At 40.3% G+C, this 60,948-nt stretch overlaps 1 protein-coding gene and 1 long non-coding RNA gene across 2 annotated transcripts; one reads left to right on the top strand and one right to left on the bottom strand.

Annotated features, from left to right (window-relative positions):
- Window positions 1-18,705: 18,705 nt before the first annotated feature.
- FBXO9 (F-box protein 9) lies at window positions 18,706-59,829 on the bottom strand. Its single transcript, XM_059400235.1, has 13 exons — window positions 59,747-59,829; window positions 56,485-56,568; window positions 39,529-39,684; window positions 37,358-37,415; window positions 35,858-35,957; window positions 33,698-33,828; window positions 32,423-32,537; window positions 30,963-31,081; window positions 30,656-30,746; window positions 29,875-29,970; window positions 29,449-29,542; window positions 27,181-27,332; window positions 18,706-19,313 (listed from the first exon to the last, which is right to left on the bottom strand). The coding sequence occupies exons 1-13, from the start codon at window positions 59,747-59,749 to the stop codon at window positions 19,205-19,207; spliced, it is 1,308 nt and encodes a 435-aa protein (XP_059256218.1). The 5' UTR covers window positions 59,750-59,829; the 3' UTR covers window positions 18,706-19,204.
- LOC132017965 (uncharacterized) lies at window positions 19,331-27,243 on the top strand. The gene is made up of 3 exons (XR_009404430.1): window positions 19,331-21,432; window positions 24,122-24,890; window positions 27,153-27,243. It is a non-coding gene; the product is annotated as an uncharacterized LOC132017965 (long non-coding RNA).
- Window positions 59,830-60,948: the final 1,119 nt, after the last annotated feature.

Consider the following 60,948-nt stretch of genomic DNA (forward strand, 5'->3'; position numbering starts at 1 on the left):
CCCCCTTAAACCCCTCCATCTGTTTCCAGAATCTGTAGTCTCTCATGGTTTGTCTCCCCTTGATTTCTCCCCCTTCATTTTTCCCTTCCTTCTCCGAATATTCTCCATGCTATTCCTTATGTCCCTCACATAAGTGAAACCATATGATAATTGACTTTCATATGATAATCTCCTCCAGTCCCATCTACACTGAGGCAAAAGCTGGGTATTCTTCCTTCTCTATCTTTTGTGTTAGAGACTTTCCCCTCCCATGTCTGGCCTTTCTGGCTTGCCCATTGATATTCAGGAATGAGACACTGAATGCTGACTGGAACCTCTGTCTGGGGGGGGAGGGGAGGAGCGGTGGGGGACGGGTGTTGACTGAGTAGTGAGAGATGAGCCTAGTTTGTTGAGATACCTCAGTGTCAGCATCTAGTGGTCTTTATTTGGAGAGGCTATTTTCTCAGAGAGGAAGTCTCCACATTCCTGCCTGATAGGTATCAGCCTGGCAGTTGGAGTTCTGGAGGCTAATTGGGAATCCTTCTTGCCAGGTCTTACCATTTCAGTGTGGTGCCTTGCTTCCAGTTGGGAGTTCAGTTGAGTTATTTGCTCTCTTCAGCCTCCCTACTTCCAGCAGTCTCTACAGAACAGCAGCATTCATGAGAGTACGTGCAATGGCTGTTGTTGATGAAGCACCAATTCCATCAAACATTGTTCTAAGCGATGAACAAGGAATGTGTCATTTCTTCCTCTCCACTCTGTGGGTAGGTACCGTTGTTTCCTCCAATTTCATCTTGGGACATGGAGAGTTTAAGTGACTTGCTCAAGGTCACAAAGTCCTGGATCTGGCACTTCCACCCAGAACCCAGGCTCAAAACCACAATGTCACTTGTCCCTCTGCTGTCTGCTTCCCAAATTCTACCCTCTCTTGTCCATTGATGGTGCCTCTCCTGTTCTCCTTGTCTTTGGGGATTTACTGCCATTTTAGCAGGATCGCAGAGAAGAATGGAGATAATGTGAAGGTGTCATTCACCATATATAACTAGAGATGGAAATCCCTTTTTGGATATAGGTGGCCCTCATAACTGGTCACCTGACTGATGAATGGCCAGTGTGAGACTAAGGCTGTCCCAGCTTCTGCTTCTGATCCTAGTTAGATGTAGCCTCAGAAGCCCCAGGGAGCCCTAGTTCATATATTTTTTGGCATCATGGTCAAGTTACCTAGAGCTGTTGCCAATAGCATCCACCACCAGGGAAATGACTGGCTAGGTTGTGTGATTCAGAGCATGAGACCATCAGCTAAAGGAGATAGAACTGGAAGTGTTCCACTGCAGGAGTGAGAAAAATCTCACATATATACCAGAGGCCAGAACAATTAACACCAAAAGGTAAATAGTGGATTTTGTTGGGTGAGGTGCCTACAGGTAATTCATGTTTTTTAATTTCTGCTCACCTGTTTTCCATATTTTTTTATACTGCATGTGTTATTTAACAAGAAATGGTTAAGATGTTTAAGAACATTCGCCCTTTGATTTAGCATTTCTGCTTCTTGGAAACATCCTAAGGAAATGATTAATGATAATGTATGTTAAGATTTAACCACAGCAATGTTCATTCCAGAGACATTTAAAAAGTTAGAAAACAGAAATGTCTAAAAAAGAGATTAAAGTTGGACTATGTAGTCAGTAAGATATATATTGAGGGGCACCTGGGTAGCTGACTCTTGATCTCTGCTGAGGTCTTGATTGCAGGGTCATGTGTCCAACCACAAATTGGGCTCCACGCTGGGCATGGAGCTTACTTAAGAAAAAAGAGAATATATATTGTAATGATGTACATGGTCCAATTATGTAAAGAAAACAAACTTATAAGGTACGTACAATAGAATTCCAGTTTTTTATTTTTATTTTACTTTATTTTTTAAAGATTTTCTTTATTTAAGAGAGAGAGAGTGAGAGAGAGCATGAGAGGGGGAGAAGGTCAGAGGGAGAAGAAGACTCCCTGTGGAGCTGGGAGCCCGACACGGGACTCGATTCCGGGCTCAAGGATCATGGCCTGGGCCAAAGGCAGTCACTTAACCAACTGAGCCACCCAGGTGCCCAAATTCCAGTTTTTTATTGAAGTATAATTAATATACACTGATGTATTCGTTTCAGGAGTGCAACACTGATTCAGCAGTTCTATACTCCATGCTCACCATGGTTAAGTGTAGTCACCATCTGTCACCATGTGATACCCTTATAATGTTACTGGCTATATTCCCAATACTATACTTTTCATCTCCATGAATTATTTATAACTGGAAGTTTATACCTCTTAACCCCCATGTGTATTTTTCCCATTCCTCCATCCACCTCACCACTGGTAATAATCAGTTTGTTCTCTGTATTTTTTAAAAAAGATTTTATTTATTCACTTTGACAGCAGGAGAGAGAGTGAAAGAAAACACAAGCAGGGGGAGCAGCAGAGGGAGAGGCAGGCTCCCCACTGAGCAGGGAGCCCAATGCAGGGCTCAATCCCAGGACCCCAGGATCATGACCTGAGCCAAAGGCAGATGCTTAATGACTGAGCCACCCAAGCACCCCTGTTCTCTGTATTTAAGAGTCTCTTGGTTGGTTAGTTGGTTTGGGTTTTTTGTTGTTCATTTGTATTGTTTTTTAGATTCTAAATATGAAGGAAATTACTTGGTAATTTTCTTTCTCTGTCTGACTTATTTCTCTTAGCACAATATCCTCATGTTTATCTGTGTTGTGGCAAATGACAAAAGCCATTCCATTTTGCAGCTGAGTAATATTCCATCATAGGTATATATCATTTCTTCCTTATCCATTCATCCACTGACAGACATGGGTTGCTTCTATATCTTGACTGTCAAAAATAATACCGCAATAAATCTACAGGTGTGTATCTTTTCTAATTAGCATTTTTGTTTACTTTGGGTAAATACTCAGGGGTGAAATCACTGGATCATATGGTATTTCTATTGTTAATTTTTTGAGAAACCTCCATGCTGTTTTCCACAGTGGCTGTACCAACTTACATTCCCACCAACAGAGCACAGTGTTCCTTTTTTCTCCACATCCTCACCAACACTTGTTGTTTCTTATCTCTTTTTTTTTGTATTTTATTTTATTTTTTTTAAATAATTTTTTATTTTTTATAAACATATATTTTTATCCCCAGAGGTACAGGTCTGTGAATCACCAGGTTTACACACTTCACAGCACTCGCCAAAGCACATACCCTCCCCAATGTCCATAATCCCACCCCCTTGTCCCAAACCCCCTCCCCCCAGCAACCCTCAGTTTGTTTTGTGAGATTAAGAGTCACTTATGGTTTGTCTCCCTCCCAATTCCATCTTGTTTCATTTATTCTTCTCCTACCCACTTAAGCCCCCATGTTGCATCACTACTTCCTCATATCAGGGAGATCATATGATAGTTGTCTTTCTCCACTTGACTTATTTCGCTAAGCATCATACGCTCTAGTTCCATCCATGTTGTCGCAAATGGCAAGATTTCATTTCTTTTGATGGCTGCATAGTATTCCATTGTGTATATATACCACATCTTCTTGATCCATTCATCTGTTGATGGACATCTAGGTTCTTTCCATAGTTTGGCTATTGTGGACATTGCTGCTATAAACATTCGGGTGCACATGCCCCTTTGGATCACTACGTTTGTATCTTTAGGGTAAATACCCAATAGTGCAATTGCTGGGTCATAGGGCAGCTCTATTTTCAACATTTTGAGGAACCTCCATGCTGTTTTCCAGAGTAGTTGCACCAGCTTGCATTCCCACCAACACTGTAGGAGGGTTCCCCTTTCTCCGCATCCTCGCCAGCATCTGTCATTTCCTGACTTGTTGATTTTAGCCATTCTGACTGGTGTGAGGTGATATCTCATTGTGGTTTTGATTTGTATTTCCCTGATGCCGAGTGATATGGAGCACTTTTTCATGTGTCTGTTCGCCATCTGGATGTCTTCTTTGCAGAAATGTCTGTTCATGTCTTCTGCCCATTTCTTGATTGGATTATTTGTTCTTTGGGTGTTGAGTTTGCTAAGTTCTTTATAGATTCTGGACACTAGTCCTTTATCTGATATGTCGTTTGCAAATATCTTCTCCCATTCTGTCAGTTGTCTTTTGATTTTGTTAACTGTTTCCTTTGCTGTGCAAAAGCTTTTGATCTTGATGAAATCCCAATAGTTCATTTTTGCCCTTGCTTCCCTTGCCTTTGGCGATGTTCCTAGGAAGATGTTGCTGAGGCTGAGGTCGAAGAGGTTGTTGCCTGTGTTCTCCTCAAGGATTTTGATGGATTCCTTTCGCACATTGAGGTCCTTCATCCATTTTGAGTCTATTTTTGTGTGTGGTGTAAGGAAATGGTCCAATTTCATTTTTCTGCATGTGGCTGTCCAATTTTCCCAGCACCATTTATTGAAGAGGCTGTCTTTTTTCCATTGGACATTCTTTCCTGCTTTGTCGAAGATTAGTTGACCATAGAGTTGAGGGTCTATTTCTGGGCTCTCTATTCTGTTCCATTGATCTATGTGTCTGTTTTTGTGCCAGTACCATGCTGTCTTGATGATGACAGCTTTGTAATAGAGCTTGAAGTCCGGAATTGTGATGCCACCAACATTGGGCTTTCTTTTTCAATATTCCTTTGGCTATTCGAGGTCTTTTCTGGTTCCATATAAATTTTAGAATTATTTGTTCCATTTATTTGAAAAAGATGGATGGTACTTTGACAGGAAATGCATTAAATGTGTAGATTGCTTTAGGTAGCATAGACATTTTCACAATATTTATTCTTCCAATCCAGGAGCATGGAATATTTTTCCATTTCTTTGTGTCTTCCTCAATTTCTTTCATGAGTACTTTATAGTTTTCTGAGTATAGATTCTTTGCCTCTTTGGTTAGGTTTATTCCTAGGTATCTTATGGTTTTGGGTGCAATTGTAAATGGGATTGACTCCTTAATTTCTCTTTCTTCTGTCTTGCTGTTGGTGTAGAGAAATGCAACTGGTTTATGTGCATTGATTTTATATCCTGACACTTTACTGAATTCCTGTATAAGTTCTAGCAGTTTTGGAGTGGAGTCTTTTGGGTTTTCCACATATAGTATCATATCATCTGCGAAGAGTGATAATTTGACTTCTTCTTTGCCGATTTGGATGCCTTTAATTTCCTTTTGTTGTCTGATTGCCGAGGCTAGGACCTCTAGTACTATGTTGAATAGCAGTGGTGATAATGGACATCCCTGCCGTGTTCCTGACCTTAGCGGAAAAGCTTTCAGTTTTTCTCCATTGAGAATGATATTTGCGGTGGGTTTTTCATAGATGGCTTTGATGATATTGAGGTATGTGCCCTCTATCCCTACACTTTGAAGAGTTTTGATCAGGAAGGGATGCTGTACTTTGTCAAATGCTTTTTCAGCATCTATTGAGAGTATCATATGGTTCTTGATCTTTCTTTTATTGATGTGTTGTATCACATTGACTGATTTGCGGATGTTGAACCAACCTTGCAGCCCTGGAATAAATCCCACTTGGTCGTGGTGAATACTCCTTTAATGTACTGTTGAATCCTATTGGCTAATATTTTGTTGAGTATTTTCGCATCTGTGTTCATCAAGGATATTGGTCTATAGCTCTCTTTTTTGATGGGATCCTTGTCTGGTTTTGGGATCAAGGTGATGCTGGCCTCATAAAATGAGTTTGGAAGTTTTCCTTCCATTTCTATTTTTTGGAATAGTTTCAGGAGAATAGGAATTAGTTCTTCTTTAAATGTTTGGTAGAATTCCCCCGGGAAGCCGTCTGGCCCTGGGCTTTTGTTTGTTTGGAGATTTTTAATGACTGTTTCAATCTCCTTACTGGTTATGGGTCTGTTCAGGCTTTCTATTTCTTCCTGGTTCAGTTGTGGTAGTTTATATGTTTCTAGGAATGCATCCATTTCTTCCAGATTGTCAAATTTATTGCCGTAGAGTTGCTCATAGTATGTTCTTATAATAGTTTGTATTTCTTTGGTGTTAGTTGTGATCTCTCCTCTTTCATTCATGATTTTATTTATTTGGGTCCTTTCTCTTTTCTTTTTGATAAGTCGGGCCAGGGGTTTATCAATTTTATTAATTCTTTCAAAGAACCAGCTCCTAGTTTCGTTGATTTGTTCTATTGTTTTTTTGGTTTCTATTTCATTGATTTCTGCTCTGATCTTTATGATTTCTCTTCTCCTGCTGGGCTTAGGGTTTCTTTCTTGTTCTTTCTCCTGCTCCTTTAGGTGTAGAGTTAGGTTGTGTACCTGAGACCTTTCTTGTTTCTTGAGAAAGGCTTGTACCGCTATATATTTTCCTCTCAGGACTGCCTTTGTTGTGTCCCACAGATTTTGAACCGTTGTATTTTCATTATCATTGGTTTCCATGATTTTTTTCAATTCTTCTTTAATTTCCTGGTTGACCCATTCATTCTTTAGAAGGATGCTGTTTAGTGTCCATGTATTTGGGTTCTTTCCAAACTCCCTTTTGTGGTTGAGTTCTAGCTTTAGAGCATTGTGGTCTGAAAATATGCAGGGAATGATCCCAATCTTTTGATACCGGTTGAGTCCTGATTTAGTACCGAGGATGTGATCTATTCTGGAGAATTTTCCATGTGCACTAGAGAAGAATGTGTATTCTGTTGCTTTGGGATGAAATGTTCTGAATATATCTGTGATGTCCATCTGGTCCAGTGTGTCGTTTAAGGCCTTTATTTCCTTGCTGATCTTTTGCTTGGATGATCTGTCCATTTCAGTGAGGAGAGTGTTAAAGTCCCCTACTATTATTGTATTATTGTTTATGTGTTTCTTTGATTTTGTTATTAATTGGTTTATATAGTTGGCTGCTCCCAAGTTGGGGGCATAGATATTTAAAATTGTTAAATCTTCTTGTTGGACAGACCCTTTGAGTATGATATAGTGTCCTTCCTCATCTCTTATTAGAGTCTTTGGCTTAAAATCTTGTTGATCTGCTATAAGGATTGCCACTCCTGCTTTCTTCTGATGTCCATTAGCATGGTAAATTCTTTTCCACCCCCTCACTTTAAATCTGGAGGTGTCTTCGGGCTTAAAATGAGTTTCTTGGAGGCAACATACAGATGGGTTTTGTTTTTTTATCCATTCTGATACCCTGTGTCTTTTGACAGGGGCATTTAGCCCATTAACATTCAGGGTAACTATTGAGAGATATGAATTTAGTGCCATTGTATTGCCTGTAAGGTGACTGTTACTGTATGTGGTCTCTGTTCCTTTCTGATCTACCACTTGTAGGCTCTCTCTTTGCTTAGAGGACCCCTTTCAATATTTCCTGTAGAGCTGGTTTGGTATTTGCAAATTCTTTCAGTTGTTGTTTGTCCTGGAAGCTTTTAATCTCTCCTTCTATTTTCAATGATAGCCTAGCTGGATATAGTATTCTTGGCTGCATGTTTTTCTCGTTTAGTGCTCTGAAAATATCATGCCAGCTCTTTCTGGCCTGCCAGGTCTCTGTGGATAAGTCAGCTGCCAATCTAATATTTTTACCATTGTATGTTACAGACTTCTTTTCCCGGGCTGCTTTCAGGATTTTCTCTTTGTCACTGAGACTTGTAAATTTTACTATTAGGTGACGGGGTGTGGGCCTATTCTTATTGATTTTGAGGGGCGTTCTCTGAACCTCCTGAATTTTGATGCTCGTTCCCTTTGCCATATTGGGGAAATTCTCCCCAATAATTCTCTCCAGTATACCTTCTGCTCCCCTCTCTCTTTCTTCTTCTTCTGGAATCCCAATTATTCTAATGTTGTTTTGTCTTATGGTGTCACTTATCTCTCGAATTCTCCCCTTGTGATCCAGTAGCTGTTTGTCCCTCTTTTGCTCAGCTTCTTTATTCTCTGTCATTTGGTCTTCTATATCACTAATTATTTCTTCTGCCTCATTTATCCTAGCAGTGAGAGCCTCCATTTTTGATTGCACCTCATTGATAGCTTTTTTTATTTCAACTTGGTTAGATTTTAGTTATTTTATTTCTCCAGAAAGGGCTTTTATATCTCTCGAGAGGTTTTCTCTAATATCTTCTATGCCTTTTTTGAGCCTGGGTAGAACCTTGAGAACTGTCATTCTGAACTCTAGATCTGACATATTACCAATGTCTGTATTGATTAGGTCCCTAGCCTTCAGTACTGCCTCTTGTTCTTTTTTTTGTGTTGAAATTTTCCGTCTTGTCATTTTGTCCAGATAAGAGTATATGAAGGAGCAAGTAAAATACTAAAAGGGTGGCAACAACCCCAGGAAAATATGCTTTAACCAATTAGAAGAGATCCCAAATCGTGAGGGGGGAGAAAGGGGATAAAAAGAGGTTCAAGGGGCGCCTGGGTGCCTCAGTGGGTTAAGCCTCTGCCTTCGGCTCAGGTCATGATCCCAGGGTCCTGGGATTGAGCCCCGCGTCGGGCTCTCTGCTCAGCAGGGAGCCTGCTTCCTCCTCTCTCTCTCTGCCTGCCTCTCTGCCTTGTGATTTCTCTCTGTCAAATAAATAAATAAATAAATCTTTAAAAAAAAAAAAAAAAAGAGGTTCAAAAAGGAAGAAAGAAAAAAAAAGAATTTAAAAAAAAGAAAACAAATAAGAAAAATATAAAAAAGAAAATATATATATATTAGATAAACTAGTTAAAAAACGTTAAAAAAGAAAAAGGTAAAAGTAAAAAAAAAATTTAACCAGAATGCGAGAAAAAAAACAAAAAATGAAAAAGAAAAAAATTAACTGCAAGACTGAAAAAAATCACAGGGAAAAAGCCATGAGTTCCGTGCTTTGCTTTCTCCTCCTCTGGAATTCTGCTGCTCTCCTTGGTATTGAAACTGCACTCCTTGGTAGGTGAACTTGGTCTTGGCTGGATTTCTTGTTGATCTTCTGGGGGAGGGGCCTGTTGTAGTGATTCTCAAGTGTCTTTGCCCCAGGCGGAATTACACCGCCCTTACCCGGGGCTGGGGTGAGTAATCCGCTCGGGTTTGCTTTCAGGAGCTTTTGTTCCCTGAGCGCTTTCCGTAGAGTTCCAGAGGACGGGAATACAAATGGCGGCCTCCTGGTCTCCGGCCCGGAGGAGCCGAGAGCCCAGGGCCCCACTCCTCAGTGCGCCCTCAGAGAACAGCGCCCAGTTACTCCCGTCTGCCTGCCCTCCGGCCGCGCTCCGAGCTCACCGAGCCTGCGACTGGTTCAAGGTAACACCGAGCTGTGAGCTTACTGTCGGCTCTGTCTCTGTAGCCGGCTTTCCCGTTCCAATACCCGCAAGCTCTGCGACACTCAGACATCCCCGATCCTTCTGTGACCCTGCGGGACCTGAGGCCACGCTGACCCCGTGTGGGCTTCGCCCCGGTTTAGCCTCTGGAGCGATGTCCCTCAGCGGAACAGACTTTTAAAAAAGTCCTGATTTTGTGCGCTGTTGCTCCGCCGCTTGCCGGGAGCCGGCCCCTCCCCCCAGGGTCTATCTTCCCGTTGCTTTGGATTCACTTCTCCACCGGTCCTACCTTTCAGAAAGTGGTTGTTTTTCTGTTTCCAGAATTGCTGTTCTTCTTCTTTTCGATCTGCTGATGGATTTTCAGGTGTTTGCAATCTTTAGATAAGCTATCTAGCTGATCTCCGGCTAGCTGAAGTAGTCTCAGCCTGCTACTTCTCCGCCATCTTGACCGTTTCTTATCTTTTTGATTCTAGCCATTCTGACAGCTGTAAGTTGCTATCCCATGGTAGTTTTGATTTGCATTTCTCTGATGATGAGTGACGTTGAGCATCTTTTCTTATGTCTGTTGGCCATCTGGACGTCTTCTTTGGAAAACTGTCTATTCAGGTCCTCTGCCCATTGTCTAATAGGATTATTTGCTTTTTTGGTGTTGAGTTATAGAAGTTCTTTATGTATTTTGGATATGAACCTTTTATTGGATATACCATTTGCATAGTTCTTCTACCACTCAGTGGGTTGCCTTTTGGTTTTGTTGATTGATTCTTTTGTTGTGTAAAAGCTTTTTAGTTTTATTTATTTATTTATTTATTTATAGATTTTATTTATTTTTTTGGCATACAGAGATCACAAGTAGGCGAGAGAGACAGGCAGAGAGAGAGGAAGGGAAGCAGTCTCCCTGCGAAGCAGAGAGCCCAAGATGGGACTCGATTCCACGACCCCGGAATTATGACCTGAGCTGAAGGCAGAGGCTTTAACCCACTGAGCCACCCAGGTGCCCCATAAGCTTTTTAGTTTGATGTAATTTCAATAGTTTATTTTTGCTTTTGGAGATGTATCTAGAATAATATTGCTAAGGCTGATGTCAAAGAAATTACTGCCTGTTTTCTTCTAGGAAGAAAGGTCTTTTTTTTTTTTTTTTAAGATTTTATTTATTTGACAGAGAAAGGAGGGAGAGAACACAAGCAGGGTAGTATCGCAGGCAGAGGCAAAGGGAAAAGCAGGCTCCCCACTGAGCATAGAGCCCGACATGTGGCTCGATCACAGGACTCCAGGATCATGACCTGAACGGAAGGCAGATGCTTAACTGACTGGGCCATCCAGGCGCCTCTCACATTAAGGTGTTTAATGTGTTAGACTTTATTTTTGTGTGTGCTGTGAGAAAGTAGCCCAGTTTCATTTTTTTTTGCATGCAGCTGTCCAGTTTTCCCAGTACCATTTATTGAAAAGACTATCTTTTCCCTCATTGTAAATTCTTGCCTCTTTTCTCATAGATTCATTGACTATATAGGTTTTTCCCCTCCTGGACTCTGTATTCTGTTTCACTGGTCTGTGTATTTGCTATTGTGCTGGTTCAATATTGTTTTGATCACTACAGCTTTGTAGTATATCTTGAAATCTGGAATTGTGAAACTTTCAGCTTTGTTCTTCTTTCTCAAGATCGCTTTGGCTATTTGGGGTCTTTGGTGATTCCATATGAATTTTAGGACTGTTTGCTTTGGTTCTGTGAAAAATACCATTGGTATTTTGATTGGGATTGCATTGAATCTGTAGATTGCTTTGGCTGCTATGAACACTCTGACAATATTAACTCTTCCAATCCATTAGCATGGGCTGTCTTTCCATTTGTTTGTATCATCTTCAGTTTCTTTCACCAGGACTTTATGGTTTTCAGAATACAGGTCTTTTACCTCCTTGGTTAAATTTATTCCTAGATATATTTTTTAAAGATTTTATTTATTTATTTGACAGACAGAGCTCACAAGTAGGCAGAGAGGCAGGCAGAGAGAGAGGGGGAAGCAGCCTCCCTGCCAAGCAGAGAGCCCGATGTGGAGCTCTATCCCAGGACCCTGAGATCATGACCTGAGCCAAAAGCAGAAGCTTAGCCCACAGAGCCACCCAGATGCCACGGGTATTAATTTTATGTCCTGCAAGTTGACTGAAATCATTTATTCTAATAGTTTTGTGATGGAGCCTAGATTTTCTGTGTATAGTATTGTGTCATCTGCAAATAGTGACAGTTCTACTTCTTGCCGATTTGGATGCCTCATTTCTTTTTCTTGTCTGATTGCTGTGGATGAAAGCAGTGAGAGTGAACATCCTTGTCTTGTTTCTGGTCTTAAAGGAAAAGCTGTCAGTTTTCACTGTTGAGTATGATGTTAGCTGTGGGTTTGTTATATGTGGGCTTTATTATGTTGAGGTGTGTTCCCTCTAAACTTACTTTGTCGAGAGTTTTTATGATGAACAGAAGTGAATTTTGTTATATTCTTTTTCTGCATCTATTGAGATGGTCCTAGGATTTTCATCCTTGGTTTTGTTGCTGTGGTGTAGCATGTTGATTGATTTGAGATTATTGAACCATCTTTGCATGCCCAGAATAAATTCCACTTGATCATGATGCAAGATACCCTTTTAATATATTGCTGATTGTGGTTTGCTAATATTTTGCTGAGGATTTTTGCAACTATGTTCATTAGGGATATTGGTTTGTAGTCATCGTCGTCTTCTTCTTCTTCTTCTTTTTAGTGTTTTTTTTGTTTCGGTATCAGAGTAATGCTGGCTTCGCAGAATGTATTTGGGAGCTTTCCTTCCTTCTAGTGTGTGTGTGTGTTGTGTGTGTGTGTGTAATTGAGGAGAATATACGTTAACTCTCCTTTAAATGTTTAGTAGAATTCATTTGTGGATCCATTTGGTCCTGGATTTTGTTGTTGTTGTTGGGGAATTTTTGATAACCCATTCAGTTTCTTTACTAGTAACCAGTCTGTTCAGACTTTCTGTTTCTTCCTGATTCCGTTTTGGAAGATTATATGCTTCTAGGAATTCATCCATTTCTTCTAGGTTGTCCAATTTGTTAGCATATAATTTTTCAGTGTCTTCTCTTTTTTTTTTTTTTTTTTTTTTTTAAGATTTATTTGTTGGGGCACCTGGGTGGCTCAGTGGGTTAAAGCCTCTGCCTTCGGCTTGGGTCATGATCCCAGAGTCCTGGGATCGAGCCCCACATCGGGTTCTCTGCTCAGCGGGGAGCCTGCTTCCTCCTCTCTCTCTGCCTGCCTCTCTGCCTATTGTGATCTCTGTCAAATAAATAAATAAAATCTTTAAAAAAAAAGATTTATTTGTTTATTTGACAGACAGAAATCACAAGGAGGCAGAGAGGCAGGCAGAGAGAGAGGAGGAAGCAGGCTCCCCACCGAACAGAGAGCCCAATTTGGGGCTCTATCCCAGGACCCTGGGATCATGACCCAAGCCGAAGGCAGAGGCTTTAACCCACTGAGCCACCCAGGCACCCCTCAGTGTCATCTTTTAATTCTTTGTATTTCTGTCAGTTTTTACCTCTCCTCTTTCATTTCTGATTTTATTTGTGTCCTCTTCACTTTTTTTTCTTCTTGATGAATATAGCTAAAGGTTTGTCAATTTCGTTTATCTTTTCAAAGAGCTAGCTTTTGGTTTCATTGATTGTTTCTTTTGGTTTTGTGTTTGTTTATTTGCTTGTCTCTATTTCAAATGTTTCTGCTCTGACTTCATTACTTCTTTCCTTCTACTAACCGTGGGTTTTGTTTGTTCTCCCTTTTCTTATTCCTTTAGGTGTGAGGTTAGATTAAGGTTTTTCTTGTTTCTTGAGGCAAGCTTGTATCAGTATAAATTTTCCTCTTAGAACTACTTTCACTGTGTCCCAAAGATTTTGGACTGTTGTGTTTCCATTTTCATTTTTCACCAGCTATTTTTAAATTTCCTCTTTGATTTCTTCATTGATCATTGGTTGTTTAGTAGCATGTTGTTCAGCCTCCATATATTTGTGCTTGTTTTTTTTTCTTTTCCCTTGTGATTCATTATATTGTGCGAAAACATGCATAGGATTTTAATCTTCTTAAATTTATTAAGACATGTTTTGTGGCCCAACATGTGAGCTACTCTGGAGAATGTTTCATGTGCACTTGAATTGGTATTCTATTTGGTTTAGATGGAATATTCTGTATATATCTATGTTAAGGCCCTCTGGTCTAATGTGCCCTTCAAAAACATGTTTCTTTATTGATTTTCTGTCTGGATGATCTATCCATGGAAGTAAGTAGGTTGTTAAAAATCCCCTACTATTTTTGTATTACTGTCAGTTTCTCGCTTTATGTCTGTTAACATTTCTTTCGTGTACTTAGGTTCTCCAATGCTGGGTGCATAGATATTTACAATTGTTATATCTCCTTGTTGAACTGATCTCTTTATCATTATGTAGTAATGCCCTTCTTTGTCTCTTGTTACAGTTACCATTTCAGAGTAACTTTGATCTAAGTATTGCTACATTGACCCCTACCCCCGACCCACTTCCACTTGCATGCTAAATCTCTTTCCATGCTTTCTCTTGTCTGTATGTATCTTTAGGTCTGAAGTTAATAATCTCTTACAGGCAACATGTAGTGGGTCTTTTTTTTTTTTTTTTCCATTCAGTCCTTTTGATTGGAGCATTTAGTCCTTTGACATTTAAATTATTAATAAGTATGTACTTATTGCCATTTTGTTCATTGTGTTGGTTGTTTTTGTTGGTATTTTCTGTTACTTTTTTCTTCTCTTGCTCTCTTCTAGTTTGTTGGCTTTCTTTAGTGTTAATGCTTGAATTCCTTTTTCTTTTGTGTGTGTGTGTATCCATTACATGATTTCATTTGTGGTTATCATTTGTGGTTATCTTTTCATTCATATCTAATGTCTCATGTGTACAGCAATTATATATTAAGTTGATGATCTCTTAAGTTCAAGCACACTCAAAGTATTAAATTTTTATTCCCCCCTTACTTTTTATGTGTATGATATCGTTTTCTACATTTCTATTTTGTGTATCCCTTGAGTGAATGTTGTAGAAATAATGGATTTTGCTAGTTTTGTTTTAACCTCCATACTGGCTTTTCAAGTGATTTATCTGTTACCTTTACTATATGCTTGTTTTTACCAGTGAAATGTCTTCCTTTTAATTTTGTTCTGGTTAGGGCCTTTTCTTTTCTTTCTTTCTTTCTTTAAAGATTTTATTTATTTATTTGACAGAGATCATAGGTAGGCAGAGAAGCAGGCAGAGAGAGAGGAAGGAAAGCAGGCTCCCCACTGAGCAGAGAGCCCAATGCGGGGCTCTATCCCAGGACCTTGGATCCAGGATCCCAGGACCCAGGATCATGACCCGAGCTGAAGGCAGAGGCTTTAACCCACTGAGCCGCCCAGGTGCCTGGTTAGGGCCTTTTCTTTCCATTCTTTGACTGTTTCTTATCAGGATGTTTTAGTGATGATGTATTCCTTTAACTTCTGTTTGGGAAGTTATCACTCCTGTTCCAAGTAATGACCTGCTGGATAGAGTATTCTTGGTTATAGCCTTTTTCCATTTCAGCACTTTGTAGGCCAGAGGGATTGGCATGATACATTAAAAGTTTCTGCTGAGGAAAAAAAAAAAAAAAAAAAAGCTGATAGCTTTATGGGGTTTCTCTTGCATAACTTTTTTTCTTTTCTTGTTGCTTTTGAAATTCTTTATCATTACTTTTTGCCACTTAAATTATTATGTGTCTTGGTGTGGAACTCCTGGGTTCATCTTGTAAGGGGCTCTCTGCACTTCCTAGACCTGGATGTCTGTTTCCTTCCTCACATTTAGGGAGGTATTCAGTTATTATTTCTTCAAGTAAATTTGCTGAAGTTTTTGTTTTTTTGAGAGAGAGAGCACAAGCGATGGGGATGAGCAGAGAGAGAAGGCGAGCAGGGAACCCGATGCAGGGCTCAATCCCAGGACTCCAGGATCATGACCCAAGTCAAAGGCAGATGCTTAGCCAACTGAACCACCCAGGAGCCCCTCTTCAAGTAAATTTCCTGCCCCCTTTCTCTCTTTTTTCTTCTTCTGGGATCCCTATAATACAAATGTTATTAGGGTTGATGCTGTTGGTGAGTTCCCTTAACCTATTCTCATTTTTTATTCTTTTTTTTTTTTTTCTGTTTGGCTTAGTTGCTTTCCTTACTGCCTTCTGGATCACTGGTCTGTTATTCTGCATCTTCTAATCTGCTGCTCTTTCCCTTTAGTATCATTTCTATTTTGGTATTGAATTCCTTACCTCTTGTTCTTTTTTATATTTCCTATCTCCTTAAGTTCTTAATGAGTTTATCTACTCTTTCTTTTTAAATAAACTCCAGGCCTGGCATGGAGCCCAACTCAGCACCTTGAGATCAAGACCTGGGCTGAGATCAAGAGTCGAATGCTTAACCAACTGGTCCACTCTTTTCTCAAGTCTAGTGAGTATATTTTTGACCATTACTTTGATTTTTTGATTTTTTTAGGTTTTTTTGAGAGAGAGAGAGAGAGAGAGAGAGAGAGAGAATGAGTGGTGGGGGGGGGCAAAGGGCGGGGAGAGAGAGAGAGAGAGAGAACAGATTTCCTGTTGAGCAGGAACCCCAAAGCGGGGCTTAAGCCCAGGACCAGAGATCCTGACCTGAATCGAAGGCAGATGGTTAAATGGCTGAGCCACCCAGGTGTTACCTTACTTTGAATTTTTTTTTTTTTTTTTTAAATCAGGCATAGTGCTTCTCTGTTTCATTTTGCTGTGATTTTTCTATGCTTTCTTTTGGGACATATTCCTCTGTGTCTTCACTTTGTCTTAGTCTCTGTGTTTGTTTCTGTGGAATAGGGAGGTCAGCTATGTCCCTGTTCTTGAAAGTACCGGCCTTGTGTCCTGTGGTATCCTGGAATGCAGTGCCCCCTGGGCACCAGAATCAGCTGCTCCAGGAGTATCCCTGTGAAGCCTGCATGTGCTCTACTGTGTGGCTGAGCTGTGTTTGCCTTCCCCTAGTCAGCAGCAATGACCTGCTATGCCTGCTGTGGGCACACGGCACTGGGTGGACCAGTGCTGGACCCTGCGCCATTGAGGGGCCTGATACCAGTTTGGGGCTTATAGGTGGATGGGATCGGCAGTCAGATGAGGTGTGTAAATCAGCCTTTCTGCTGTAGCTGTGGGCCCTGCAAAGGGCAGCACTTTCTCCCTGTGTTCCATAGAGGCTCACACTGATGGGCAGAGCCGGCAGTCAGACCAGATTAATCTTGCTGCTGCAGTTACCAGAGCACCAAGCAGTGGGCTTGCTCCCTGCACAGTCAGCTAAGAGGCTCTGCCTCTGGAACTGGGGGCACACTGGCAGATTCAGTTGTCTCCCTCTCCCCATGACAGGAGTCCCTTTTGGCAGGCAGGGTAATGGGTGGGGGGCGGGGAAGGCAAACGGGGTGCTGGCGAAGTAGGTGGAGCATTAGTGCTGGTTGCCACCAGTATCTGACTGTCTAGTCTCAGCGGGGAGAGCCCCCAACAGCCCTGAGCCCTCCTACCTTGCCCTCCACCAAGGTGTGAGAAGGGGGTTTGTGGAGGAAATGCAGCAGCAAGAAAGCCGACTCCAGGGTTAGTGCTTAGGCCAGAGTCCCCGTGAGGACAGCTGAACAGTTCAGGCAGGAGCTGAAATGCATGTTCTCAAAAATGTTTTATGGATTTTTTAGGAGTGACTGTACCTACTGCTCTGTCAGCTTCCCCTGGTACTTGCTGGCTTCTGTAATGTCCAAATAGAGCAAAGGAAGGACATTCCTGAAGTTGAAAGGCTTCTGTGGCAGGATTTGCAAAGAACAGTAGAAAAAGGCTACACAGCAAAAATTCCTTCTGGTTAGTTATCTTTGGGTGTGTCTTTGGGTATTTTTTGATTTTCTGTCATTCTAATATTCTCAAAATAAATGTATATTGCTTTTGTTTTAACAGTCTGGTTGCGCCTGGGTGGCTCAGTGGGTTAAAGCCTCTGCCTTCGGCTCAGGTCCTGATCCCAGGGTCCTGGGATCGAGCCCCATATCGGGCTCTCTGCCCCGGAGGGAGTCTGCTTCCCTCTCTCTCTGCCTGCCTCTCTGCCTACTTGTGATCTGTCAAATAAATAAATAAATAAAATCTTTAAAAAAAAAAAGTCTGAATGTGCTGGGCAGGCACCTGCATGGTTCAGTCAGTTAGGTGTCTGACTTGGTTTCGGCTCAGGCCATGATCAGAGTCATGAGATAGAGATACCCCCCCCCCCATCAAGGTCTGTACTCAGCTCTGAGTCAGCTTGATTTTCTCTCTCCCTCTGACTTCTGACCCTTTCCCCTGCACTCTAAAATTAATATTTAAAAATAAAATTTAAAAATCTGTACAGAAAACAGTTTAAAAAATACTGTTTTCAGCTTCAAGCTAAAGATGTAAGGGTTGCTTTAGCGGGCACAAGAAAAGCTTTGAACTTGGTACCCACTGGCTGTCTGTGGCAGGTCTTGACTAATCCAGGCATGGTGGCCAAACAAGAAAATCTTCAATTCCCACTCTCCGTAGGAAATTCTTTTCTAGCTGTATTTGACAAGGTCCTAATAAAAAATCCTTTTAACTTGCATTATCAAAACTGCTGGTCACATGAAGAGCCACCTTACCTTAAAAACAGGGAGGAAAGCAAAAAGCCTAACTTGAGGGAAACACCATTTCTCAGATGACTACAAAAAGCCAGTTGAAGTAGGAGTCTCTTCTTTTCAAACATACTCTGGGATGTTTGGTTTTCACCTTAAACATAACATGCATTAGTTTTTTAAAAGACCTTTCCCATATCGAATTGCAGGAACTTAGGAGGTATCTTTTATTTTATTTTTTTATTTTTAATTTATTTGACAGACAGAGATCACAAGCAGGCAGAGAGGCAGGCAGAGAGAGAGGAAGGAAAGCAGGCTCCCTGCTGGGCAGAGAGCCTGATTCAGGTCTTGATCCCAGGACACTGGGATCATGACCTGAGCCGAAAGCAGAGGCTTTAATCCACTGAGCCACCCAGGTGACCCAGGAGGCATCTTTTAATGTCCACATGAACTTGAAAGCAGCTGTGGCTGCAGCTGCTGATTTCTGTAAGTGTGTGCGTCTTTGACTCTAGCTGTGTTTGAATCACCCAGTAGAGAGCTGACTCTGGGAGAGGGCTGCCTGGCGCCAACTCTGAGACCACACAGCAGTGGCATCGTCACTAGGGAGGCAACACAGCACACTCAGGGGCTGGCGCTCTTCTCTGTTTGAAATCTGGATATAGTGGGGACTGGGTTGACGTGATCGTCTGCTGTGTTCTTTGAGGAACAGAGATACCCAACTGAGTTTGTTGAAGGGCTCTCGGCTGGGGTGTGGAGATCTACAGTCTGCAGCTACAGAGACCATGGATAGAAAAGAGGCAGGTTCCTAAGCTTTTGCTGGCTACCACAGGGCTGTTTTTTACTCTGATGTGTAAGGAAGGCCATCCAAAGGCATTTTGTTGAAAGAAAGGTTTATTATTTTTATTGGTCAAACAGTCTCAAACAAATTCAGAACAAGTTTTCACATTTTGAGCCTTTAATGCAAAGACACTATGTCATGCGTGAGAGAAATGCTGACCCAGGGGAGCCCTCCCCTGAAGCAATTAAATACCAGGACGGTCAGGCAGAAGGAGACTTGTGGGACAGAATTCTGCTCAGAAATCCTCTTGAAAAAGGACATGATTTAAAGCTCATCTGAAGATTTTTCACAACATAATGTGCCTGAACAACCTGTAATCTCAACTTCTTAATTTCGAAACAAAATACCCCAAGTATCAACTATCCCTTTTAAATAAAAAAAATAATCAATTTATACTCTTCTTAAAAGAACTCTAACAATGTAAAATAAGTTCCAATTCCATATATATATATATATGTACATTTATAACTTAGGTGCTCTTTTGCTCTATATACTTTTATTCATGCAACAGTGACGAGGACTGGATGTGAGGCCCTACAGAGGCCTCTCTGAAAAAGCAGTGTAGCTCCTCACTCTGGCGAAGAACAAGGGGGTGTACATCTTGTCAATCTCAAAAGCAGTAACTGCAGTCTCACCAGTTGATCTGGAAAGAAAGCACAAAATTACCAGTTACAAGGAAATTTCAACTTATTTAAAATCCTTACATATTTATAGGGGAGAACTTATCTGGCGCTTTAGTCTTTTATATTTTTATTTCATCTCAGTAAACTAAAAATGATAGCAGCATGATAAGAGAAAACTGCAGGCCTAAAATTGTGTCACTTAGACCCAGTTCCCAAACCAGGGCCCAATACCTAATCTAAATGCATTCTCAAATCAGTCGGGAATCTCAGAAGATGTGTCTGCCACATGGGCCTTCTCCACCCCGCGAAGGAAGATGAGGTAGCCTGCAGGGTACGACTCCCTGCTCCTCCCTCTGAGGGAAAGCAGCACAGCCTGAAACAATCCTTCTTGCCCCTACCCTCCTTTTATAAAAACCTTCCAAGTTTGTGCGACTCCTCTGAGCTCCCCTCTGTACCCTTGAGATGGGATGCTGCCCAATTCAGGACTTGTTTATTAAAGCCAATAAGACAATTAACAGATTTGGTGGCAGCAACAGGATCCAAAGTGAACTTGCGGCAGCGCCTGGGGATGAGAAAACATAGGCGTGGAACCTGTGAACCTTTGGAGTTCACTCTTTCTCACCATTCTGAGGGCCATGGGTAAGTTCCTCTCGGTTATGGGTTCTTTGTCATCACTGCTGACACTCAGGCTCCCCAGCTACGTGGTGTCCCTTTACAAGGCAGGATGGCTTGTACAGCCTATCGCTAGTGGGGATCTTGGAGACCAAAAAGCCGCAAGAATTGGTAGGGATGGGTCAAGCATTTAAGGCCTGTTACAAGTGCTCAAAACCTCAAGAAGACTGCTGGGATAGGTAAGTTGATCGTGAAACAGGTTAGCCTGGCACTAGGTCAGCTACCAATCTCCAGAAACTTCCCAGGCACGAGGTACCCTGCGAAACACACACCACCCCCAGCCCCACAGCACATCCCTTTCAGGTTATCGGTTAGCTCAGAGGGTCCCTAAATTCTGAAGGGTCAAGTATGCCACCTTCTGGCACACCTGCTTATTTCATGTCTAAGAACTACAGTCCCAGAAGTTTCAGGTATCTAGCAAAAATGACAAAATCTTCCTAAGCTTGTTTTGTGTCCTGAGGAACTTGGCTTGGTAACCACAAGGTCCCAAAATAGACTGATGTGGGTTGACTCTGTGACTAGCGTCCTGCTGGAGCCCTCAGAAGATCATGACCTAGAAGTACAATGGCTGTTACGTGGAGGGTTCCAATTAGGTAAGATCATTTAAGAATGAGACCTGAAAGCACAGGTTCTCAATTGAACAGAATGGGATACCCATTTCATGTGGCATGCAGACACCTCCAGAAGGTTTCAAAATTCCAAAAACAGTTTCACTGAAAGGTTTTATTGCAAAAAAGTTAAAAATTAAAAAGAGAAAAACGTAGGTACCTATAACAAGACTGTAAGACTGAGTACTCGTTCTCATCTGAATTGTAAAAGACTACATAAACATCAACAAAATTCAGCCAAGTTAAGGGCCTTACAGACATCCTGTTATCTGCCTTCTAAACAGGGCCCTCATATGAGCCCCTGCCAGAGCTGACAAAGCTGAGGGATTTTCTGATAACTGCTACATCATTCCTTAGACAGTCAAGGGGAGACCAGGAGATACCAGATCATGCTGAGGGGATCCTGGACAAACTGGCAGAAGCCAGCAAAAGGTGAAAATTCTTACCAGAGTCTGCTGTTCCAAATCTCTGCCTGCCAAGTCAAACAGAAAATAAAATCACACTGTCCTTCCCTTCTAAACCCAGGCCCACTGGTTAGTGATCCCTTCTCTCCCAGGGACAGCTACTGTCTTTCCTGTTTATCTGGTTTTGCACAACTGGGTTGGCTTTCTGCCTGCTTGGGACAGGCAGGTTGTTGGTTCTGTCTTTTGGCCATCACTGTGAGTGATTCTAGATTTCAGATTTTAGATCTTCTAGGGAAGTTGATATCCTCTGACCCTCCCTGCTGATCCATCTTTTTCACCCAACAGAATCCATTCAATACTGCCCAAAATACGTAAAGTTACAACGATGTACCCAGAGGGGAAAAAGCAAACTGAGGATACTACAGTTGGACAGCTGCAGCAAGCTCTGATGCCATGTAAGTTCGACAACCCAGTTCTCTGGATTGAACTGAAAGCAGTCGTCCTTGTGTTAACACATCTTTACAAACCAGCAATGTAGCCCTCCAGGCAACCGAAAATTCCCCTATTCCTTTACCAATCCCAAAATGTCCCCTGCTCACCTCAGACAGCTTGTACAGTACTGGCCTTTGGAAACCAAATTTCTTGTAGAAGGAGCCTGCATTTTCTCCTGTGCTTTTTAAATCTAAATGTTCAATGTTCTACCTGGTCTTCTCCAAGAATTCCTTAGTCCATCTCTTTAAGTTTTGTATTTTAAGGAGATGATTCTTTTTTTTTTTTTTTTAAAGATTTTATTTATTCATTTGACAGAGAGAAATCACAAGTACACTGAGAGGCAGGCAGAGAGAGAGAGAGAGAGAGAGAAGGAAGCAGGCTCCCTGCCGAGCAGAGAGCCCGATGTGGGACTCGATCCCAGGACCCTGAGATCATGACCTGAGCCGAAGGCAGCGGCTTAACCCACTGAGCCACCCAGGCGCCCTTAAGGAGATGATTCTTATCAAGAAAAAACAAAATGGGCAAAGTCATTTGGAACTTGATGTATATAAAGAAAATCTTTACCCACGTGGCCAGGTAACCTCAACACATTCAACCTACCAGGAAAACAAACGTACATCGACTTTGATAAATCCTGAATTTATTTTAGGGCAGGATTTTCAAAACCAGCAATAAGGTCTCTGATCCAACCTGTTCACATGTGTTTATACATGTCTGTTAGTTATGTGGTACTTTCCACTTATGATATTGCTAAAATGAATTTGTAAAAGCTCTATTTAGCGGGTTTGAAGGCAAGTGCCTGTATTGGACGGGCATTCTGAAAATCATAAAGTCAGAGATTAACCCAAATGGTTAAGTGCATGTGATCCAGGAAAACATATGATATAAAAGCTAGATTATGGCTGATGGTTTAATTAACAGACATGGTTTTAGTTATCAACATTAAATATTAAACTTATTCTACCTGAGTTTACTAGCCATATAAATTCACGTTCTCTAAGATGTAAACACACAAAACATAATAGCTTAGGAGAATGGCTGACTTTGTCTAGCGCTTTAGACAAAGTGTTTGTAGTAATCTAAACTAATTCAGGACAAATAAAGCTAAGCAAGACAAAAGTTTATAAATGAGATTTTTTGCCAATATATGTCTACTTCGTTTTCCCAAACTTTTTTTAATAGCCTAAAAAACCTTAAACTGAGTTAGGTTAAATGATGAATTAAATTAAATGCATTAAATATCTACATCATTTCCAAATAAGATAAAGTACTAAAACATTAATAAACATAGGTTTATCTACTTTTGGCTTCATACTACAGAGAAACTAAAAGATTTATAAATGCTAATGCTACACTGAAACATATAAAACATCGCGCGCTTCAAGAAATTTTAAAATGTATTCCTAAGTAAGTGAATTTTTAAAAAACACTAGTTTAACAGTTCAAAATTGCTAATTTCTTAGCTTTCGTTAGAAATTAAGGGTTTGTTGTTGTTGTTTTTTAAAGATTTTATTTATTTGACAGACAGAGATTACAAATAGGGAGAGAGGCAAGCAGAGAGAGAGGAAGGGAAGCAGGCTCCCTGCTGAGCAGAGACCCAGGACCCTGGGATCATGACCTGAGCCGAAGGCAGAGGCTTTAACCCACTGAGCCACCCAAGCGCCCCTAGAAATTAAGGTTTTTAAAGGTTGAGAATTCTAATATCTTTGTATGCCAGGAAAGCAGGATATGTTTTTCATAAAATAAAGTATGAGAAAAAGGGATATACTTTTCCACTAAGGATAAAGAAAATAAGTTTGTCCTAAAATAAAGCTGGTTGTTAAAGGAAAAAAAAAAGACAAAATCGGGATGTAGAAAAGAGGTTGTAAAAGGTTTGTGGAAACAAATCTTTAAAAAGGAATTTAACGTGTGATCAGACAGGGTAAGATTAAAATATATTTTTAAAAAATGAGTTTCAATACAAAGAAAGATAGTACAAAATTAGAATTTAGTTTTCTCTGTTAAAACAAAGTTTTCTTGAACTTTGGTCTGCTTTTGGTAAGACTACAGTTTCAAAACAATCTATAATCCTACTTTTAAGGCAAGTGCTTTAAAACCTTTTTAAAAAATTCTGACAAACTTTCAAAGGACCTGTTAAACTAATGAGGCTTATTCGCTGTTAAGTGAATACTAAGCCTTCTCTGTGGCACAACTGGCTCATGTCCACCCTGCGTCCACAAACATGGCCCCCCATCAGCAGACTTGCCAACAGCCTGCTTCTGAACCAAAGACAGTGAAATGAGTGAGCACTGACTGCAAATTAAACACACACGGAAACCCAGGATGGCCCGGTTCTTCCTCGCTCCCTGACAAATCCTACTTTTTAATTTGTGTATTCCTTCACCCATCACAGCACACTGACAAAGACTCAAATTATAAGCAGACATTCATAGACTTTTGTGAAAATACAAAAACACTCCACCATTAATGTCTGACCTGTTTGGTCACCACCACTCACCATGCCCCACCCCCATAACCTAATTTTGTTCCCAGAGGCCTCCAATGTCTGCCCTCTGGATCCTTTGAACGCTTGCAGCTGAACCTCATTCAACTGCCACTTAGTATGGATGGGTGATCAATAGGTTCTTATTCTTTTTTTTTTTTTTTTTTAAGATTTTATTTATTTATTTGTCAGAGAGAAGAGAGAGTGCACAAGCAGGCAGAGCTGCAGGCAGAGGCAGAAAGAGAAGCAGGCTCCCCACTAAACAAAGAGCCCGATGCGGAACTCAATCCCAGCACCTTGGGATCGTGACCTGACCTGAAAGCAGTGGCTTAACCGACTGAGCCACCCAGGTTCTCCTAGCTTCTTATTCTTTTATGTATGTCTTCTAGATGGGTTGAGATTTCCCCTACTGTAAGACTGATGTCCTTATAGGAAAAACCAACCAAAAAAAAAAAAAAAAGACTTAAAACTGTGTTTTCCACTTGGGGTTATATTTCCAAATCACATGAGCCTCAACGAAAACCTTACAAGCTTCTTGGAATTCTATCAATACACAACCTTCTGATCCCTTGGCGTCTCATGCTCGTGTGACCAAATACTTAATGTCTTATGCTCAAGCCTGTCATCCATAGATTCAAGAAGCTTTCCTGGATCCCAATTCAAAGAAACCTGTTGATCATAGCCTAGAGTTTGGTGACTGTATAAACAATGCCAGGGGAAAACTACCCTCCAGCCCCACTGGAAAAGGACCTTTCCAGGTGCTCCTGACCACTGACACTGAAGCCCAATACACATCACACAGAAAAGGCTCCAGTCGACACCTGGTCCTGTACAGATGCTAGAGACCTCCACACATCAAAGGGACAAGCAGAAGTAGCAAACTTCGAGGCAATCGTCTTCCACCCCGGATGACAGATGGACTTCATACGCTGACTAAATGTAAGCCCTTTCTCTTTCCCTCTCCTTCACTCTGGCATTGGCCTGGAAAGAAAACACCCTCATCTGTATCTTTCAGGCCACTGCGTGGGAGGAGTATAACCTCTGGAATTTAAAACAATCTTTTATTTCAGGCTAGGAGATAATCTAACTGTGCTTCTAACTTTTCACAAGCAAAATTAACAGATCATCATTGGTAGAATCTCCTAAATTTATGTTGTTGAATTAAAAAGGAAACATTTACGATTCATATTCACTCCTTTTCAGAGGTCCCAATTTCCTTAGTTAGGGATACATATAAATGAGGCTCTGACCAATTTTCAAAATTACTGCAAAATCTGCTGCACACCACAAAGACCCCTGGACTCTCTAGCCAAAGTTGTTCTTGATTATCTCTTTGCTGAGCCAGGAGGTGGGTATCTGTGTTTACTATCAGTAACATATTACTATCAGTAATCTTGCTTTTCATTTAGCATTCTGACAGATGCATTTTCCTACATTATTACTCTTGAGAAGTATTTAATAGTAATTTAATAATTATTTATTTAATAACAATTAAATAAAATTTTCACTGTCTGCCTGTACCACAATTTCCCTAATAATTACCTCCTTTTTAAAAAAGATTTTATTTGAAGAGACTGAGCACAAGCAGGAGGAGGGGCAGAGGGAGAGAGAGAAGCAGACTCCCCGCTGAATGAGGAGCCTGATGTGGGGCTCAATCCCAGGATAATGACCTGAGCTGTAGGCAGACGCTTAACCAACTCTGCCACCAAGGTATCCCAGTAATTCCCCTTCTGTTGGAGATTTATGTTGTTTTCATTGTTTGGTAATTAAGCTGCTCAGAGGGGATTCTGCTTGTCCCTCTCCCTCTGCCCACCTCTGCTCTCCACCCCTCTCTCAAATAAAATCTTTTTAAAAAAATGTGATATTTTTTATTACATCCTTTGAAAAGATTCCTTAGGAATGCTAATAAGTAAAACACTACAGACATTTTAAGAATCTTGTTAAAATGTAATTTAAAAAGAATTATAATCCTAAAATAGAATTTAGTGACTTAATATTTGCATGATCAACAGCATCATCCCAGTGGGAGAGGGAGAGGAAGTAGATAGTAAGTAATACTACTACAGCCTTTCATTTTTGTCCCCCAAAGAGATAAATAAAAAGGAAGAAAATTCAAGTAACTTTATACATAGTCAATGTGAGCATTAGCAGTTACAAATGACACCTATAAAAATGTCCTTCTTTCTCCTAAAACATGATGCTTTCTATTTATTTGGTACTCTGCTGGGTTTGATTTCTTTCTATGAGAAGAAAACAGAACATTCCACTGCATGGTTTACTAAGAGGAACAAAAAGGAGATATATGACTGCTGGGTAAGAATGAAAAAAAAAATGCTTTCTCAGTTCTCAGGACCTTTCATACTAGTGGGGAAAGCATGGAAATAAGCCACAGAAAGTTTTCAACCCTGTGGCTAAGGTTGTGAAGTAGATTAATAGAAGGTGACCTCAAAATTTGTCTCCAAGAATTCTGGATTCCATTTTGGAAGCAAGAGCCATCAATCATACACCAATATTCTTTCAAACCTGACAACAGCAAACCTCACTATCCACACAAGTTGATGGTTCACTTACTTCTATACTTTCTCACGCACATTGTTGTGTTCCTTAATTACTCCTTACAGGTAAATTTGAACACAAAAAGCTTTAAATAGGAAACACCTAATAGATTTGGCTTTGGAATATGTGACATCCTTTTAGAAGACATATCCTCCTTGCTACAATTTTATTAAAATCAGTGTATAATCCCAGAGGGTAAACCAACTGGAAATAAAAGTTTTTAAAAAAATGGTAAGAGTGAAGCACTGGAGAAGAAAAAAGATTTGAGGTTTTAAAAGTGCCTTGAGTAAGTCAATGAGGATAACACATGGACAGCGTAAAGGTGACAGTACCATTCTAATTCCAAAGTGGTGGCACCTGTTCCCATGGCCACTGGGGAGAGCACCACCTCCTGCTCCACTCTTCTGCGTGCCTGACAGACTCCTCAGAAAAGACAGTCATTGGCCAGGGACTCTCTGTGGTGCCACTATCACACTGACAGCTCTCTACCTAGAGCACAGCAAACTCTGGAGGCGTCTACAGGGGCCCTGTAATACTCTAATGTAACGTCACGGAACGTAAAGTGGTTTCATAACAGAACGTTAACCCTGAGTGCTTTCAAATCAGTTTGCTGAGCCTGATATGAAGTACACATTTATTGTGCAGCTTTGGCATCTGTACTACATTCACCTACCTGTACGTGACGTGACAAGAATGATGGATCCAGATGAGTTTGTTGAACCTCTGGTGGCCACTGGAACACAGCTGGAGCCCCACATGAAAACTCTGATCTGCTTCTTGTACGGGAACACGACGGAAATATCTGTATTTGTAGTCAAGTGGTTTCTATAAAAGAAAAAGTGTGTCAGCTATCATGAACCCCCCTCAGTGATACATAAAACTATGACAGGCACCTATCATGCAAAGGTAAAGTAAAAGTAACGTCTTCTCTGCACACGGCAGGGGGGGTCTTGGGTATCAAATGAGAAGGTGGATGAGTGCCCTGAAAAAATGGTAAGCCCTCTAAAAACAAGGTTTTCTCTCCTTCATCGGCTCAGGTACTCAACACAACCACCCCAAGTGTTAAGTATGACTGTACACTGCTGTTTAATGGCTAAAAGAATGAAGACCCCAATCGAGTCCCACATCGGGCTCTCTGCTCAGCGGGGAAAGTGCTTCCTCCTCTCTCTCACTGCCTGCCTCTCTGCCTACTTGTGATCTCCCTCTGTCAAATAAATAAATAAAATCTTCATTCTTTTTTTTTTTTTTTTTTGAAGACCCCAGGAGGTCAAACAAGTTAACCAAAATTACACAGCAGTTGCAGAGTTGGAAATGAAAACTTCTCTTTTCCATGTAAGCCTAGTATTTCCTTCTACTGAAAATATGGGAATTTTTAAAGAGGCAAAGTGATAAATTGGTGAAAGATGCAGAAGCGGCATGGAGCAGAAACTTACCTTTTGCAATAACAGTAAAAGAGTCAATGAAGAAACAGATGTGGACAAGGTTCATTAGAATCACGCTTTTGCAAATACTGGTGCTAACAACACAAGAATGCCAACACTATCCATGGTTTCACTGTTACCATATTCTGAAGAGATAACTGGTACTCAACATAGGAGTTCCTATACCCTTTTATAAGGTAAGACCTAAACAAGAGCCTCACACTCCCCAGTTCTGCCCTCAGGAAACTCATGGCCAAAGCCACAGCCACAGCAGCTACCTCTGCCCCTTAGACAGCTGCCCCAGATCCCCAGAGCCTACCCGAGGCAGGCAGAGAAGCCAGCCACCAGCGGCCACAAGGTGAAGGGACTCCAATGAAACCCTGCCCTAACTAACACATGATGCTAGGGAAGAGAGGAGGATCTGATACAAGGAAAACATCTGAAAACCATATTAATTTTTTTTTTTTGAAAGATTTTATTTATTTATTTGACAGAGAGAGATCACAGTAGACAGGCAGGCAGAGAGAGAGAGAGAGGGAAGCAGGCTCCCTGCTGAGCAGAGAGCCCGATGTGGGACTCGATCCCAGGACCCTGAGATCATGACCTGAGCCGAAGGCAGCGGCCCAACCCACTGAGCCACCCAGGCGCCCTGAAAACCATATTAATTATAAAAGTATTAGGCAAGGGGCGCCTGGGTGGCTCAGTGGGTTAAGCCTCTGCCTTCAGCTCAGGTCATGATCTCAGGGTCCTGGAATCGAACCCTGCATTGGGTTCTCTGCTCAGAAGGGAGCCTGCTTCCCCCTCTCTCTCTGCCTGCCTCTCTGCCTACTTGTGAACTCTCTCTGTCAAATAAATAAATCAAATCTTAAAAAAAAAAAAAAAAAAAAAAAGCATTGGGCAAGTATTTATTCCAACTACATCACAACTGACTCCTTTCATACCCATTTTTAAAACCAGGATTGAAAAACACAAGAAAAGTTGTGAAAAAAAAAAAATTAGGCCCTCAATGTGTTAGAGTTAAAAATATTCTGGAATGTAATAATTTGCTTGGCATTTTTTTTTCCTTTTGTAAGAACAGGAAGAAGGAAATTATCTTACTTTAGCTTATTTCCAGTAGAAATTGAAATTCTCTAAGAACATCCTTGAGAAAAAATTATCTATATAAACTACCTTAGAAAGGAAATCCCTTATGATTCAAAATAGGGATAGCTAAAAAACATATTCAGGTATAATTTTACTAGTTATTTCGTAGCACATTTTGGCTTTACATTTTCTAATGTAAAAAACCTAGACCAGAAAAAGAAATCACTTAGAGATAAACAAGCTGATCCAATTAACCACCCCCCTACATTTCAGAAAACCCTCCAGCTCTCTTCAGAGAGATGTTTTAAGTCAACATACATTTTGTGTAACAGTATACATTATGAAACAGTATTTTCTTATACTTTCTAATCAAGAATGCTTGAGTAAGTGGAGTACTGAAATAAACAGAGAACCTTTAATTCCAATCACATACTCACCTCTTCTTTTTTCTTGGTTATCACAGCAAATACTTTGGTCTGATTGTCTGTATCTTGTGATAAGCGATAATGACCCAACAGAATTGCATCAGTTCTAAAAATTAAAAAGTACAATTTAAGTCCAAGTCTATTAATCAGTTGTTGCATGTATTTAAATAATTTAGGAAGTAATGTGTTCTAATAGCGGTTACTCAACTCGCCCGAGGAGAATCAGCTAGGATGTGAGTAAACCTAGTTTGCAAGGGTTCTAAGACCTACTGAAGCACACTCCCTAGGCAGAGAGCCCCAGGCACCAGTGTTTTTCCTAAGGGCCCCTGCAGAGTGCTGTTTTCATCAGCCAGTACTAAGTTAAGGAAGCACTGGATTACATTAACCTGCAAGTAACCACAGAAAATGTGAACTGGACAGACAACTACAGAAAAATACCTAGTATTCCTAGTTCTTAAGCGAGGAACAATGGACTGGGGCTCCTCAGGGGTTGTCAACACCATCACAAGGCCATCAGGGAAGAATCTTATGTACCTGTGTAAAAAGAAAAAGAACACCAAAAAACACCACACACACACACACAGTATAAAATATGTCCTTGTTTCCTGGCACCTAAACCTGTTCACTGCTGTGAAATCAAATCAGAAATACCATGGGCCAAAAAACCGGCAAAACAACATTAAAACAAACATGACTGGCAACCCATGAGGCTAGAGAAAAAGAAGTGAAACAGTCTGTTATTTTTCTTAGAGGGAACTGTCAAACTTTCAGTTTTATTCCTGAATAAAAATAAATATACCTCCGTTAAAACTGTTTTTTTTTTTCCCCTAAAGCACTAATTAAGGTCAAGAGTATGACCTAATGATCATACACAGTAGTTCACATGTCTCCTTATTTCTCAAGGCTAGTAACATCTGCTGGACAGTATGGCTGAAAGAGCACCAGCTAAGTGAAAAGGCAAATGAATCCCACCAAAAGCAAAAAACAATGAAGAGCTCTAAAATGTAAAGGGATTCTTCAGTTTAGAAGCTAGGAGGAATTAAATAATTTGTATTAACCTCTTGGTTCTTTGAGTTCAGTTCCTGTTACAAAGCTGGAGAAAAATACTGAGGGTCATTTTGTGGATAAGTGTGAAGGCCACAAACAGCTGCCCAGTAACTAATGAACTAATACTTGGAGAGAGAGAATTTTTCACTCACTCAGTTTACTACAGTTGTACCTGTAATATTCCACTTGGTGCCAGGCTCTATAGAAACCATCAAGAGACTGTTCCCCTTGACGAATATATGTCGTTTTACTGATATACACTCCTATAAAAACAAAGTTTTGAGATTTTTTTAGTTTGGGTTTTTTTTTTTTTTTAACAGTTAAAATCAACTAACATGTTTCCAGCTTTATTTTTATTGTGGTTTCCTTTAAGAATGATTAAAGTACTTAGATCTGTTACAGAAAGTTAAGACTGTGTACTTATCAAAATCAACATGCTAGACCACTATTTCTCCTAAGTTCTGAAGAGTTCAACTTACCATCAAACCGAACACGGGGCCTTTCTAAAAACATCTCCCTCCAGGATGTGTACGGAACAAGCTTAATACAGCTTCTGCCCCAAACTTTCAAGCAGGCCAAACGCCATATCTCAGGGTCTCTAGGTAATAAAAGCATAACATCAACTTATAAAAAAGGCTAAGTCCCTAACCGCAGAAATACTTCTGCAAGAATTTGATGAGCACCTGCAAGGCACTGACCAGGGCTCTGGAGACAGACAAGGCAAAGGCCCTGCCTTTCCTGGTGGGAAAGCAAACCATACTAAGAAAACAAAAGTTTCAGATAGTGTGCTCAGTGCAAAAACAAATGAAGCAGGGTAAACAGGCAAGGACAGCTAAGGTGGGGGAGGAGAGACTACTTCAGGCACAACGACAGGGAAAGTACCTGGGCAGAAGCCACAGCAAATGCAAGGCTCTAGGTGGGAGGGTGTCTGGTGCGTTCGATGAGGACCACATGGTTGCAGCTAACTAAGCCAGGTTCACAGGCTGCATGACTGGAGGGGCAGTGAGGGGCTTACAGGCTATTTAGTGACATGGATGCCACTGAAGAGCTCTGAGTATGATTTAGGCTTTCTAACTCTGGTCTGCTCTCTGGGTGCTCTAGGGGTGTAAGAGGGGAAGCAGGCCACTGCCATAATAACCCAGGCCGGCTGTCATGGGCAGAACAAGAAGGGTCCCTGGACAAGGGGCAAATGTCAAATTAAAGATCTATTTTTACGGTAGCATCAACAAGACTTTGCTATGGGATTAGTGTAGAAAACTGAGTTTTGTTTTGTTGTTTTTTTTTAAGATTTTATTTGAGAGACAGAGTAAAAGAGAGAGAGCACAGCAGCAGAGGGAAAGAGAGAAGCAGGTCCCCTTGCTGAGCAGGAAGCCTGACACAGGGCTAGATCCCAGGACCTCAGGATCGTGACCTGAGCCAAAGGCAGACAGTTAACCAACCGAGCCAACCAAGTGCCCACAAAGGATATATTTTTATGTAAAATATCCATGAAAGATTGCCAGTCTCAAATCATTTTATACTAAACTATGATTATTCTTCACAAAGCAGTATTTTAAAAAGTATAGGATAACTTCTGATGGGCCAAAAGAAAATGCTAGTGCAATCTAAAGTTAAGTCATTACCACGTAATGGTATTTATAGAGTTACTGTGAAGATGACTCAAGTTTATTTTCCTAGCACAATTCTTTTTCCAAATCAGCTAGGATAGCATGCAAACTGCTCTATGGAAGTAATATGTGTGACTACATCTGCACCCCGGAAATCCACTGTACTCTGGCCTTTAAGGGCTAGGTGGTTTGAGGAGATCACATAAATACAGCTTAGGCAAAACCATCCATTCTAAGTTTTTACTGAATATCTATCAAGTTTCTTTATCGAAACTGGCAAAAGACCGTAATTCTTTCTTCACCCCTGCCTGAGTTGTTTAAAGATGAAGTACCTGGCACAGATATAGAATCCTCTGCACACCTGCGACAGCTGCTCTAATGACCTGAGGTCCAAGTCGCTCGACACCACCCATCGGAAGATGTACATTAGGACCTCCATCGGCAACACTGCAAAGAAAACATCGTCCCTCCAGCGACCCTCCTTGGCCATTGGACGGTCTCATTCTCGGGCGCAGGCAGCTTCACTACTCCCAGACTTTTTGAATCACAGTCTCAGTATGACTCAGTAATAACAGTTTCGGATGTCAAGACACAAATTTTTCTTCAGTATAGAACAGATCAGAAGCTACTTTTATAAAGCACATTTGCCTTCAAAAGATCATTTTATCACCAAGAGATTTTAAAATAAATTAAACTCTGATATGTGTATATTTATATCTAATTATGTATGTATACGTAATCCATACTGCATTTGCTGACACTAAAACTAACTTTCATCTTCTTGAATATTTTCAAGTGTCTTTCTCTAGAAAACCCCAAAACTAAACAACACTTAATGTATGGAAAGAAAGAAACATTCATTTTTATTAAGATCTTTTTATTTATTTGAGTGAGAGAGACAGAGTGCGAGCACAAGCCAGAGGGGCAGAGAGAGAGAATCTCAACCAGACTCCGAGCTGAGCGCAGAGCCCGACACGAGGTTCGATCCCAAAACCAGGAGTCTGGACGCTTAACTGAGTGAGTGGCCCAGGTGCCCCAAACACTCATTTTTAAGTATGCAGCCTCTGGGGCGCCTGGGTGGCTCAGCTGGTTAACAGCTGCCTTCGGCTCCAGTCATGGTCCCAGGGTCCTGGGATCAAGCCCTGTGTCTGGCTCCCTGCTCAGCAGGGAGTCTGCTTCTCCCTGTCCCCTGCCTGCCTGCTGCTCCCTCTGCTTGTGCTCTCTCTCTCTCTCTCTCACTGCCTCTCTCTGTGTCAAATAAAAAGATAAAATCTAAAATAAATAAATAAAATGCAACCTCTCTCAGGCTGAAATGCCTCATGACACCTGTCTTCCTCTAATTTTCTTGGGCGGCTTCAGTAACTCAGACACCCTTTTAAATCTTCACTGAATCACGAAGGGCATCCTTGAACTGTACTCCAAACTCCTTTCTACTTCAGATTTTGAAAAGCTTATTAGTATATGCAAACAGTAATTATAACTAGCTGTCCCAACATACTCTAAACTAGAGCAATTATTTGGCTAGTTATCTGGCCCTGTAAGCTTGGAAAATTTAAATCTAAAGTGCAAGTGTGCCTCCCTGAGTTCTAACAGCCATGTATGCTTACCCGATATGTGAGTCTGATTGCTCTCCAGCTCAGGCTGACACAGTTTGAGCACAGACTCCTGGAACGTGAGCTGCTGCTGGAAGCACGACAAGAGGTCTGCCATCTTGCTGTCATCGTCATTATCTTCCATGCTGAAAAAGGAGGGAGGTGAAAAAATTAAGTGCTTTGCTCCACAAACAGAGTTTAGAAACTGATTTTTGATAGTACTTTCGAATCTGCTTTAGAAAAAATTATCTAAATGCAAACTGTCTTAACTACTTTTTTGATTTGATATAAGTTTACTCTGCCTCACAAAGGAGGGCCATACCAAATTTTTTGGCGAAAAAAGCTTCAGCCATTTTCATTCTCACCCAGGAAGAACTAGAATTTTGGATACAAAGGTTGAGATTTAATTAGTCCATTTTACTGTAGAGATTCTTGAGTTAGTGAAAAAGATAATTTCAAATGATTTTTAAAAACTTATGTAAATATATTCCATACTAATGTGACTACAATCCATTCTAACTGGATAAAAATCAAATATACAGATGTCATCTGCAGTACTTACTTACCAAGGGTTTTTCTAACAGATGTGCCTTACCACCCTACCTTGAGAGAGGAAAATATGTAATTTAAAAATCTTATTTAGCAGGGTCCACAAATCATCTATCAACCATCTAAACAAGGGTAATTCCGTGTTTAAAAAAAAAAAATCTGCCTTTAATTTTTGTTGAATTAACCTTAAAAGCGATCAGATGTACAAAGCAGCTTCGATGAGAATAAGGTCTGAAGACGAAGAAGGGCTAATTATACCACAAGAAAGGCACATGTGGCAGAGGCTAGATGGGTACAAGCGCTGCTCTACCAGCACTTCACAGAAGGCAGAAAACAAGAAAACCAGGAGAGTGACTTTCAGGGATTATTAGACCTGATAAGAAAAAAACACCTTTATCCTTCAAGAACTTTCACTGCATCTGGGCGTGTACAAAGGGATGGGAGAGAAAAGAAATGCTTCTTTGACGTTTTTAATAAAGCCTTTCTCAACAGCACCTGCACTATTCATCAAACTGGCCGAGAGCTGGGTCTAAACGCCCGCCAGAGTATAAAGAGGCTTAGAAAAAGCCCACAATTCATTTTGAGTTTCAACTACCTCACACTATTAAATTTCATTTGGTGAATAACACCACTAGCCTCCAAGTTTAGACAGTTAAGACTAACTTCACTGTGATATTTTTATTATCCAAAGCTTGAGTGTTAATACTGCAAGCAGTTAAAAAAAAAACACTGGCAATGAACACATGTTATCCATAAAGGTAACTTCTTTTTACCTCATGATGGAGGTAATACCGTAACATAATGGTAGTATTTGATTACTAAAAACACTATTTTCCTATGTATTGCTCATTTCTAACCTGACACTCTCTCACGGGTAGAGAGACTCTCCTCTCTCTAATATCAGCAAATTGAGCTTCTGGAGATAGATTAAGCCAAAAACCAATTTTTTATAATTGGCTTGCAAATCTTTTGATCTTTATCCATGTAAAACTATCAATGCCGCTTTATGACTTTGATGCAAGAGGCATCTATCCATAGAAACATGGCTTCTATCCTGCACCTGGGCTTTTAAACAAACATTGTCTTAACAATGTCCTCCCGGATACCTTAAGAGAATAATAAAGTCTTGTTATAATTCAGCATTTTCTTAATAAAATGAAAAACCTTTAAAAAAAAAAATGTGTAACTTCAAACATATCAAAAAGGAGAAAAACTAGTTTGATAAAACCCCATGTACCCATCACCCAATTTCAACCATTAGCAATATTTTGTCAGCTTTGGCCTAATTATATTTTAATAAATTTGACTTTTTAAAATAGGTTTCAGGAAGGTGAACTGTGTCTTTTAATTTACTTTCAATAATCACTGCTTTTATTTAAAAAAAAAAAAAACTCTTGCCACCTTATCTTTGTTGTATCTGTTGAAAATGTGCGTTTCTTTATTTTAATCTTAACATTTCCCTAACTAAAAACAATTTCTACAACTTTATAAACAAGTCTTTGTGCTAAAGACTATATAATTTAACAGAATTACCACCATCTTCTTACCATGTTAAGAGTCAACAGGGCAAAGACGCTTAACTTTAACAAACTCTATGTATTACTGTCTATCGAATTATATACGCACTAGCTGTTTCCAACGCCATCACCATCTGGAGACCGGGTATAAGTAATCTTGAACTCTATATCAGGTACAAGTTGCATAGCCCTACGATAAAACTTGATGGCTAAAAGAAGAAATAAAGCTAAATTAGCTATGACCACACATTTTTTGTCATTTCCTTTGATTACCTATTAACTGTGGTTTAATTTGGTAATTTTCTTTACAAACAGCCAAATTCCTTTTTTCTACATGCAGTAGTAGTTCAGTGAACAAACTTATTTCCAAGTCTTACTACTCAGAAATAACCTTTCTTTTTTCTAAAGCTAACACATTATAGCAGCTTAAGGACTGTTAGCCCTTCCCACCTTTTCCCTCAGCCTTGTAGTTAGAAGCGATCTTATGTGGTTGTCTTTCTTCACACTTTGGAAATGCAATTGCTGTAAACCCAAGAAAAACACTTTTAAGCAGCCTTTTGTCTCTAGGATGCAGAGTTAAGGATAATCAAATGCTTCCTACTAGGTAGAAGAAAGACTTTTTTAAAAAATTAATCTTCAAATCCAATTTCCTTTAGTCCAGCTGCCTATTACTTAGCTAAATAACATTTAAAACCTATTTTCTTGTAAGTTCTTGGCCAGGTGGTTTAGAGCTATGGTATTTAGCAATCTCTCCCACAAAGCTATACAACAGAACTTGAGACTGCAGAAGCCAACCAGCTCTTCTTCCCACAGACAGACTCTATTCAATTCAATATATTCTGCTGTGTTCTGTTACTCTGGGTAAATTACTGTACATTAAATGGAGATGAGACTCTTACAAACTAATGAAGACTGTGGAGGGATCTCACCATTTGGGCTCTTTTAATATCTGAGTGAAAATATCACTAGAAGAAACTTGCGAGTAAAATGCAGTAATCCTGAAAATGTTATTTTGAGAACATTTTCAAAGTGATTCAAGCACAAGCATTTTTCCCATGCCCCAATTATTAGCTTTACTATCACAAAATGGAAGCCTACTTACACACCTAATACAGTAAAATACCCCACTGCTCTGTTTGTTTATGCATTTCTAATGGGTTAATAAAAGAAGTAATTAAAAGAGGTAAATAAAAGAGGTAATTAAAGCTGAGGGGTAATTTCTTAGTGTAAAATGTGAACTACTAAATACGTATATGCTCCAGAAACTATCTTTTATATTCCCCTCCTCTGAAGTAATTTTCACCCATTAAAGAATACACTATTTTAAAATGATAAACAGTTATTTTTAAGACCTTAATATAATGAAGAATTAATAAATACTAAAACCTAAACATAGACCAATATGATGATGGTTCACAGCGATATTTTTTGAAAAGAGGTTATAGAGAAATACAACATTTAGTTTTGATTTGGTAGAAAACAATTTTAAATATAGGGAGACTGATGTCTACATACCAAATATATTCTAGTTAAAAAAAAATTGTTCAGTAACTAAGAGTTGTTATTAGAATTGTCATGACATATGATCCTGGACCCTGAGTTTTTTTACCTTCATAGAGAGCTCCATTCTGTTCTTCTTCTACTGCTTTTAGGAAGAGTTCTCGAGCCTATAAAAATAGCGAAATGGAATTTTTGAAAGTCTGTTTTAAAAATGAGTACGCATGGCATTACAGCCTTTCTAACACAAGGGCCAGAATGATTGGACACCCACAGGCAAAGTAATGAGCCATGACCTAAACCTCACATCTTACAAAAAAATCAACTCAAAAATGGATCATGGACTTAACTGTAAAATAATAAACTTATAGGAAAAAGAATTCTTTAAATCTTGGAGACCTATGGCTGGGCAAGGAGTTCTACTTGATCCAAAAAACACAATCCACAGAAGGAAAGGTTGATAAACTGGAATTCATCAACATTAAAAACTTTGGCTCCACGAAATACCCTGAGGATGAATGTAAGCCACAGGCTGAGAGAAAGAATATAAGAGCCATTTACTCAACAAAGGACTGTATTTAGAATAAAGAACTCTCAAAACTCAACAAACACAGGCAGTGCAATTAGAAAAGACAATAGATTATACAGAGAGGAGAGAAAGGTGGCAAAACATGGAAACATAAAATGGTGCCGCCACCCTGGAAAACCCCTGGGCAGTTTCTTTTAGCCAAACAGGCACTTACCATACAACCCAGCAACTGCACTCCTAGGCCAGAGAAATGAAAACTTAACATTCATGCAGAAACCTGCACCTGAATATTCGTAGCAGCTCTATTAATCACCAAACACTGGGAACAACCCAAATGTCCTTCAACTGGTGAATAGTTCAACAAACTGGGGTGCACCCATACCATGCAATACCACTGAGCAATAAAAAGGAACAAACTACTGTTATAAACAAACCTGGATGGACCTCAGGGGAATTCTGGTGAGTGAAAAATGCCCATCTCAGAAGGTTATATACTGGAGGATTCCATTTTTGCACCATTTTTTTTTTAAAGATTTTTTCTTTATTTATCTGACAGAGATCACAAGTAGGCAGAGAGGCAGGCAGAGAGAGAGGAGGAAGCAGGCCCCCTGCAGAGCAGAAAGCCCGATGTGGGGCTCGATCCCAGGACCCTGGGATTATGACCTGAGCCGAAGGCAGAGGCTTAACCCACTGAGCCACCCCGGTGCCCCTGCACCATTTTTTTAATATCAAAGTTAACAGAACTGGAGAAGAGATTAGTGACTGCCAGTGGGAAGGAATGGTCAGGGAGTGGGGGACGGGAGAGAACTACAAAGGTGCAGAAAGAGGGAGTCCTGTGGTGCCACCGCAGTCCAGATCTTGATTGTGGTGGTGGTTACAGGAAGCTACACATGTACTATTTATATACATGCACATAAAAAAAGTGCTTACAAATCTGGGAGGTCCGAATAAGCGCTGTGCATTATACCAATGTCTATTTCCTAGCTTCTGATATGGTATGGTATTATAGCTATGCAAAGTATCACGGCTGAAGAAGAAAGGGTGAAAGGTGCATGGGGCTTCCCTGCACCTAGGTTTCTGTAATTATTTTCAAAATAAAAATTAAAACAAGATGAATATGGAAGTTTTTAGTTATCATGGTAATTTCAATTACTTAATGCCAGATTGCTTGTAAAAATATTTTGTGTAAACATGAGCGCCTCTATGGAACAGGAAAAATGGAAAGTGTAATGTGCCTATGTCATGTAAGTACTAAAAAGAGGTTTATTCACCAGGTTTCTTAGACAGCATGCCAAATATTTTCAGTGTAAGCACTTTCAAAGTTTTCCAGAAGAAGGAAATAATTAATGCATCATTATACATTGGTTCTACTCAAAATGTAACAAAATACTGCTTTAAGACCTTTGCAAAGGTGTTAACAGTTGAACAAGTTTTTTCTCCTTTTTTAGCATCGAACTTTTGGAGACCAAATGAATCTTAGCCATCTATAAATTGCCAAAGACAGTTCTATGAAGACACTGTACCTCTAGAAAGAAGCCTGTGAGGAATGGTGGTATCATCCAAAGCACCTAAAAGTAGTAGTGAAGGATGGACACACCAGTATACTTCTGCACATGAGGAAAAGTTTTATTTCATAAGGTACGTGCTTATGTCACCAGAATACAATTACAATGATCACTTATTTACGACTCTAAAAACTCTCATGTATAATTGAAAAAAAAAAGTTCCTTTGTCACAATGTCCATAATACTTAACTTTTCTTCTTTTGCCAGTTCTTGCTTTCCTTTGGTGTCTGGTGCTTTCAGTAAAGAGCCTTTTGATGCTCTGCAAGGCCGAGTTTCTAAATTGCTAGAGCCTACACCTGGAGCAAGTTCAAACATCCACTGAGCTCGGAACATCTGGAGCTGTGCCTAAGGAAAGAAAAGGACTTTAGGGCTCATCAAGGAAGAGCAGCTCAACCCCGGACAGTTTATCAACAGGCCCGATATCAATTTCCATATAAATGCATACTTAAGACTAGGAAACATGGTCTTTTAAATTACTAAATCAATATCCATTCAACATGTTACCTTCTAAAATACTGTTCTGCTTAAATCTTCGAAAAAAAAAAAATCATGAAAAGTTGCCTGATTGTCTATATGGGAAAAATCTAATGGTATCAGAAAACCAAGCTCTGGTTAGAGTTGGAAAGATAAGCCATCTCCTAAGGGCTGAACATAAAAGCTTTCAAACATTTGTTTACTTGGAATACATCATCTACTAGACGTGGAAAGTACTGTTAATAATTCTGTGGTTGAACCCTAAGTCTTTCTTTCAAAAGGATTCTCTTTTTTTTAAAAGGAACTATTTTCTCTAATATATGTCATAAAAAATTCTGAATATAGAAACTGAAGTTCCCCAGTGTGGTGGACTCTTCTGTGCTGCCCAGATCCCTTCAGGAATGAAGGCACTGATCTGCCTGAATGCTGGGACTGCTACAGAAACAGCCCTCAGCTGTCAGCCCATGTGGGCATGGCCTACGCAAGATCACGCCTCTTCCCAGGCAATCGCTACCCAATGACTGATCAACAGCTGATAAAAGTGTGAAAGGCTCTGGTTCCACCATACTCAGAACTCCCACAGAATTGGCTGAGGCAGTCCATTAAGACGGTACAGCAGCCAGACTTCTCCCTCTGCCCACTCTGGCCTCCTCCCTCTCCCTCTTCCATACGTGTAGATCCCAAAAGAACTCCCTAGTACACTTTCCTCATCATAGTTTCTACTTTAAAGTCTGTTCTCTGGGATCCCAACTTGAAATACTCCTTCTCCCAAAGAAGGCCGTTATCAATACAACTGTGTATATTATTCCTAGTTTGTTTGTGTTTTTTTTGAAGAGGCATATATAAAATATGTAAGTTTTAAAAATAACTTTTCTTGCCATTCTGAACAGTTCTGGTTCCCACCCACCTGCTTCTAACACAAAACAGACACATTTGCTCTACAGAATCTTTAGTAAACACTGAATATCTGCTAGATGATATATTCCAAGTAAGTATTACAAAGCTTGTAAATTCAGTAAGATACACTAATGTAGCTACAATGAATATTTTTCTATTTTAATGCACAAGGATTTGCCCCATCCTATTAAATGACTGCAGTTATTTCAGTGTATGAATGTACCATTACTTAATACAAATGACGGATATTTAGGTTGTGGTCTATTTTTTCATATAATGCTATAATAAACATTCTTGTACATTTATATTTACTCAGTTTCCCCATCATTTCCTTAAGATTAATTTTCTAGAAATAGAATTGCTTGATCAGGGGCGTCTGGGTGGCTCAATCAGTTAAGTGTCTGACTCTTGATTTCTGCTCAGGTCATGATCTCAGGGTTGTGTGAGATCCAGCCCCACATGGGGCTCCTCAATACTCAGTGGGCAGTCTGCTTGAGATTCTCTCTCCCTCTCTGCCCCTCCCCCTAACTCACACGTGCATGTACCCTTATTCAAAATAAATAAATCTTTAAAAAAGAACTGCCTGATCAAAGGAAATGTATGTTTTTCATCTTGTTCCATGTTGCTAGTCTGCCCTCCAAAAAAGCTGTAGCAATTTACACTTCATGTGCACTGCTTGAATGTCCTCAAAGACTGGACAACAAAGGGCACTGTTCACCAATCTGATTAAGAAAAATCTCAGTGTAGATTTAATCTGTATTTTATAAATCATGAGACTATCTCTTCAAATATTTAATAGCCATTTATATTATTTTTTCCATTAGTTGTCCATTCATATCTTTCTATCTTGTGTCATTTGTATTAATTTATAAGGATGTTCCATATACTAGGGGTGGGTTTCAATTCTCTGCCAGTACACAGTAAACAGTTCTCCTAGCTAATCATTTCTCTTGATTTATGATGTCTCTTCTATATATAGGTTTTAACTTCTAGGTGATCAAATCTGTCAATCTTTTTAAGGTGATGGGTTTTAAGTTATGTCTTATTTGGAACATTTTAAACTCATATATCGAACCTCATAACAGCAATTACTATCTTCAGTGTGAGCACTTTCAAAATTTCCAGAATAAGAAAATAATTTGTGCATCACTACACATCTGTTCAATGGAAAATATAACAAAATACTGAATTAAGACCTTTGCAAAGGTGTTAACATTTGAACAAGTTTTTTCTCCCTTTGGGCTTCTGCTAATAAATTCAGAGGCATTGACCTTTTAGAAACCAAGTGAATCTCAGGGGTCCATAAATTACCAACAACAATTCCACGAAAGTCACGTATCTGTAGGAAAGCACCCATAAGGAACCTGTGATACTCTGGTATCATCCAAAGCACCCAGAAACAGTAGTGAGGGATAGACTGGATCTGCTGCTTGTGGAAGCTGGTGCAAGGAAGGATCCTGAGCTCACCTTTCCGACAGACATACCAAGACAACATCTACCACAACTCATTCCATAAATGACCTCAAGATGCAGAACAGATCTTCCACAGCTAGTTACAGAGAGAAGACCACCTCGCAAAGGGTAAGAGGGGCAGACATACAGTTGGGAACCAAATCCCCAGGAAGACTAACAACTAACAGGAGGGATATCACAAGCGTAGTGGAGTGAGGGGCGAGGGGCTCAAACTCCACATCAGCCCTGGGAAAAGGAGTCCCCAATACATCTGGCTTTGAAAATCAGTGAGGCTTAATTCCAGGACAGCCAGAGAGCTACTGGAAAAGGAGTCTCCATACTTAAAGGGCCAGCATACTAAAAACTCTACCAGGAAACAGCATGGAAATAGCACTTTGCAAATGCTGGGATATATGTAAAGGGAATTTATTAATTAATTCTAGGACATGTGCCAAAGGGGTGGGTATCTGCAGGAGAGTTCTCCAGGAACAAAAGTGCTGGTAGGTGCCATTTTTCTTCCCTCCCCTAGCCTGGATAGTTAGATGCAATAGGAGCTAATTCTAACACTATCCATCTCCCTTGCTAGCACTTTTTGCCCAGCTGCTGCATTTACCTGTAGACTTCCCAGCCTAGTAGGCACCCATCCAAAACAGCTCTATGCCTGCTACAGCCAGCAAGGCAGCCCTGACCAGGACCAGCAAACCTCCCAGGGACTCCTATCATGGGAAGGGAGATAACCCCACACAATAACATGTCAATCCCTACAGCCAGCCTCTTTGCTGGCAGTGCAGGAAGCAAGCCCTGCCCTTTGGTGTGCCTGCTGCTGTCAGTAATAGTTAACTGCAGACAGCCATTGTGAAGACTGACTCCAACAACTATAAAGCTCCTGGGAACCAGGCATCTAACAGCACCAGAAGCAAAACCTGCCCAGGGCACCTGCAGGAAGAAGTAGATCACTGAAACCAGTGGACTGAGGGCAGTCCAACCCACCAGCATGCCTGTATCAATCACAGCTTATCCATAGAGGGGGGCAAACACAGCCTACACTGCTCATGGCGTGACTGTTCTGGTGACCAGGGGACTGAGCTACAGGGCACCTCAGGACTTCTTTCACACAAGACTACTACTTTCAAGACCAAGACATGTAACTGACCTATCTAATAAAAAGAAACACAGAGAGTCAGACAAAATGAGGAGACAGAGGAAAATGTCCCAAATGAAAGAACAAGACAAAAATCGCCCCCGGGGAAAACAAACAAACAAACTAAATGAAAACAAGATAAGCAATGTGCCTAATAAAGAGTTCAAAGTATTGGTCATAAAGATACTCAACAAACTTAAAAATGGGTGAGATCAGTGGAAACTCAACCAAGAGATAGAAAATATAAAAAAGAACCAATCAGAGCCAAAGAACTCAGTAACTTAAATGCATAATACACTAGAGAGAATCAATAGCAGATCAGAGGACATAGAAGAATGGATCAGTGAGGTGGAAGACAGGGTAATGTAAAGCGACCAAGCTCAAGAGCAAAATGGAAAAAGAATAATAAAAAGTATGGGTTAGGGGAGCCTGGGTGGCTCAGTGGGTTAAGCCTCTGCCTTCAGCTCAGGTCATGATCTCAGGGTTTTTGGATCGAGCCCCACATCGGGCTCTCTGCTCAGCAGTGAGCCTGCTTCCCCTTCTCTCTGCCTGCCTCTCTGCCTGCTTGTGACCTCTCTCTCTCTTTCTGTCAAATAAATTAAAAAAAAAAAAAAAAGTATGGGTTAAGGGACCTCAGCAACATCACTGAGTGTAATAACATTTGTATTATAGGGGTTCCAGAAGGCGGGGACAACAATTCATTTCAAGAATCCCTGAAAACTTCCCTAATCTGGAGAGGGAAACAGATACCCATCCAGGTCCAGGAAGCACAGAGAGCCCCAACAAGATGAACCCAAGGAAGTCCACCCCAAGGCCCATAATTAAAATGGCAAAAAGTATAAAGAGAGAATCTTTTTTTTTTTTAAAGATTTTATTTATTTATTTGACAGAGAGAGATCACAAGTAGGCAGAGAGGCAGGCAGAGAGAGAGAGAGAGGAGGAAGTAGGCTCCCTGCTGAGCAGAGCCTGATGCGGGACTCGATCCTAGGACCCTCAGATCATGACCTGAGCCGAAGGCAGCGGCTTAACCCACTTAACCCATAAAGACAGAATCTTAAAAGCAGCAAAGAAAACAGTTCCATATGAGGGAAACGCCATCAGGCTATCAGCTGATTTTTCAGCAGACTTCGCAGGCCAGAAGAGGGTGGCATGCCACGATCAAAGTGCTGAAAGGAATAAAGACCTACAACCAATACTCTACTCAGCAAGGCTATACTCAGAACGGAAGAGAGAGTTTTCCAGATAGAAAAAAGTTAAAGAAATTCATCACCACTAAACCAGCCTTATAAGAAATGTTAAAAATAATCCTTTAAGTGGAAAGAAAAGGTCAGATCTAGAAGAATATTAACAGAAAAAAAAATCACTGGTAAAAGCAAACATACAGTAAAGGTAGATAGGTTAAGCCTACCTGTGAAGCCAGCATGAAAGCTGAACTACTATTGTAATAAAATCAACTATATCTATAAAGATTAGGCAAGAGATACACAAATTAAAAAGATGTACAATAAGACATCATATACAAAGAACAGGGAATGGGTAAGGAAAAGTTAGTGCTTTAGAATGCATTTGAACTTAAGTGACCATCAACTGAACACAGAATGGTATATGCACAGGATGTGATAAATGAATCCATGGAAACACACATGAAAAAAATAATGGAGACACAAAAAATAAAGAGGAAGGAATCCAAACATAACACTAAAGAAAGCTATCAGTCACAAGGGAAGACAGCAAGAGAAGAAAAAAGGAACAGAGAAAAGCTACAAAACCCAAAAAACAATGAACAAAATGGCAGTAAGAGTATACTTATCAACAAGTACTTTAAATGTAAATGGACTATATGCTCCAATGAAAAGACAGGGTGTTGAATGGATAAAAAGATAAGACCCACCTATATGTTGCCCAGAAGAGACTCACTTCAGAGTGTGAAAGATGGTGGCAGATTAGGAGGACACTAGGATTGCTTCATCTCTCGAATACACAACTAGATAACTATCAAATCAACCTACATACTTCAGAAACTGACCTGAAGACTGGCAGAACAAACTCCACAACTAAAGGTGGAGAAGAGGCAACATCAAAGATGATAGGAAGTGTGGAGACACAGCTTGGGAGAGAAAGAGATCATGGGCACTGCACTGGGGAGGGAGTTGCAATTGTAGAGAAGGGCTAGAGACAGACTAGCACACAGGGGAGAGCACAGTGTGGACACTTGCTACCTAACTTGCTTATACCAAACCCCACCACCCCATGATCCACGGTACCACCCCTCCCATTCACAACTGCCTCAGTCCCATTGTGGCAGGCCCCCTCTCCCCTAGTAGTGTAGCCCAAACCCCTGCTCACACCACGTTTCCTGACCCAGGAGTTTTATAGGGCCTCAGTTCCGGTGGCGGTGGTGACAGTTGTCATTTCATAAGCAGACCAGAGCACACCTGGTTAAAATGCAACACATTCAGGCCAGGGACCAAACACTGCCCATAACAGCCAAAAGAGCCTCTGCAGACTGGCCTGAAGGATAAAGCGGCCAGAACACAATAGCAGAGTACACAGAGCACACATTGGAGACACTCCCTGAAGCACCAGGCCCTGGGGAACAGGAGACACTAGACTGCAGGGCACTACAGGACCTCTTCTTCATAAGGCCATCACCCTCAAGAATAGGAGACATAGCTGATTTTCCTAACACACAGAGGCAGGCAAAATGAGAAGACAGAAGGATTTGTCCCAAATGAGAGAACAGGACAAGGCTATGGCCAGAGATTTAGGTGAAATAGATATAAGTAACTTGCCTGACAGAGAATTAGTAATGATCATAGAGATATAAATCGAAAATAAATATAAATAAATATAAATATTTAAAATTCAAAATAAATAAATATAAACATATAAATAGAGAATAAAGTAATGATCATAAAGATACTCACTGGACTCGAGAAGAGTAAAAGACATCAGTGAAGTCATTAACACAGAGATAAAGAATAACACAGAGATAAAGGATTTGATAAACAAAATGAGAAACACACTTGATGGAACAAACAGCAGCTGGAAGAAACAGAGTAATGGAAAGTAATAAAGCTGAACAGAAGAGAAAAAAGAATTAAAATGAGAAAGAATACACATTCTCTTCAAGTGCACATGGAACATTCTCCAGAATAGATCACATATTAGCCTAGAAAACAAACCTCAACAAATGCCAAGAAGAGTGGAGTCATACCATGCATCTTTTCTGACCATAACATGATGACACTAGAAGTCAAACACAAGACTTGGAAAGACCACAAATACATGGAGATTAAATAACATGATACTAAATAATGAATGAGTCAACTAGGAAATAAAAGAAGAAATTTAAAAAGTACATGGAAACAAATGAAAATGAAACACAACTGTCCAAACCTTTGGGATGCAGCAAAATTGGTTCTAAAAAGTAAGTTTATAGCAGTGTAGGTCGCCTCAAGAAGCAAGACAAATCTCAAATAAACAACCTAACCTTACACCTAAAGGAGCTAGAAAAAGAACAACCAAAACCTGAAACCAAAAAGAAGGAAATAGTAAAGATTAGAGCAGAAATAAATGATAAAGAAACTAAAAAAAACAACAGAACATATCAATGAAACCAGGAGCAGAGTGTCTGGCAAAAAAAAATCCATAAAATTGATAACTCTCTAGCCAGACTTATCAAGAAAAAGAGAAAAGATCAAATAAAACCACAAAGGAGAGAGGAGAAATAACCAATACCACATAAATACAAACAATTATGGGAATATTATGAAAAGCTATATGCCAACAGACATCTAGAAGAAATGCATAAATTCCTAGAAATACATAAACTACTAAATCTCAAAAAGGAAGAAAAAGAAAATTGAACAGACTAATAATTAGCAAAGAAACTGTATCAGTTAAAAATTAAAAAAGAAAGAAAGAAAACCTCCTAACAAACAAAGTCCAGGACCAGATGGCTTCACAGGGAATTCTACCAAACATTTAGTTAGCAATAATTGTGCCTAAGATAAACTTCATTGGCTTTAATAGTGCTGCTGCACAAAGCTCTACCAAACATTTAAAGAATAATACCTATTCTTTTTAAATTATTCCAAAAAGTAGAAGAGGAAGGAAAACTTCCAAATTCATATGAAGAGGTCAGCATTACCCTGATAACAAAACCAGATAAAAGCACCACTAAAAAAGAGAACCACAGGTCAATATCCCTGATGAACATAGATGCAAAAATCTTCAACAGACACCAACAAACTGAATCTAACAATACAGTAAAAAAAAATCATTCACCACAATCAAGTAGGAGTTATTCCTGGGTTGCAAGGTGGCTCAATACTTGCAAATCAATCAATGTGATACATCGCATCAATAATGGGAAGGATAAGAACCATATAATCGTTTCAACAGATGCAGAAAAAGCATTTGACAACGTATAGCATCGATTCGTGATTAAAATCCTCAACAAAGTAAGTTTAGAGATAACATTTGTCAACATAATTAAGGCCATATATGAAAACCCCACAGCTATATGGTCAATTAATCTTTGACAAAGCAGGAAAGAGTATCCAATGGGGGAAAAAATCGTCTCTTCACAAATGGTGTTGGGAAAACTGGATAGTGACATGCAAACGAAGGAAACTGCATCATTTTCTTATATCCTACACAAACATAAATTCAAAATGGATTAAAGACCTCCATGTGAGATCTGAAACCTTAAAAACCCTAGAAAAGAGCAAAGACAGTACTTCCTCTGACACTAGCCATACCAACTTTCTTCTAGATAAGTCTCCTAAGGTAAGGAAAACAAAAGCAAAAATAAACTATTGGGGGACTACATCAAAATAAAAAGCTCTGGGGCACCTGGGTGGCAGAGTCAGTTAAGCGTCCAACTCTTGGTTTCAGCTCAGGTTGTGATTTCAGGGTCGTGAGAGCAAGTCCTGTATTGGGCTCCACACTAAGTATGGTGGCTGCTTAAATTTCTCTCCCCCTTCCCCCTTCCTTGCCCCTCCCCCATGCACTCTCTCTCTAAAATAAATCAATCTTAAAAAAATAAAAAGCTTCTCCACAGCAAAAGAAACAATCAACTAAACTAAAAGGCAACCTATGTAATGGGAAAAGATATTTACAAATGACGTATTCACAATTAAGAACCAGTTAGTGTCCGAAAAAGATAAAGAACTTAGAAAACTCAACACCCCCAAAAAACCAAATAGTACAATTTGAAAATGAGCAGAAGACAGACATTATTCCAAAGAAAAAATCCAGATGGCCAAAAAAGACATGAAAAGATACTCAAATCACTCATCATCAGGGAAATGCAAACAGAAACTACAATAAGGTATCACTTCACACCATCAGAATGGCTAAAATCAACAACACAAGAAACAGATGCTGGTGAGGACACGGAGGAAAAGGAACCCTCATGCACTGTTGGTAGAAATGTAATCTGGTACAGGCACTGTATAAAACAGTTTGGAAACTCCTCAAACAATTAAAAATATAACTATTCTTCAAGTCAGCAAGTGTACTACTGGGTACTTACCCCAAAAAATACAAAAACACTAATCCAAAGGGATACATGCACCCCTATGGCTACAGCAGCAATAATGTACAGTAGCCAAGATACAGAAGCAGCCCAAGTATATCCATCAATCGATGAATAAAGATGTGGTATAAATAGACACTGGAGTATTATTCAGCCATTAAAAAGAATGAAATCTTGGGGCGCCTGGGTGGCTCAAAGGGTTGGGCCTCTGCCTTCGGCTCAGGTCATGATCTCAGGGTCCTGGGATCAAGTCCCGCATCAGGCTTTCTGCTCAGCGGGGAGCCTGTTTCCCCCCCACCCCTCTCTGCCTGCTTGTGATCTCTGTGAAACAAAAAAATAAAATCTTTAAAAAAAAAAAAAAATGAAATCTTGACATTTATAATGACATGAATGGAGTTAGAGAGTCTAATGCTAAGTGAGAGAAGAAAAAGACAAATGCCATATGATTTCATTCATAAGTGAAATTTAAGAAACAAAACAAAAGAACAAAGGGGGAAAAAAAGAGAGGGAGACAAACCCTTACCTATAGAGAATTCTTAACTATAGAGAACAAAATGATGACTAACAGAAGGGAGGTAGGTAGAGAAATGGGTTAAACACGTGATGAGATTAAGGAGTATACTTGTCATGATGAGCACCAAGTGATGTATGGAATTGTTGAATCATTGTATAGTATACCCAAAACTAATATAACACTGTATGTTGTTGGGTTTTTTTTTTTTAAAGATTTTATTTATTTATTTGAGAGAGAGAGAGAGACAGAATGAGAGAGAGCATGAGAGGAAAGAGGTCAGTGGGAGCAGACTCCCTGCTGAGCAGGCAGCCCGATGCGGGACTCGATCCCACGACTCCAGGATCATGACCTGAGCCAAAGTCAGTAGCTTAACCAACTGAGCCACCCAGGAGCCCATAACACTGTATGTTAACTAACTGAAATTAAAATAAAAACTTAGGGGCGCCTGAGTGGCTCAGTGGGTTAAGCCGCTGCCTTTGGTTCAGGTCATGATCTCAGGGTCCTGGGATCCAGTCCCACATCGGGCTCTCTGGTCGGCAGGGAGCTTGCTTCCTCCTCTCTCTCTCTCTCTGCCTGCCTCTCTGCCTACCTGTGATCTCTCTCTGTCAAATATATAAATAATAAAATCTTTTAAAAAAATAAAAAATAAAATAAAATAAAAACTTTAAAAAATCAGACTATAACCCAAAAAAAAAGCCTATTTGTTTTCCAAAATCTATTTTATGTAATAGGATTAAACTGTTACCAAAAGAAAAAATAATTTATTCAGCTATGAAGATGACAACAAAACACAATAGCCAAGGCTGAGAGCTTTAACAAGTTTCAACTTCCATGTGCCAATATTTAATTCACAGTGTATCTTCCCTTTTTTACAAAAATAATTTGTAAGAATAAAATAAAAGTGTGACAGAAGTATTTAGAGATAAGTCAATGAAGTATATCTTTTATTTATCTATTGTCTGTTTTAGTCAGTAAAAAAAACCTTTTATCTGAGGACACATACAACTAAAAGTGAAGGGAGAGAAAAATACATACAATGCAAATGGAAGGGGGGGAAAGAAGCAATACCTGTAGCAGACAAAACAAACTTTAAAATGAAGACTGTAGTAAGCGGCAAAGAAAAGTACTACGTAGGGCACCTGGGTGGCTCAGTGGGTTAAAGCCTCTGCCTTCAGCTCAGGTCATGATCCCAGGGTCCTGGGATCGAGCTCCACATCGGGCTCTCTGCTCAGCAGGGAGTCTGCTTCCCTTCCTCTCTCTCTTTGCCTGACTCTCTGCCTACTTGAGATCTCTGTTTGTCAAATAAATAAATAAAAATCTTAAAAAAAAAAAAGAAAGAAAAGTACTATATAATAGTGTGAAACGGATAAAAGGATCAATCCAAAAAAGATATAATTACAAATACCTATGCATCCAATATAGGAGAACTTAAATATATAAAGCAAATATTAACATAGAAAAAATGGACAGTAACACAATAATAGTAGGGGACGTGAACACCTTATTTACATCAATGGACAGATCATCCAGATAGAAAAACAGTAAGGAAACAAAAGTCAATCAACAACAACAAAAAATCAATCAACACAGGAGACCAGCAGGACTTAACAGATACATACAGAACATTTCAACCAAAATCTATTGATTTTGTATGTTCTGTATGTATCTGTGAAGTACAATCTGTTAAGTTCTGTATGTAACTGTATAGATTTTCATGTGTAAATGAAATGCCCTCCAAGACCAATCACATGCTAGGCCACAAAATAAGTCTCAATAAATTTGAAAAGCTTGAGAGAGTTACCAGAGGAGAGGTGGATGAGAGGATGGGTGAAACAGGTGATGGGAGTTAAGGAGTGGACTTGATCTCGTGAGCACTGGATGATGTCTGAAATTGTTGAATCACTATATTATACACCTGAAACTAATATAATACTGTACATTAACTATGTTGGATTTGAAATAAAAAATAAAAAAATAAAATGCCTGAAATTATTATCAAGCATTTTCTCTGACCACAACACTATGGAAATCAGTTACAAGGGAAAAAAAGGGAAAACAATAACCACATAAGGGACTAAATAACACATGACTAAACAACCAACAAATCAACAAAGAAATCAAGGAGGAAATAAAAAAAATACATGGGAGACAAATGAAAATGGAAATACAATGGTGTAAAATCTTTGGGATGCAGGTGAAAGTAGTTCTAAAAGGGAAATTTATAGTGATACAAGTTTCTACTCAAGAAATAAGACAAATCTCAAACAATCTAACCTGACATCTAAAGGAACCATAAAAAGAACAAAGCCCACAGCTAGTACAAAGAAGGAAATAATAAAGATCAAAGCAGACATAAATGAAACAGAGTAAAAAACCAATAGAAACAATTAATGAGATGAAGAGCTGGTTTTTTGGGGGGGAAAAATTGGCCAGACTCATCAAAACAAAAACAGAACTCAAGTAACTTCAGAAATGAAGGAGGAGAAATAATAACGGACATCAAAAAAATACAAAGAATTGCAAGATAATATTATGAAAAAGCATATGCCAAAAATTGGACAACAAGTAGAAGAAATGATAAAGTCCTAGAAAAATACAGTCTTTAAAACTGAATCAAGAATAGAAAATTTGAACAGATCAATTATCCTAACACATTTGATCTGGTAATCGAAACACTCCCAACAAACAAAAGTCCAAGACTAGATGACTTTTCAGGTGAATTTCAACCATTTTTTTTTTTCCTATCAAGCGTTTAAAGAAGAATTAATACCTATTCTTCTCAAACCATTTCAAATACAGAACAGGAAGGAAATTTCCCAAATTTACTCTACAAGGTTGGCATTACTGTGACACCAACAAAGAAAAGGAAAATTACAAAAAAAAAACCTACAGGCCAAACTATAGGTCACCCGATGACCCCAGATGTACAAATCCTCAACAAAATATTAGCAAACTGAATTCAGTAATACATTACAAGGATCAGGCACCACAATCAATGGAATTTATTTTAGGGATGCAAAGGTCTGATTCAATATCTGCAAATCAATGCGATACTTCACTCTAACAAGAGGAAGTATAAAAACCGTATGATCACCTCAACAGATGCAGAAAAAGTATTTGATAAAATTTAGCATCCATTCACGATAAAAACTCCCTGAACAAATGGGTTTAAAGGGAACATACGTCAACATAATAAAGGTCCTATATAACAAACCCACAGCTAATACCATACTCAGTGGTGAAAAATCCAAAGCTTTTCCCCTAAGATCAGGAACAGGACAAGGATGCCCACTCACCACTTTCATTCAACATAGTATTAGAAGTGCCAGTGGCAGCAATCAAACAAGAAATAAAAGGTATCCATGGGGTGCATGGTGGCTTAGTTGGTTAAGTCAGTTGAAGTCTTGAATTTGGCTCAGGTCATGATCTTAGCGCCATGGGATCAAGCCCCTGTGGCAGGCTCCATGCTGGGCACAGAGCCTGCTTGGGATTGTCTCCTTCTTCCCTGTACCCCCCAACACGTGTGCATTCTCTATCTCTAAGAAAAAAAAAAAAAAAAGAAATAACTAAAAAATTATCCATATTGGTAAGGAAGAAGTAAACTGTCACTATTTCCAGATATATATAGGAAACCCTAAAGGCTCCACCAAGAAACTATTTGAGTAATAAATGAATTTAATAAAGTTGCAGGATACAAAATGAATATATAGCAATCTGCTACATTTCTGTACACTAAGAACAAAGTAACAAAAGAGAAATTAAGAAGACAATCCCATCTGCAACTACACCTGAAAGAAATTATCTAGGAATAAACTTAACCAAAAGGTGAAGGAGCTATACTTTAAAAACTGTAAGATGCTGATGAAAGAAATGGAAGACAATATAAATAAATGGAAAGACATCCCATGCTCATGGATTAGAAGAATTAATACTATTACAAATGTCCACACTATCCAAATCAAATCTACAGATTCAATGCAATCCCTGCTAAAATATCAATAGTATTTTTCGCAGAACTAGAACAAACCCTAAGATTCATATGGAACGACAAAGACCCTGAAGAGCAATCTTGAGAAAGAACAAAGTTTGAAGAGGTATCATAACTCTCTGGATTTTAAGATATAATACAAAGCTACGGTAATCACAGCAGTATGAGACTGGGACAAAAACAGATCTAAAGATCAACAGAACAGAAAAGAGTCCAAAAATAAGCCCACACTTAAATCGTCAATCTACAACAAAGGAGGCAAGAATATGCCAGGGGGACAAGACAGTCTCTGCAATAAATGGTGCTGGGAAAGCTGGACAGCTACATGCAAAGGAATGAAACGGGACCACTTTCTCGTATCACACACAAAAATAAACTCAAAGATCTAAATGTGAGACCTGCAACCACAGAACTCCTAGAAGAAAACAAAGGCAGTAATCTCCTAGACATTGGCCTTACTAACATCTTTATGGATATGTCTCCTTAGGTAAGAGAAACAAAAACAAAAATAAACTAATGGGACTACATCAAAATAAAAAGCTTCTCCATAGCAAAGGAAACAATCAACAGAAAAAAGGCAACTACTAATGGGAGAAGAGATCTGCAAATAATCCAAAATATATAGAGAATTTATACAACTCAATACTAACAAAACAAATAATCCCTTTAAAAATGTAGGGGGGGGGACGCCTGGGTGGCTCAGTTGGTTAAGCGGATGCCTTCAGCTCAGGTCATGATCCCAGCGTCCTGGGATCAAGTCCCGCATCGGGCTCCTTGCTTGGCGGGGAGCCTGCTTCTCCCTCTGCCTCTGCCTGCCACTCTGTCTGCCTGTGCTTGCTTTCGCTTCTCTCTCTATGACAAATAAATAAATAAATAAAATCTTTTAAAAAAATAAAATAAAATAAAATAAAATAAAAAAATAAAAATGGGTAGGGGGCGCCTGGGTGGCTCAGTGGGTTAAGCTTCTGCCTTCGGCCCAGGTCTTGATCTCAGGGTCCTGGGATCAACCCCCACATGGGGCTCTCTGCTCAGTGGGGAGCCTGCTTCCCCCTCTCTCTCTGCCTGCCTCTCTGCCTACTTGTGATCTCTCTGTCAAAAAACAAACAAACAAAAATACCTTAAAAAAAAAAATGGGTGGAGGACTTGAATAGACATTTTTCTTAAAAAAAGACAATGGCCCACCGGTACATGAAAAGATGTTCAACATCTGGGCACCCAGGTAACTCAGTGGGTTAAAGCCTCTGCCTTCAGCTCAGGTCATGATCTCAGGGTCATGGGATCGAGCCCCGCATCAGGCTCTCTGCTCAGCGGGGAGCCTGCTTCCTCCTCTCTCTCTGCCTGCCTCTCTGCCTACTTGTGATCTCTGTCAAATAAATAAAATCTCTAAAAAAAAAAAAAAAATGTCCAACATCACTAATTATCAGGGAAATGCAAATCAAAACATAAGTTATCACCTCACACCTGTTAGAATGGCTAGTATCAAAAAGATAAGAAGTAACAAGTGTTGATTAGGATATAGAGAAAAAGGGCACCCTGTGAATTGTTCCAACCACTGTGGAAAACAGCATGGAAGTTTCTCAAAAAAATAAAAATTGAAATAGCATACAATCCAGTAATTCCACTACTGGGTATTTATCCAAAGGAAACTAAAACAGTAATTTGAAAACAATACATGTACCTCGAAAAAAAAAAAGTTATATGTACATTTATTTTTGTAGCAGTTTAAAATAGCCAAGATATGGAAGCAACCTAAAGTATCCATCAATAGATAAATGGATAAAAATGTTATATGTATGTGTCAGTATGTATGTGTGTACATACACATAATAAATTATTACTCAGCAACAAAAAGGAGTAAGATCTTGCTATTTTTGACAATATGGATGGATGTAGGTGATATAATGCTAAGTCAAGTAAGAAAAAGACGAATACTATATGACTTCACTTATATGCAGAATCTAAAAAAAAAAACTAAATGAACAGACAAAACAGAAACAGATTCATAAATACAGAGAGGAAACAATGGCTGGTAGAGGGGACAAGGGGGCAAAGGGCAAAAAGGTGAAGGGGATTAAGAAGTACAAACTTCCAGTTATAAAATAAATAAGTCACATGGGGCGCCTGGGTGGCTCAAGTTTAAGCCTCTGCCTACAGCTTAGGTCATGACCTCAGGGTCCTGGGATCCAGCCCCACATTGGGCTCTCTGCTCAGTGGGGAGCCTGCTTCCCCCTCTCTCTCTACCTGCCTCTCTGTCTACTTGCGATCTGTGTCAAATATATAAATAAAATCTTTAAAAATAAATCTAAAAAATTATAAATAAATAAATAAGTCACAGATGAAAAGAACAGCACAGGGAATACAGCCAATGATACTATAATTACATGTAGACAAACGGTTTAAAAAAAAAAGAAAAGAAAATCTGGGCACCTTGGTGGCTCAGTTGTTAAGCGTCTGCCTTCGGCTCAGTTATGATCCTAGGGTCCTGGGATCAAGTCCCACACTGGACTCCCTGCTGTTTCTCCTGTCCCTCTGCCTGCTATTCACCCTACTTGTAATCTCTTTCTCTCTGTCAAATAAATACATAAAATCTTAAAAAAAAAAAAAATCTGTAACACAGCTTTAATTTACATATTCTGTAAACCAATATGAAAATACAGTTAAGGGGCACTTGGGTGGCTCAGTGGGTTAAACCTCTGCCTTCAGCTCAGGTCATGATCCCAGGGTCCTGGGATGGAGCCCCGCATCAGGCTCTCGGCTAAGCAGGGAGCCTGCCCCCCCACCCCCCACCTGCTGCTCTGCCTACTTGCTATCTCTGTCTCTCTGTGTCAAATAAATAAATAAAATCTTAAAAAAAAAAAAAAAAGAAAGAAAGAAAGAAAATACAGTGAAATTCAATACAAATAAGAACCAATAAATCTTGGAGCACCTGCCTGGCTCAGTCAGAAGAGCATGCGACTTTTGATCTTGGGGGCTGTGAGTTTGAGCCCCATATTGGGGGTATGTACTTATGTACTTAAATACATACGTAATTTTAAAAAACAAAGAACTGATAAATCTTCATAAGGAAGACCAATTTTTGCTTATATGTGGAAAGCAATGGAATAAGAATTAAATATACACTTGAAGAAACGTGCCTGCAGATCTGTTTCAGCAGGGCTTTCGTTTTCATCATCTTCTGCTCTGACAGTATCAGAATGACAATCTTCCTCAGCTTCTGCCTGAGGGGAGAAAAATCGGAAACAATCATCAGGAATATGGGAACATCAGTTTCCCTTTGTAATCCACATCTCCTTGAGCTACCTGCCCAATGAAATATTTAGTTGCTTCTCTCTAGGTATCTCCTTCACTGCTGAAGTTTAATGATTTGATACTTTAGTAATCCTGTAGAACAAACAACTTCACTGGGCTCTGGTTAAAATGTTCTAGTAGGTGATTTAAAACAACTTTGCTTCAAAAAATAACATGTAGCTGCAGCATAGCATTCAGCAAATAGTTTTGTTTTATGGATCACTTAAAATTTGACTATTTTTAGCCCATATTTGGATGTCCTTCCTTTTACATGACTGGCATGTTACCAATATGCAAATATGACTTTTGTCCATTTATTATTTTAAATGTCCTAGGAAAGCTCATTAATCAAAGACATGTAATAGTGAATGTTTTTGTAAAGAAGCCTGTTCTATTTCACAAACCCAGGCTTTTATATATTGAATTGATTTAAAGTGGAGTAAGACTGGACTAAAATTACTGTGCATGGCCTGGGGCATTTAGTACAGGTTTCAGGTCAATTTCCTTGCATTTTATTCTTGTATTCTCAACATATGTTTGCTAAATTAAACTGAATTCTACCTTCCAGGGAAAATGACATGTTGCCTCAGGTCAGTGTGTTAGCTAACAGACTTATTAACAAATGGGACTTGCTCAACACATCATGTGTTCAGTCCCGTAATGTAGCAATAGGGGAAATAACCTGAGGGTGAGAAGTAAGAAATTATAAAACCAATTTCACTTGTTCCAAAGATATAAGTTGATAATTGTAGATTTTCATTGTAGTTTGTTTCTAGGGTAAAAACATTTACACTAACAAACATTTTTGAACCTGGTCACCAGATGGACGTGTAGTACTTCACAGAGCAACATAAATAAGCCCTGCTTCTTATCTCTGACCACCAGGCTCAGAGCAGAGGTGCCTTTAAGACTTGAACTGGATGGTGTAAGTAAATGCTAGGCACACTGTAAAGGACAAAATAATGAAAAAATAAATGAAAGAGGTCAAGATTCTGAATTGATTTCCAGAAAACTGGAAAATTGAAGCATGAATGTATTATCAAATATTTATTTTTAGTATCTAAGCTGGAAGCTTTCCTAATAATAGGAAAATAATAATGAAGGACTTTGAATTTATAGATCCCACTGAAAAGGCTCTTTCCATTCTCCAGTAAGAGACTAACTTAAGTACAGCTAATGTGTGGGGACCTGAGCTCTCTAGGGTATCCCCTTAGTAACTCAGCCTTCTAGCTCTGTCCTAGCAGTCATGCCTAAGTGACTTCTTTCAACAGCTTTCTCTGCTCTCTCCAGCATCAAGCTCTAGCATATGCTGCTTGCTCTCTCTACCTGGAATAATTTCTTCCTCATTTGGCTATTTCTCATCCTTCAAGGTCCCAGTCAGGGGCTATCCCAATAAAAAGGACTTTCTGGTCTTCTGAATTGCCTTTGTTTGCCTACAAAACTTGTGCTTGTATCATAGCATCTAATATTTGTATTAACATTTTGTCTCTTCCCTAGAGTCAGTGTGTTGGGAACAAGCATCAGTCATCTCAGAGGGCCAAATACATTGCTGGAGTTATAGTAAAAGCCTGACCAGGCCTCAGCTTTCACACCTGTAAAGAGAGGGTGTTGGATATGGGAACCTCTGAGGTCCCTTTTCATATATGAGAATCTATGATTAAAAGTTTACCATAAATGACCTCTGGTGATTTTATCTGGTTATACTGAAGATCTAATATTGTGCTGGGACTCTAAAATTATGCCAGCCTACTAGTAAGTGCTCAAAAAAAAAAAAAAAATCCCAAATTAACCAATTGTGCATATCTCAAGGATGAGGAAAAGAAATGAGAAATCAATAATACAGAAAGCCATCTTCTCCCCTGAGTTCCTGTTATTATTGAATTCCAATCCTTTATTACTTTAATTCTGGCCGTATGATGACTATGTAAGTTGGGGGTTTTACTACATTTTGCCAACTCAAATGCCAACTGAGATAAATAGGTCCCCAGCTGTCACCCAAAGATTTTCACGTTATTTTTCATAACTGAGTCTGACATAAGCAGCACCTTTTGCGTGAGCAGTTCAACCGTCTCCATCATTTTACTCCTGTTTTACAAACAGGATTAACGAAATATAAGAAATTAAGTGCTTAATCCTGGTCAGAGAACCACTTCTGAAAGTTGAAGGGCACAATTACTGCTTTTTCTATCCTCCAGGTTAACTTAATACAATAAATTCTTTCAGTCATCCACTTATTCAATAAATACTTGACTGTCTGCGATGAACTCATTATTCTGGTATCACTTCACACTTGATTCATTTAATCCTAGCTAGAGATTAGTTTCTCAGATGGGAAATTTATTCAAAGCCAAAGAAAGGTAGCACAGAGCAGAGACTACAGATTCCAGCATGCAAACAGTCCCATGGAATTTGCGTGGTCAATTTCTGGAGCTTAACTCAGTCCCTCTCCATTTGGTCCGCCCTGACGCTGCTCAGGCCCTCACCGCTCGGAGGTGAGACATAATCTCTCTGATCCCACCCAGCCAGGACCGCCTGCCAACATCCTACCCTCGGCAATGACGCGTCACGGGGCAGGTGCGTCCCAACCCCAGGACTCCCTAAAGGATCTGAACGGCTTCTCCGTGGGTACTGCTTTCCGGAGGGGGAATAAATCAACAAGTGTCTCCGTTTGCCAAGGCTTCCCTCCCCCCTTCCCCGCCCTCCAGTTTCAGACCTGCTACGGCTCACCTCAACCTATCCTTATTGCTTTGGATAAAATCCCTAGAGGAGAGTAAGACTGGCTCGCTGTCCTCAGCGAACCAAGAAAAGGCATTTTTCTCTGCTCTCCTGCACACCCGCTCTTCCTCACATCGGGTCCCGGCTACCGGGGGCCGCGGGGGGCTGGGGGGCGGGGGACTTCAGCTGGAAGGAACCTCGGGGAGCGGTCAGGGCTGGCATCCGCTCCACGGCCGCTCAGGCCAAGGGCCTTACAGTGGGTGGCGGCCGAGCAGTTCCCACTCCTCCCAGTCTCCACTTCCCGCTCTCTCGGGGCTCCTCCCAGGCCTACCCCCTTCCGCAGACCGCACTCCCGCCTCACAGTATCCCTCCGAGTCCCCCCTCCCGGGTTACCATGCTGGCGGGGCAGCCGGCCGCGGTCGAGGGGCTCTCCGCGCCCCCTCTGCACCGCTCCCCCGAGGAGGTGTGCTGGGTGTCCGGGTGTCTACTCCTGCCCGTCTGCTGCAACGGGGCTTAGCAGAGTTCTCGGTCGGAGAAGCGCACCAGGCAGCGGCAGTAACTGCGGGCCCGGCGTACGGCAGCCATCTTCGCGGGGCAGGGGGCCAGATCCGGGCGCGCTAGAGCCACGGCCGGGAAGTCGCGGAGCGGAGGGACGCCCGCTGCCAGCGGAGGCCGAGGACCGTAAGAACACCAGAGCGTCGGCGCTGCTGGAGAGCCCGGACGCCGCGGCGTAGCTGCCCACTCTACTGCGGAAACCTGTGCCGGCGCACTGAGCATGCGCAGTACCGCCACTGCTTGCGTGCGCCTCACGGCTCACCTGCCCCGCGCGCGCCGCCTAGTGGAGGGGTCGGTGGCGTGGGCCTACTGCGTGCGCGACGCGGAATTGGCAATCGGGTCACCAGTTTGCTGACCCGAAATTCAACCCACGGGTTTGTCTCAGGGACCCCTTATGCAAACTTGAACTATAATTATCTAAAAAGTGTTTATAACTGAAAATTTAGGGTTGAGACCCAAAGGCGAACAACCCTTCAAGAGCATTGAACTTGGTGCTCCGTAAGGTCGCCAGTACGCTTTTCCGAGGTTGTCCAGAGTACCACGCCGGGAATGCGGGGAAACAGCGAAACTCCACTAACAGTCACAGGCTGTTAGAATGGCTAAACTTTCTGAAAGCACGGATCTGGAGGTTGAGGAAAAGACAGGCTCAAGAGAGAAGCAAGACAATATAAATGCCCCGCAAAGCATGTCTTACTATAGATCCCATCATGCAACCGGCGAAAGACGTTGGGGCTTCTAAGGCCCTGAAACCCGAGTCCTGCGGGGACGGCGCCCGGGAGGTACTCTGGGATTTGTAGTCCGCTGTTCTCGTAGAGTGCCGGAACTTATCCCGCGATACTAGCCCCACCTCTTAAAGCCCAAACACCTGACTTTGTTTCCTAAGAAGACACCCTTATTTATCAGGCAATTTATTATGTTTCCACGCTTTACATTATTTTCAGTACGGAAGTTTGCATGCTCTGTGAAAACCCACAGTCTTACAGCCTCATACCTTCATTTGGCAAACATTTACTGAGTTTCTACGATTTCTACCAAGTGTC

This window comes from Mustela nigripes, chromosome 5 (genome assembly GCF_022355385.1).
Source record: "Mustela nigripes isolate SB6536 chromosome 5, MUSNIG.SB6536, whole genome shotgun sequence".
NCBI lineage: Eukaryota > Metazoa > Chordata > Mammalia > Carnivora > Mustelidae > Mustela > Mustela nigripes.

Excerpts from the sequence above, each read along its gene's own strand:
- FBXO9 (XM_059400235.1), bottom strand. Across the intron at positions 37,416-39,528 it reads AACTGGCAAAAGAAGAAAAG|GCTCGAGAACTCTTCCTAAA; the intron begins TTAAGTATTATG and ends CTATTTTTATAG. Across the intron at positions 35,958-37,357 it reads GAATGGAGCTCTCTATGAAG|CCATCAAGTTTTATCGTAGG; the intron begins GTAAAAAAACTC and ends TTCTTCTTTTAG.